Raw genomic sequence first — 72,089 nt, 5'->3', positions numbered from 1 at the left:
CGTTTGTATTTTTAAAAAATAAAACGACGACGTTTGGAGAAGTACAAACTTGATCAACAAAATTATACGAGAAGATTCGTACAATGTCTCACAAGGAACTAATAATTTTCGTAAAGTGGGGAAACGATGAGCTGTGTATGTATGACCATACGTGTCAATTTTATGTGGTGGAATCTTATATAAATTGATAAAGGAGTCCAATTGAGATAACGACAATATTGATTTTGGTACAGAGTTTTTGGAAAGGAAAAAAAACTCCTCTTGCTTCCTTCTTTTAGGATTAATAGTCAATCATTAGTCGCTTTGATCAAGTGGCCATTAGTCTATTCACCATATTTATTTTTAAGTCCTTCTACAAATTATTATATTTTAAAATTGAAAAACAAGAAGCATAGATGATTTAATCATTGTATCATCTCATATTTAAAAGAAAATTTAGGATACTTTTGTTGCATGCCTCTCCAATGATTTTTGCTTCATCCTAAGAACTTGATAAAATTTTATTTTCCTCTCATCTCGTTTGAAAATATATTATTTTAATAATTTTTTAATTTTTTGATTAAAATATGAGATAAAAAAATTAGTATATTTGAAATGACTTTTTGATTTTTTACGAAAAAATATGTAAAAAGTAAAGAAAATAAAATCTTTAACTTTTTGGTATAAATTATAGAAATCTTGATTTTTTTAGTAATTTTTTAACTTTTAGGCGAAAACTGTTGCATACCAAATGAGGCCATTCAAAAGTCTACCTAATTAGACCATGTGCGGCATGAGACATTGGGACTATTTGTTATAGCTTTTGGAGTGATTATACCTTATTTTAATTTGGAAATTTGTGCCAGATTATTTGGTATAACTTTTACTTATAGCTTATTAGGCAGAAATAGTTTAAATAAGCTGAAAAAAAGATGATTATTTATAAATTAAGATAAGAGTGCTTTTAATTTCTATTTTCTGATTATCAACTTTTAATTTTAAAAAAAAAACTCCATCAAACAGGCCATTGGTGCGTCTATTACAATTTATCAATATGCTACACAATCTCAAAGGTTCATTGCAATTAGAACGACTCAATGGGAGTTGGGGTGCCCGTTGTGCACCCATCACAGCAGACACTACTGTGCAGTTTTATGGGCTTATTTTGGGATCCGTTTTAATAATCCGAACCGTTCACATTTTAGAATATATCGAATAGAATATACTTGTAAAAAATTAAGTTAATCGGATATTGTTAACACTTTCATCCACTCACATTTGTATTCGTTTTAATACTTTAAATCACAATGTCATTTATTTTTAAAGATACAAATGTGGGTGGATGAAAGGATTAATGATATCTGATTAACTTAATTTTTTATAGGTATGTTTCACTCGATATATTTTAAAATATGAATAGTTTGAATTATCAAAATGAATCCTGAAATAAGCTTATAAGGCCGCACAGCAGGCACTCCAAATCCAACTCTCAATGGCCTCTCAAAAATCCAAAAGTAATGTTAGATTTTTTTTATATTAATATTATATCTAAATTACTCACAATAACATGGTAAGAGTTGAGTTGTAGTTAATTGATACACAACAAGCCATGTCATTGAAAGTATTTAGAAGTTATCTTTTGAGGTCATAAGTATTTTCCAATAGGCAGTTTGTTGATTCTAGTTATAATGTCTAGAAACATATTTTTTTTATTGTTAATAATAGTTTTTGAAAAAATGATGGATGCGCACAAACTTTTCCAATCAACCATTGGGAGGGATCTGAACACAGGATCCCCTAATTCATTGATCCTAACCATGGTAGCCTTTTTCTTTCTTTTTTTTTTGAAAAAGAGTATACACACAAAATGGTATATATGGAAGTTTTATAGGGTCCGAGCCGACCATACCAATTAAGTTTTGATTCATCTTTTCCCTAGTTTGGCTTGTGCCACCACCATGTGCCTAACACATAGAAACCCCATCAAAAAAAGGCAGGCCACCATGTGGTCACTAATTAATATAAAAGACGGATTTGGAAAGTTGAAGTTTTCGTTAATGTCATAGGCTGTCCAAAATTCCCTTTCAACAAATATAGCAGCTTTATCATCTTTGCAAGGTATATGATTCCCTCATGTATACATTATACATATTAGATTTCTGATATCGGGCACATTTATATGAGTGCTTAAAATTTATGTGGATTGAAATTGATAATTACAAATTAAATTGACAATTATAATTAAAACATCTACTTAAATTGTTAGATACAAAAAAGTGATCTGAAAATAAAAATTTTATGATAAAAAGGTGCCAGCAACTTATTTCTTTACTATATAATAGAATAGAATAGATATAGTTTTCATTGTGTTACAATAATGCATGTTGTACATATTCATATTTATAATTGTTACAAGCTAACTTTTAGGTGGGGGCTAAGAATATTTCGCATTCAACACGCCAACATATATTTTCAGGGCCGGCCCTGACCTAAGGCCAATAAAGTTTGTGCCTTAGGCCCCACAATTTTGGCTCAAAAAAATAGCCCTCAAATTTAATAAATTGTTATAGGTCTAATTTTTTTTTTTTTTTTTTTTTAGGATCAATTTAAAGGGTCCCAAAATGTTTTATTGGTCCCATGTTTGATTTAGTCCATATTTATGTGGTTTTGGCCCACATTTATTAAAATGAAAATATAAAAAAAAAACAAAAAAACAACAACAACAACAAATAAAGTGTTTGGGCCCAACCCAACCCAAACCATACATACAATATATAACATTGTTCACTTAATATATGAAAGGAAATTTTAGTTTATAATTTTAATGATTATATGTGCAAGTATACTTAAATAAAAAATTTGTGAATACTTATCATTTTAATCATAAATTTTTTATTAAAAAAAATATATATTAGAGAGGCCCTATTTTTATAATTTGTCTTAAGTCTCACAAATCTCAAGACCGGCCCTGATATTTTTAACCAACAAAGATTCCATAAAATGGAAGATGATCATTTTTCTATCAGAGCAATGGCTAAACTAACAATTCCGCTACAGACCCCCAGTGGGGGTCGCAACCCCAGTGAGGTGTCGCGCCCCCACTGGCCGAAACCCAAAAAAAAAAAAAAAGAAAGAAAACATTTTTTTTTGGCCCAATCACGGACTGCCACCTCACTGGGGGTCGACCCCAGTGGGGTCCGAAGCATTTTTCCTAAACTAATGTTGTAGCTCACACGCCAGGGTCAATTCCAACATTTTCTTTGGCTTAAATTAGGCTTGGAGTGGACTTTTTAGTACAAAAGCTAAAAGCTGTTTCTTTTTTTTTTTTTGTTACAGAAAATTTTTTCCTATCCTCCTGTAAGTTTAAAGTAGTGCCCCTTGCAGAGATCACTAGAGTATTCTGTTAGCCGTTTCGAGTGAAGAGACTATAATCTGAGAACTTGTCCCGACCCTCCAAGACAAGCTCCGCTTAAGTCAGGACTCGCACAACGGAAGAGCATTGAACTCATACCAAGTACTGATTAGACAACTTGAAATCCAACCTCCTAACTACCAAGTACTGATTAGACAACTTGAAATCCAACCTCCTAACCAACTGTGCTTCGCCCAGGAGATTGGCCCAAAAAAAAAGAAATTAAACTCATAACCTTCAGACTTGAACCCCAAATCTTAATCACAATGCCATCCACCCATGTGTATTGTCATGTCAGTACTATCAATGACAACTAACATATACGTTATATTGTTTAATTACTCACTATGAAATATTAATTAATTCCCTCAGACTTCAAAACAATAAAACTCTCTTAATTATAAAAAAAAAATAAAATATAAAATATATACTCAGGTGAAGAGGTTTAAATTATGACCCTAGTGAAGTGTAAGAATTTTGACCAATTAGACTAATTCCATTGATTTATAATCTATTTGTTAAAAATTCTAGCCAATTAAACTAACCCTGTTAATCTATAATTTATTTGTTGAAGGGTCTAAAACTTGATAAAAGAAAATAATGTAGTGGTAATAATTATATAATTAACCATTATTATACATATATATACATGTGTGGCTACAAATAATATTAAGTAATATGATATTTTAATTACACTCTACAAGCACAAAGGTTTAAATCTTAACAAACTGGGGCCCAGACAATGGACCATCCACCATGGAATGTGATGCCTTCTACATTAAGCTAATATCATAAAAAAATCATGTTACACGCGTCGCTACTTTTGCCTACTAAAATCCCTATTAGTTAAGCAACAACCTTTGATCAAACAATTATGCAGTTTTTCTTAAAATAGAGTGTTAATTACACCAAACCGCCTAATTATTTTTGAATATAAACTTAGCTCCTTATTTATAAATTCATAAATTTTGACCATTTTAATTATGAAATATATCTCTTTCACCCTTTGTAAACCACCTTCAGAAGTGATATACTTGTATGATTTTTATAATTGAAGTCAATTTGAATAAGTTCATTGATGAAAGGAGGTAAAGTGATACTTAACAATAGTTAAATTGATTCTTAGTGTAATTAACCCTAATATATATATGGGTAAATTACAAATATACCTCTTGAGATTTGCTTAAAGTACAGATTACCTCCTGTGATTTAGAAAATTACAAATACTCCCTTGTTAGAATTTTTTATTTAACAGAATTAACTAAAAAAATAAAATTCATAATTATTCCCCTATACAATAAAAAAATTATCTAAAATAATAATTGAAATATATTTATAATATCATTAAAAACTGTTAATTGACTTGATGCTTTATTAATAAAATGGGTGATTTGTTATGAAATTAAAAATCTCAGAGGGTGGAATGCAATTTTCAGAACTACAAGGGACGATTTATATTTTAATTAAACCTCAAGGGGTGTATTTATAGAACTCTAAATTGAAAATTATTAATTTAGATGATATGGTCCATCATTTTTATATTATTATTTTAGATACAAAATTAGAAAGTAATCCACAAATTGAAATTTTATGCTCTCATACAATTTTAATATAATTATGTACGAGCAAGAAATATTCTTTTTCGTATAATCTTGTTGATCAAGTCTGCGCTCCTCCGTACGACGTCGCTTTACTCCTTGAAAACACAAACGTGAACTAGCCGGCGGGTGTGTGCCGGATACCTCTCCGATGCCTAAGTCAGCAAAATAGACAAATAGACAAAAAGCTCTGTGTATTCAGGAATCAAAGTTGTGTTACCTCTCCATAGGTGATGTTATGAGTTTTTATATGTTCCGTGTGTTACCTCTCCTCCATGTAGAGTCCTCTTAGGAATCACATTTCAGAAAGATAATGCTTATCCTTCAACACCCCTCTCACTGCTTAAACCAAGTGAGATGGTTTTACCATGGTTAGACGTCAATACGACCGAGATAACATGGCCACGCTAAAGTCGCAGAGTAGACCGAGCTCCAACTAGCTCGGTTTTTCCTTTCACTGCGCGTGTACCTCGGTTGACATATTCCAACTGGGTTGTTTGAAACCGTGCTATCCAGACCGAGCTATCTAACAGCAAGGTCCTAAGCAGAAGCCAACAATACCTCGGCTCAAGATGGTTTGACCGAGCTAACTGTCACCGTGCCGATCGTGGTGACCGAACTAATTGCAAGGCTCTCTGGGACCGGGCTAACTATCAGGCCCTTTTACTCAGTCCTTCTCACTGTAGCCCATAGAACGGCCCATCACCTGGCTCGGCCCAATTTTCACATAAATTACCCTCTCAATTGCCCCTTAATTCCATCTGCGCAGCATGATGGAGATTACCTGTCACCAGTCGAGCTAAAAGCCTTAGCTTGTCAACCGAGCTAAAAAAACCTTAGCCTTCCAACCGAGCTAGAAACTTCAGCCTTTCAACCGAGCTAAACTCACATCGGGCTACTTTAATATGCCCGGTCAAAAAACGTCTCTTCAATCTTTGTAACTGAACCGCTTTTTATTCCAAGGACACGTAGCACACCCTTATTGGCCCAATGTGGCTGTCACGTCGCCCTCGTACCTCGCGATATTTGAACAGTCCCGCCCAAAACTTGAGCTTTTCACCAAAACCCTACTTTTCGAATCATTCACTCGTACTATGCACCTTCTTCTCTCTCTCTGAGTCTCCATTCCTGCTTGACCCTGTATTTTGCTGAGTTCGTGTTTTCTGCTACCATTACTTTCATCTTTAGTACCCTCGCCTTGCACTGGTATGTTTGCTCAAATTGATTTCCTTTTTGTTGATTTCACACTTGTTTGCAACACATAATATGTGTATTTGTATGTTTTTTGCAAAACACATATTCCATCTTTGCTTCTATTTTTCTGGAAAAAATCCATGTAGTAGAACCTCGAATAATCTGAGAAACACTGATTTTGATCCAAAATTACATTTCAACCGAACTAAAAATTTGTTTGCCTCGGTTGCATGCCTTGCTGCACCTAATAATCGAACTATAACTCCATACTATACTTGTAGTTTCCATAGGTTAGGTACCTTTAACTTCATCTAACCGAGCAATCGAACCGAACTAGGTTTGCGCAATACCGTACTTAGAAAGCCTTTACCTCCGACCGAACTACAACTTGGGGCTAAACCAGCTTCCTTAGTACAAACCGAACTAAGAATGCTGCCCCAAAGGCTCAACCGGTGCTAAAAACTAATAGCATCTTGCGTAGCCGAGCTAAGACTTCATTTATCTTGCCCTTGTTTTTTGTAGCACGGTCCAATGATCAGTGCTTAACACCTTTATTTTTTACTTTGCAAACTTAGGTTGGCCAGGCACTTCTTTGATTGCTCAACCGAGCTACTAGGCGCCTTTTCTTGACCGAGCTAATCCTTCAACTAATTTATTGATAATTTAATAACCAATGGATAAATATAGATTTTTAGTAAACTCACCAGGGGCCATAGCCGAATTCCGTAAGGACTACCAAATTTCGGATGATGTCTACCTTTCACTAGCCGAACTAGACACCGTCCCCTAGGGAAAACAAGGCTTTGTCCCTTTTAATGTTATTTCCATCGTAGAGTGCCGTATGCGATTCCCTGTACAACCCCTTCTTTGTGAATTTCTTAGACAAACCAAGCTCTGCCGTACCTAGCTTTCCACAATTCTTATTGTATAATAAACGGCATTGCCGAGCTAAATCGCCGGGCTGGCCTTAATCTCGGTCTAGCCGAGTTCTTCCATCAATACTCCATAGGATCGGCCGAAAATGGCTGGGTTTACTATTTAAGAATAAGGCACCAGCGTGAAAAAATAATACAGAATACCTCAGATAAAGACGTGAATGATGATGATTTCTTCTGGGTATCTGGGAATTTTGAGGACCAACAAGCCCAGATCCCTGGCCACAGAATAAATTGGAACAAGGGTGTAGCAGGTAGGGTTACCTCGGCTTCATTGCATACTTTTCTTTCATTCGGTTTTCACTTCCTGAACCAAACTAACTGTTGTCATCCTTCATACAGATTTGAACTTTCTCAAGTCCCAATACAGCTACCCCAACTTGAATGTTCTTCGCGCTGCGTTGCGATATCCAAACCGAAGTTGGACCGAGCTACTAAATTTTGAGCCGACCTACCGATATAGCGGTAAACGAAAGACCAAGGTAACTGACTTTTTGTTGGAAGCCTCTCCTGAACCGAACCCAACCTTGCCCCAAATCAATTTGATCCCTCTAATCGCTGAGCAAGAGATGGCCAAGAAACGAGCTGTAAGGGCCCTCCAGACCGAAACAAACCAGCCCGAGGTACCACCAGCTGGTCAGATTCAGGAGACCGTGGTGGCCCTTCTATCCCATCAACCCTCATCATCTCATTCAAACAATCGTGCTTGGACTTCCACAACCGAGCCACGCCTTGTTGATGAAGAAGATACCATCCTTCCGCCAAGCTCTCCACCGAGCCCACAACTGGAGCGCTCTAACCGACCTAGCTCTTCCAAGTGGGCTCCAAAGATCACTTTTCAGAACCATGCTATACGGGATACTAATTCAGTGGTCGCTGAAAAAGACCACCTAATGGCATTCAATCTGGCCAAGAGCGTTTGCCTTCCATCAGACATGGAGCACCACAACCACCTCACCGAGCTGAAGGTCATTCGCTCGGTCACAAAGTCAATGGTGCTGGTATGTAACCTTTTTTGCTTATCTTTCTAATTTGCACAACTTTCTGCTCGGTTTTACTACAAGTCTCTTTCCATTTTTTTGCAAGCCATGCAGAAGAACCACATCGCTCACAAGCGTGTATTGGAACTTCGCAAAACAACAAGGCATGCAATGGTAGAGGTAACCGAAAAAACCGCCGAGCTAGAACAGGCCAGGAAACAGATAGCCGAGCTACAAACCAAGAATGGTCGTCTGACTGGTCTTGTTAGCTCGGGTGAAGCAAACAAGCAAAAGGCTGCGGCCGTGATAAAAGATAAATATCTGTGTGAGCTGGCCAAGCTTAAAGGAAAAAAGAATGCCGAAATAACAAAGCTTGAGAAGAAGTTGGAGGATGCGGAGAACTGCGGTTTCAAAGAAGGCGAAGCCTTGTACATCAAGCAGTGTGAAGCTGCGAAGGACCTGTTCTTTAAATGCGGGTGGAGGGCGGCCGTGGCGCAGCTCGGTCACGGCCCCAAGACCGAGGTCTTCAACCCTCTTTCGTATTTCATACCGAGCTCGATGGCGGAGTATGCTGCTGCCATTCAACAACAATTTCTTGAGGAGGAGAAAGATGAAGATGTTGCTCCAGATAACAACACCCAGCCGGTCGCCAGTCTATCTCCTCAACTCCAGTGGTCTCCATCTCACCTTTGCCTGTTGTGTCTGATGTGGTGCCTCCTACCGAGCTGAATCAAGAGGTGCTTGCAATAACCGAGCTACCCCTGGGTGAAGACCGGGTTGTTTTGGACGCCGACCTAGATGACCTTTTCTCCTGATTTTCCTTTTTTGTCTAGTAAAAGAATTTGTAACCGGGCTAAGGCCTTACCTTTTGTACTTCACATTTGCAAAAGAATTTGTAACCGGGCTAAGGCCTTACCTTTTGTACTTCTTATTTGCGATTATCAATGAAGTCTTCTTTTGTGCCAACTGTTTGTTCGGTATCTTTCCATGCTTGTATTTACCTTTCAAATGTAATCTGAATGTAGTGTAACATTCTCTGGCCGAGATACTTTTATCTCGGTCTTAGCTTTGCAATCTAATTTAGCCATACCTGCCAAACTCTTCAGCCTAGGTTTTGACCTCGATTGAAGATCTCAAAAAGTTGTACTCCGGTCAACCACTCTTCAACCTTGATCCTTATCTCGGGTGAAGAGTACTAAGTGTTGGTTTTTTCCAGCCAACCTCTTCAGCCTAGATCCTTATCTCGGCTTAAGAGAGCTAAAAGTTGGTTTTTCCTGCCAACCCTGGGTGAAGTGTTTGGTTATTCCTGCAAAACGTCCTGCAGCCTGGATCCTTATACTGGGCTTAGGAGGGGTGTTGGTTTTTCCAGCCAACCTCTAAGTTGGTTATTCTTGCCAACCTAGAGTAAAGTGTTTAGTTATTTCGACCAAACGTCCTGCAGCCTGGATCCTTATCCCGAGTTTAGGAGGGGTATTGGTTTTTCCAGCCAACCTCTAAGTTGGTTATTCCTGCCAACCTAGAGCAGAGTGTTTGGTTATTCCGACCAAACGTCCTGCAGCCTGGATCCTTATTTTGGGCTTAGGTGGGGTGTTGGTTATTCCAGCCAACCTCTAAGTTGGTTATTCCTGCCAACCTAGAGTAAAGTGTTTGGTTATTCCGACCAAACGTCCTGTAGCCTGGATCTTTATCTTGGGCTTAGGAGGGGTGTTGGTTTTTCCGGCCAACCTCTAAGTTGGTTATTCCTACCAACCTAGAGTAAAGTGTTTGGTTATTCCTGCCAAACGTCCTGCAGCCTGGATCCTAATCCTGGACTTAGGAAGGGTGTTGGTTTTTCCAACCAACCTTTTGAGTTGGTTATTCCGGCCAACTCTGCTTTTGGTGCCCCTAGCTCACTAAAACAACTTTTACAGAATAAAATAATTATACTGAAAAGAAAAGTACTTGTTTTATTGAGAAAAAGAAAAATTACAAGTACTTTAAAGAAAGGCTAAAAATAAAATAGTTTGAGATTGATAGTGTTCCATGGCCTGGGAATGGCTTTGCTGTCCATGTCTTCCAAGTGGTATGTCCCTTTTCCTGCTAACCCAACCACTTTGTAAGGTCCTTCCCAATTGGGTCCTAACTTGCCGTCTCCGGGTACCAGGGTGTTTCCCATTACTTTGCGCAATACCCAATCCCCAACCTTGAATTACCTTGGATGTACTATCTTGTTGTATTTTCTAGATAACTCCTATTGGTATGAGGCAATGTGAACCGGGGCTCTTTCTCTTCTTTCTTCCGCAAAGTTGAGTTCCAAGGCTATGGCGTCCCCATTTAAGTCTGGATCGAAATTTTCGGTTCTAATTGTGGGGAGGCCAATTTCTAGTGGGATTACTGCCTCCATGCCATAGGCTAAAGAGAATGGCGTTTCTCCAGTTGATTGCTGAGGTGTGGTACGGTAAGCCCATAAAACATGAGGAAGTTCATCGGCCCACTTGCCTTTTGCTTTCTCTAACCTTTTCTTCAATCCATCCAAGACGACTTTGTTTGATGTTTCCGCCTGGCCATTTGCTTGGGGGTATGCCAATGTAGAGTTGTAGAATTCTATCTTGTATTCCTCACAAAAGCCTCTAAAAATTTTGCCGTCGAATTGAGTGCCGTTGTCTGATATTAGCGCCTTGGGTATGCCAAACCGAGTGATGATATTCTACCAGACAAACTTCTTCACATCTTTCTCCTTTATTGATGCTAGTGCTTCTGCTTCCACCCACTTTGTGAAGTAGTCTGTTGCTGCAAGAAAGAACTTCCTGTTGTCGGGTGCCGTTGGAAGTGGTCCTACTATGTCCAAGCCCCACATTGCGAAGGGCCATGGGCTAGTTAACGGTAGAAGCTTTCTGGCTGGTTGGTGTATTTGGTGTGCGAACTTCTGGCATTTCTTGAATTTCTTGACATACTTCTCTGAATTCGCTTGCATGTATGGCCACCAATATCCTTGCGAGATGGCTCTGTAAGCTAACGATCTTCCTCCTTGATGGCTTCCGCATACACCTTTGTATATCTCGAACAAAAATGCTTCAACTTTGCTGGGGTGGACACACTTTAGGTAAGGTCCTGTGAAGGATTTCTTGTACAAGGCCATTGACGGGGAGAGCCAAAATTGTTGTGACTTGGCTCTGATCTTGTTAGCTTCTTTCTTTTCTTCAGGTAAAACGTTGTCTTTTAAGAATAGTATGATTAGATCCATCCATGAAGGACCTAGTTCGGCACAACATACCTCTTCTACTTCGGGTTCTTCAATGCTTGGTCTTGGTAGGTAGTCAATCAGCAATGGATGAGGGATGGATGTATCTGTCATTGAAGCGAAACCGGCTAGTTTGTCCGCTCTGCTGTTTTCTTCCCTGTCGATCTGCTTTATCTGCACTACTTCAAATTTCTTGATCTCTTTTCTAACTAACTCTTGGTACTTAGCCATCCTGTTATCTTTTGCCTCGTAGTCTCCTGAAATTTGGTTTACCACCAGCTGTGAGTCACTGTAAACCATTACCTTGGTTGCCTTCATGTAAAATGCTGATTTCAGTCCTGCTAAAAGTGCTTCATACTCCGCCTCTTTGTTTGATGCTGGGAAGCCAAGGTTGACTGCTTGTTACACTACTAGGCCATCTGGCGAGATGAAGACTATGCCAAGTCCTGCACCGTGCCTGTTGGATGCTCCATCTACAAAGAGTTTCCACATCTCTCCAACGAATAACTTCCAACAGGTAGAGGGATCAGATGATATCTTGGGGTCCTGAGTGTTGCTGGCGTTTTCTTCAAAGTCCATGCTTGCTGTTTGCTTCTCATTATCTGATTGTACCAAGTCTTCATTTGTTGATGAGTCTTTGCTTGGTGTAGCATGGTTTGCTTCTTCCTTCCTTTGCTTACTCTGGTCTGCCTTAGGATCTGATTGGATATCCTGTACCAGGGGTTGCGCTATTCCGGCGACAATTTTCATCCCCTTGGTTGTATCAGTCAAGTCCACTGGGCAGATGTGATGACTTCCTGGAGTGAATTCTGCCACAAAGTCTGCCAAAGCTTGGGCTTTTATCGCAGTTCTGGGTTGAAACTTGATGTCGAACTGTCCCAACTCAACTGCCCACTTCAAGACTCGTCTAGAAAAGTTCGCCCTCTCAAACAAAGCTTTTAATGAAAAAGCTGTGAGGACAATTATTGTGTGGGCGTGGAAGTAATGCGACAATTTCGTTGATGCCATCATCAAGGCTAAGGCCAATTTTTCCAACGGTAAGTACCTGGTTCTCGCGCCCAGCAATGTCTTACTGACATAAAAGATGGCAGATGTTGGATTCCTTCCGCTCAGACCAACACTGCGCTGATTGCGTGCTGTGAAACTGCTAGGTAGAAGAATAGTTCTTCTCCAGGTATTGGGGTCACTAGTAACGGCGGAGAAGACATGTATTCTTTCAAATTTTCTAGGGCGCGGTCGCATTCTTCATCTCACTCAAATTTGGCCTTTAATGTTTGAAAAAATGGCCGACATCTGTCTAACGACCAACTTATGAACCGGTTGAGCACGGCTGCCATACCGGTGAGATGCTGTACCTCTTTTATTGAGTTGGGCCTCTCTAGATCCTGAATTGCTTTGATCTGAGAAGGGTCTACCTCTATATCTCAGTTAGTCACCAGGAAGTCTAGAAATTTGCCAGATCCTACGCCGAACGCTCACTTGGATGCATTAAGGCGTAGCTTGTGCTTCTTCAGGATCTAAAACATCTCGCCTAGGTCCCTGAGATGGTCATTCTTATCCTTGCTCTTGACTACCATGTCGTCGATGTTGGCTTCCATTGTTCTGCCTAACAATGGTTCGAACATCTTGGTGACCATCCGTTGGAGTGTTGCCCCTGCGCTCTTAAGGCCAAAGGGCATGACCTTGTAACAATATAGTCCTCTTGGCGTCGTAAAAGATGTGACCTCCTGGTCTGGCTCATACATAGCGATCTGATGGTAACCTCTGTACGCATCAAGAAAGCTAAGACGGTTGTGTCTTGCCGTCAAATCTACCAGTTGGTCTATCCATGGAAGAGGAAAGCTGTCTTTTGGGCATGTCTTGTTGACCGTTTTATTGTCCACATAGACACGCCATTTTCCATTCTTCTTAGGCACCACTACTGTATTGTAGATCCATCTGGGGTAGTGCACCTTTCTGATAGCTCCTACTTCTAGCAGGTTTTCTACTTCTTCCGCCACTATCTCGACATGGTGGAGTACCGATCTATGAGTGCGTTGTATAAGTGGTCTGGCAGTTGGGTGAACATTCAATTATGACAGATGAAGCTTGGGTCAATGCCAGGCATGTCATACGGCGTCCAGGCAAACACTTCGATGTTAGAGGTCAAGAATTCCATGACCTTTATTCTCTCAGTGCTGGACATAGATGAGCTAAGCAAAAAGAACTTATCCGGGTTCTTTTCATCTATTTTTACCTGTACCAAGTCTTCCACTGCCTTCTGTTCAGCGACTTTGCCAACATCCGCAAACAATTCATTACTCTCGAGCTCTTTCACCATCTGAACAAACCCCTTGGCAGCTCGACTTCCATTTACTGTGACGAAGCATTGCTTGGACATAATTTGGTCTCTATAGACCTCTTCAATTACTCCGACTTCGTTGGGGAACCGCATTACTTGATGGTAGGTTGACGCTACCGCTCTCATGGCATGCAGCCATGTCCTTCCCAAGATTATGTTGTAAGTGGAGGGCACTTTCAATACCCAGAATTTCACTTGTTTAGTCATGCTTCCTGCTCTGACTGGGAGGATTATCTTGCCGACTGGCCACTCTGGCATTGAGGATTATCTTGATGGTAGGTTGACGCTACCGCTCTCATGGCATGCAGCCATGTCCTTCCCAAGATTATGTTGTAAGTGGAGGGCACTTTCAATACCCAGAATTTCACTTGTTTAGTCATGCTTCCTGCTCTGACTGGGAGGATTATCTTGCCGACTGGCCACTCTGGCATTGAGTTGAACTTGATCAGGGGAGATACGACAGGTGCCAAGTCTTTGTCCTTCAGTTTCAGTTGTTTAAAGGTTTCGTAATACATTATCTCGCACGAGCTTCCTTGGTCGATCAAAATCCGTTTGATGTCGTAATCCATGACGTGGAGTGTGACGACCAGTGCATCATTGTGAGGGCAATATATCCTTGCCAAGTCTCTGTCTGAGAAAGATATGACGTTCATGGCTTCTATTTTCCCCTTTTTGATGGTAGGTTGCGCACTCAATACCTCCCTTAAGTGTTCAGCCTTCTTGATCATTCCCCTAAGCTCACATACTCGCTCAGGTTCGAATACCCCATGTATTACATTAATTACGCCTTGAGGTGGGGTGTCGATCGACATTCCGTCTGCGTGATCGTGGTTCTGGGGAGCTGGCTGTGTTCCTCCTTCTATGTATCGGTCCAGATGCCTAGCTGCCACTAACTCCTCCAGATGCTGTCTCAACGGCGTGCAATTTTCAGTGCGGTGCCCCTTTTCCTTATCAAAAGTGCACCAAGATCTTTCGTCGTAGTCTTTTTGCGCTTCTCCCAGCTTAGCTGGCCATCTGACGAAAGGTTCATCATGTATCTCACTGAGAACTCGGTAGATTGGTTTCTTGAATACCGTGGTAATGGCAGTGCGAACTCTCAACCATCTTTTATCTTGGTCCTCTTCGTTGTCTCGCCTGCCTCGTCCATTCTTGCGTAGACGTTCTACTGTGTTCACTTTTGCCATAGTCTTCTTATCTGGCGCTGCTGTTGCACTAGATTTTGCTTTAGCACGGACGCCATCCTCCTCCACCCGAATATGTTGGTGCACTCTCTCTATCAAGGCTTCCATCATGAGGGGTGGCATTATAGTAATTGAATCCCTCAACTTGTTTCCGATTGGAAGTCCTCTTTTGTATTGTGCGATGGAGAGATTGGTGGGGCAGAGCCCTATCTGGTTGAACGTCTCCTAATAGTGACTATTGTAAGATCTCAATGTTTTCTTGTCGCCCATGTCAATGGAGAGTAGCTGATCGATCTCTACTGGGGTCTTGGTGTTCGTTCTGAACCTTGTCACGAGCGCCTCTGCCAATTGTGCTCAGGAGGCTATGCTGGCTTCTGGTAGCCTTTCGAACCAGGTTAAACCTAGGTCGTCGAGGCTTGATAGGAATAGGATACACATCAAAGCCTCGTTTCACCGGTATACTGCCATGACCTGGCGAAAGTGGCTTAAATGCGAGTAGGGGTCTGTCTTCTCCTTATACGTAGTAAATTTGGGTTGAAGGAAGCCGGAAGGTAGGGGCGCGTTCTCAATTGCCGGAACGAATGGCGAGGTCTGCAGTCTTGCTAAGGCTTTGTCTGTTGGTTCGTAAGCAGGGCGCGCTATTGGCATTCCTACCTCGACGCTTCCATGCGTCCGAGGGGCCAAGCTGAAGGGCTGAGACTCTGTGCGGGTCGCGTGCCCTGGTATCCTCTTTCCATCGTGCCTTTTCTTCAAGCACAGTCCGTAGGTCGGACAATCTAGGCAACTCCGTTTGTCTGGATGCAGTCTGGTGGGTGCGTGAGGGCCGATAGGTGTTTCCCTCAGTGTAAGACCTCAATGTTCTCGTTCTCTTAGACCTGGAGTAACGAGTCCTGGAAGACCTTGATTGAGTGTCGCCTGTCCTGAGGCTTTCTCTGCTTGAGACGGTGTAGTATGCCTACCACGATCCTCCGAGTGGCGAGGGGGCGTGTTGCCTTTGCACCCCTCTTCTACCGCCACCCCTTTTCCCTTGATCTGGCGCTTCATGGCCTCCATGTCCGCCGTTATCTTCCTTATTAGTTCATCTTGCTCTTTTACGCGATCCTCCAGAGCTTGAGGGTCGATTCTTCGCCTTTACCTTTAGGACTTTGTGAGCGAGAGCGATGGGGGCTGTTGTTCCGCCTCCCCCTTACATCCCTCCGGGGATTCTGTCGCTAGGGCTCTAAGTCCGCCATAGGAGGGATAGAGGGCAAACCTTCGCGCCTCCCACCCCCCTTTTGGTTTTGTCCGTCGATGGCGGACTGCGGCAAATCTTCATTGTGCGCCATTCAACTAGTGAGGGAAACTTGATCAAGAGATTTTGTTCTTTGTCTGATATTTCCACAGACGGCGCCAATTGTACGAGCAAGAAATATTCTTTCTCGTATAATCCTGTTGATCAAGTCTGCGCTCCTCCGTACGACGTCGCTTTACTCCCTGAAAACACAAACGTGAGCTAGCCGGCGGGTGTGTGCCGGATACCTCTCTGATGCCTAAGTCAGCAAAATAGACAAATAGACAAAAGTTCTGTGTATTCGGGAATCAAAGTTGTGTTACCTCTCCATAGGTGATGTTATGAGCTTTTATAGGTTCCGTGTGGCACAATCCTAGTAGGACTCTTACTCCTCTATGTAGAGTCCTCCTAGGAATCACATTCCTGAAAAATAATGCTTATCTTTCAACACCCCCCTCACTGCTTAAATCAAGTGAGATGGTTTTACCATGGTTGGATGTCAATATACGACCGAGATAACATGGCCGCGCTAAAGTCGCAGAGTAGACCGAGCTCCAACTAGCTCGGTTTTTCCTTTCACTGTGCGTGTACCTCGGTTGACATATTCCAACTGGGTTGTCTGAAACTGTGTTATCCACAATGAGCTTTGACCGAGCTATCTAACAACAAGGTCCTAAGTAGAAACCAACAATACCTCGGCTCAAGATGTTTTGACCGAGCTAACTGCCACCGTGCTGACCATGGTGATCGAGCTAACTGCAAGGCTCTCTGGGACCGGGCTAACTATCAAGCCCTTTTACTCAGTCCTTCTCACTGTAGCCCATAAAACGGCCCATCACCTAGCTCGGCCCAATTTTCACATAAATTACCCTCTCAAATTATATTAAGTTTTCTTAAAATTTTAATTTACATAATACTTATGAAGTGACTTAATTTCGTTTTCATCAATTATTTGTTACTCATATGAATGAATATCTTTTATATTAAAATGTATTTTTCTTTATTTATCTTTATAATTTCATACTATTTGTATTAACTTCAATAATTTTAACCTTATTAAAAGAGAAATCAATATATATATAATTATGTAAAAATTATTGAGCCACTTGTATTTGTTTCATACTTCCAGGGAGGTCAATAATTTGCCCTATGTATTTTATTATATATATATATTGGTTTAATTATATATATATATATATATATATATATATATATATATATTTGCATAACATAAAGTGCAAATGCGAAAAGTAATTATATATAAATAAAAAAATATACATAAATTCTATAGAAACTTATATGTCAAATTGATATTCATTTATTTTAAACTAAAGACATAGGTTAGTCACTTGTTATTTTAAAATTGTCATTCACGTATCATTCTGATAAATTTTTTTGTACAAAAATTTTATTTACAAATCATTTCTAAGATATGAAACATTGTTCCTAAAAATATAAAAATATAAAAAAAACTATAATTTTTAAGATGGACAACGTCTTCATGCACCCAAATAACGTAAGCAAAACGCTCTCAAGGACAAGGACCGCCCTCCTCTCTCTCTCTCTCTCCAAAGTCACCACCACATCAAAACAATATCAGACTCTCTCTCTCTCTCTCTCTTCAGTTCAAAGTCACCACCACATCAAAACAATATCAGACACACCCACATAGCACCCAACAATATCAAAACCTAGCCGATCAAATTTCTTTCCACAAAGCTCAAAATGTCAATAACAACCCACAAATTCAATCCCATGAATCTTCTTATGATGTTTTTCATGATCACAACAATCACAACTCCGATCAACTGTTTGATTACTAGGAAGCTCGATGACACCACGGTCCCCACATCGCCTGATTCAGGCATCAAGTGCGGCTCTTGCCCCGCCTGCAACAACCCATGTAACCAAAGCCCTCCGCCGCCGCCACCGTCACCGCCGCCGCCACCACCGACACCCAAGAAACCGCCCTCAACCAAGAACTGCCCTCCACCGCCACCATCGTCGTTCATTTACATCACCGGTCCACCCGGGAATTTATATCCGATCGACACATATTACGCCGGTGCTGGCCGGAGTTTCGCCGTGGATTTGGCACTGTTGATCGGTTGTGGAATTGCGGGGTTGGTGTCTTTTTGGTGGACTTTATGGTAAGATTCTCAAAGTTTCCAAGGAAAAAAGTATAGCTTTTTTCGGTGAAATTTATGCAATTGTTGAGAAAATTTTAGTTGTGACTATGGAACTATAGCTATAGTGTTATCTGAATTGTCAAGTATTTGACATAGTTTCATGAATAACAAACTTTTTTTTTTTTTTTGTTATATTGATCAAATTTCGATGAATAATAATTCTCTTTATCTTTATATGTTGTTGCTTGTAATTTGGTCTCAAATGTTTAACGATTGTGAAATAATTAAATTATCAAATGTTTTTAAGAGAAGTGTTTGTATAATAGAATATAGTTAAATTATGTACCACTATACTTGCCAAAAATTAAAATAATTAAATAATTATGAAGCACTTTGAATAGCATACTAAATATTCTTAGCTGTCGTTTGGGAAGTTCGTTGATTTTTTGACTTTTTAATTTTTTTTTGACTATTTTAGTATGGGTTAAAAAGTTTGGTTTGGAAAGGATTTTTTGGCTTTTTTTAATTTTTTTTTGTGAGAGAATAGTGTGATGTTTTATTTGTTGCGACTAAAATAACAAAAAAAAAAAAAAGCTTCCGACCCACCTTCCCAAACGGTGCCTTAGGCCTCGTTTGGGAACAGGCTAATTTAGTAACTTTTTGACTATTTGGCTAAAACAATATGTAAAAAAAATTTATATGTTTGGGATGACTTTTTGACTAATTACGAAAAGATGTGCAAAAAGTAGAAAGAAAAGAGAATCTTTGACTTTTTAGTATGAGTTATTGACTTTTTAGCTAAAAGAGTAACTTTTTGACTTTTTAACTAAAAAAATAAGTCTCGAAACGGGCCTTAATTGATGAAAGCTACGTGTTATCCACCAGCTTACATTTCCACTGCCGTCTCAATTTAAAAAGCTAGCCTTTGGGCCCCTCCATTTTGTTGCCTTCTCTTTAGCCTATCTATGTTTTCTTTTTTTAATTAATTTTTATATTTTTAATAAGTTAGAGATAATTTATAAATATCACAAAACCTGTATCAAGTTAGACATTCCAATTATATAAATAAAAAAAATGAATAATATATTATCACAAACTAACAATAAAGTACAAAACTAAAAATCAAAACATCAAACAAATAAGAAAGACCCACATTTGGAATGGAAGAGTCAAGGCCCTTATCTCTTATTGAGGTACTAGCATGTTGATTTTAGGATATGTATGACGCACCTTGTGTATATTGTAGATGGGTGCTCCTTCAAGTTATTCAATTTTAAAGGGTGTTGTTTAATTTATCAAAATAAACAATTCAAATTATTAAAATAAGATTTAAAGTAGTGTAGTTTTATAGGCATGAGCAACATCCTCCAATCTAGATATGAGAGTGTGAATATAAATGAGACTATTTTTCAATTATGTTTTGATCAAATAGGGTCAAATATGATTAATAAAAAGCCTCATCAATTTAAAATAAATAAATAAGGGGTTAGGTTTATTTCAAATTTATATTTCAACGTTGAGATAACATGAGAGGCATGTGGAACTCACCACAGATCTTATTTCGATGATCCACATTATTTAGTTTAAAAAAATTTAGTCTGATCCGATAATTCTAATATTTTCATTTTATTATATTTATTTTTTAAAAAATAAATAATAAATATATTTTAAAAAATATAACATCAATTTTTTTAGAGACAAACATAATAAAATAAAAAATTATAATAATCAAATTGAATTAATCTTTTTTATAAATAATATATATTTGAAATTTTATAAAATAAATAATTTTATATATCGAAACCGAAATCGTGACCATGTTAGAATACATTAATGCTATGTTTGGTTGAGAGCTTTAAAGAGGAATTTGGAAAGGAAAATAGAAAAATTAGGTGAAATGTGAATAAAATATACTTACATTTTACCTAGTTTCACACATCTTTTTCCTTTTTCTTTCTAAATCTTTCTTTAAATTCCCCAACTAAACACAACATAAAAGAGAAAAAGTTGATAATGGTCCATCATTCCCGAGAAAAATCATGGTGGGTAGTTTTTTTTTTTTTTCTTCTTCTTATTTTTTAAGGTTATTTATTTAAGAATGTGTTGGCACAATTTACTATGTAAATCCAATGAATTTCAATAAAAAAAGCACATCATTTATTATTGGTCAATTGTTAGTTTTTTTTTTTAAATTAAATAAAAAAACATTGAGTCTTATTGTTTTAATAAATAAATATTAAATTAAAATACCACATGAATTTGTTTCTAGGCTATCAAATAATTTTTCTTAAATTTATGATGATTGAGGAATTGCATGTATATGATGAGAGAGAAAAGTTAACACAACCAAACGTATTAAAAGGCTCAATACATTCTCAAAGGAAAATGTGTTGATTGATTGTTATGACCAGTAAGTGTTCAACATTGCAAGAAAAGTGAAGATTAATTAATCAGTTTTCAAGTAAATGTCACCATCACCTCTCTACCTTGATCTTGAAAATCATGCAATACTGGTTCAAAGACAAATTTTTTTTTTTTTTTTCCCTTTCTATTTCTTCTCACATAAATTCAATAGCTAAACATAAATACGTATTAATTTGGAAAATGCTGTGATGGTCCGAGATTTTGTACCATGAAATTTGCCTGTAAAATTGGTGTTATGTTTATTTTGCGGATTAAGTCAGATGGAATTGTTAGTGTGAGAGATTGGTTAATGAAGAGATTATTAATGTGTGGATTGTTAGTGATGAGAAGTAAAAGTGTTTGTTTTGTTAATAGTATGAGAGATGATTAGTGATAAGATTGTTAAATTATTTTTATATAAAATAAATAGAAAAATTATTTCTACATTAAAAAAAAACTAAAAAAAATATTAAAATAAATAAATACACTTGATAAAAAAATAATTTTTTTATATAAAATAAATTCAATCCACTTTCTATTTTTTTAATCCTATTTAAAATCCAATCAAGCTAATCCGCTACTAACGAATTAGGGGTGAGCATGGTCCGGATTGGACCGGATTGGGATAAAACAAGGACCAATCCGTTATTTACGGTTCCTAAAAAATTGGAACCAATCCAATCCGTTTAAATCATGGAACCAATCCGAACCAATCCATTTAAATACGGATTGGATCGGTTTAGGACCACGGATTCACATAATTAAATAACAAAAATATATATATAACACTTGAATTTCATAAAAATATAAACATAGCGCTATATTAGTTCCATAATAGCAACATGTTTTTCTATAATAACGACATACTGTTCTAGAATTTAAACAACCATAAGAAAACTGGTTTCACCATAAGTATTTAGACCATTGCAAATTAAAACTTAAAACTAACAAACAAAAGTAATAAAAGAAGATATTATACGATTTTAAGTTTGAGTTTAGATTTTACATAGAATAAGAAAAGATACTATGGGGGAGGATGTATAATAAAAATATAGACTATTTGTATACGGTCCGGATCGGTTCCAATCCGGAACCGTGGGATTCAATCCGGAACCAATCCGTGAACTGCGGATTTTTAATTATTCAATCCGGAACCGAACCACGGATTCAAAAAACCAATCCAAACCTATCGGATTGGACTGGACTGGATCGGATTACGAATTTCACGGATTCCTTGGTCAGCTCTATAACGAATTACTAAGGCCGCTGTTAATCCTCCCCAAATAATCACCAAACAAAATGTGAGTGGACCCACACCCATACCAATTGAATCCGCCGCCCACTGCTAAACAAACCTGACCTAGATGAAGAGTTGTTGCAGCAGCCATCTAAATAATGAATCTCATTTACACAATTTGTAACTCTAGATAAATTTTTCATTTTTTTGTCCTTCTAAATTTGTAGTGTATGGGTGTGTTTGATTGGGTGGATAAAGGGAAGACTATGTACTGTGTGGATTGTAATCTGGAGGAAGCATTCAATCCGTTGTTTGTTTTGTTTTTTAGTCCGCCAGACATGGAGTCTGGCCAGACTCCTTATCTCCCATATGGGGAACTATTGTGTCCTGAGGGGCTGTGGGATAATTTTGGAAGAACAATCCACTGTTGAAATTAAGTGGTAAAATGATCATTTTGACCTTCTACTATTTAACTATGTATTATATTTAGTAAAATTCAATAAAATTTAAATGTCTCAATTTAAAAATAAAATAATTTTATTTAACTTTTTATTGATGTTTTATTTATTTAATTTTTTAAAAATAATTTTTTATAGATATTTTGTTGATGTTTTATTTTAAAATTTTGTTTATATTTTATTTAATTTCATTATTTAAATTTTAATAGATGTTTTATTTAATTTCATTGTTTAATTATTATTATTTTTAAAAAAAAAATTTATTTAAAATTTTAATTAAAAAATAACATATATTTTTATTGATATTTTATTTATTTAATTTTTAAAAATAAATTTATTTAATTGTGTAAAAAATAAAATAAAATAAATATTAAAGATATGTTTAATATTGTTATTATTTAATAAACTATTGAAAAATGGTAAAATAGTCTTTTGGTCATTTATCATATCCAGTCTGTCCAACTAAACGTTAGATTCACTAAAAATAGTCCTTTCCAGGCATCTAATCCCATGAAAAAACAAACACAGGATACATATCCAATCCAACCCAATAATCCGGGGGATTCACAGTCCCAGGACTCAAATCCGATGGATTCTAATCCCCTCTTATCCAGTCCGTCCAATCAAACACACCCCAATTGTATTGATTTTATAGGATCCTCTAGTTAGGCATCCCTAGGAGTGAATATAGTCCGAATTAGTTCAGATTGAGATAAAATAAAGACCAATCTATTATTTACGGTTCTTAAAAAATTAGATTCAATCCAATCCGTTTAAATCATTGAACCAATCCGAACTAATCTATTTAAACATGGATTGGATCGGTTTAGAATCACAGATTCATAAAATTAAATACTAATAAAAAATATGTAAAATATTTTAATTTTATAAAAATATAAACATAACGTCATATTAGTTCTACAATAGAAACATGTTTTTTCACAATAACGACATACTGTTTTAAAATTTAAACAATCATAAGAAACTGATTCTACTATGAGTGTTTAAACTATTATAAATTAAAACTAAAAACCAACAAGCAAGAGCAATAAAAGAAGATACTATGCGATTTTAGGTTTGGATTTAGGTTTTATATGGAATAAAAGAAAATACTATGTGGGAGAGTATATAATATAAATATAGGCTATTTGTATATGGTTTAGATCGGTTCCAATCTAGAACCGTGGAGTTTAATTTGGAACCGATCCATGGACTACAAATTTTTAATTTTCCAATCCGAAATCGAATCACAGATTTAAAAAATCAATCTAAACTTACTGAATTAGATTGAACCGGATCGAATCACAAATTTTACGAATTACTTACTTAGCCCTAGCCATCCCAACTAACTAGAGGGTGATGCTGAGTTTTGTGATCTCCGTTACATCGCATACGTCATCAAGTCAATTTATCTATGTCAAAAAAAAAAAAAAAAAAAGTTAATTAGACAATTGTAATTACATTATCAAATTAGATTTGACTTTTAATAATTGGATAACAAATAGAGAGACTTATGTGTAGGTTCTAATAGTGGACTTATTGTTCAATAAATCTTATGACAATTAATGTCGTTTTTCATCAACTACTATTAAAAAAAAAGTCATTAATTGTTAATTTTCAATGACAATTTGAAATTTTTTTTATAAAAAATGTCATTAATTATAAATTTTAGCAATAGTTGAAAAAATCGTCATAAAAAAAGTTACTAATTTTCAATTGTCAACAACAGTTTAAAAAATTAATCACTGACAAAAGTCACTAATTATAAATTTTAGTGACAATTTATACAAAAAAAGTCACTAATTGTCAATTATTAGTGACATTCAAAAAAGCGTTACAAGAAATTACTTTTAACAACGATTTTACTAGGACTAACTTTCAATAAGACTTGGGAGTTGTTTGGGGTGTCCTAAATAAGTGCATTTTTTGACTTTTTGGACTAAAAAGTTGAGAAAAAAATATGATAGTTTGGGTTAAGTTTTTGACTTTTTATGAAAAAATGTGTATTAAAAAATTATATAAATTAGTGTGTAGGAGAAGATTAGAGTGGGTTGGTTTGGGAAATGGGTTGGCTTTTTGACTTTCTTGGCTATTTTAGCCTAGGCTAAAAAGTCTGGTTTGGGAAGGACTTTTTGACTTTTTGGCTTTTTTAGTTTTTTTTTGTGAGAGAAGAACGTAATAATTATGGGTTGAATGTGATGTTTTATTTTTTGTGACAAAAATAACCTATTTTGTCTTTTGTGGTTAAAATAGCCAAATTAGTCATTCCCAAATGGATCCAGTGTGAGTTTACGGCTGTCATGTTTGCAAAGGTGGAATAGATACTAAGAAGTAATTGTCTACTTTTTGGGCATTGCACTGGACGGTGTTGTTCGGCTCGTGGGGGCCATCACGGGTCATGTTTTGATAATCTAAACCGTTCAATGTGTAGAACTCGTTGAGTACTATATGCTTGTAAAAAATTACGTTGATCAAATATCGATAGCTATCTGATTAGATTTGTTTTCTTCCAATCATTAATTATAACACCTTTATTTTTTTTATACAAACTGATTTGATCATATAGTTATCGATATCCGATCAATATGATTTTTTACGGATATATAGTACTTGACGAATTCTACACATTGAACGGTTCAGATTATCAAAACGGGACCCGTGATGGGCTCTATGGGCCGAACAACAGTGTGTTAAAATTGTACCCCAACTGTGCAATTTTTGTTACACAACGCAGCACATATCTGGGGCTGTCAGATTGATGTGTTGTAATTTTGTGTGTAAAATTAATTTTTTAATATTTTTTTTGGTAAATAGTGATAACTTTTTAACTTTTTGAGTAATTTTTTGACTTTTTGTCTTTTTTGTGACATGCCAAACTTAGCCTTAATGAGAATTAAGTTCAACTATGAGGACCTATTGATAATTTACTCTAACAAATATGATTTTGAGAGTCGAACATTTATTTTGGATAACAAAAGAGAAATGTCTGGGACCCCAAATTTAGGGACCAAAATTTACCCAAAATGGGTATATGTGGTGAAGATTAAATTGATAAAGTGTGGGGCTCACGAGTGAAATAAATTTGAACTATTGATTGTTGTTTTTTTGGATAAATTATGGATAAATAATTATGAGTTTGTAGTATTGCTGTAACAAAAAATGGTCCCTAACCTTTTAATTGGCTCAATATTGACCTTTTATTTTAAATTTTACGTTAATTTAATTCAATTGATAACACTAATAAGATTTTTGATGAAAAATGACCGCTCAACTGATTGAGTTTAACTTAATTAATTATATTTATAATTTTTGTTCTTTAAAATATGACACATATTGCTCATATATACATTTTTCATAATAAAATGTAAACAATTATAATAAATTCGACTAATTTAAAATTAAAATTAAAATCAAATCAATTAACATACACGAGTTAAAATGTGTAGACCAGCGGTATTTGGCCAACTTCTTAAAATTTGAAGAAACTAACAGGCTTTCACTGTGCTAGAGAGAGAGAGAACAGGATTTGAATCAGTGTCCATGTGATACATGTTTTGCAATAAATAGTGAAACAAACAAAGAGGAAGGTTCTAAAAATTCTATGTCAAGGTGTACCCCATGTGATTTCATGTCAGAGAGAGAGAGAGAAAGAACCAGTCAGTTCAGTTCAGTTCAAGTTCCCATCATCGGCCACTCCTTTTTGTCAGTTCGTTAAGTAATAGACTAGGAAATTTTATACTGTGGTCACATGGCACTTTTTTTTTTTAATTTTAATTTATTACTCCCTCCGTCCCAAAATAATGGTCCCTTTTGGGGAATCTAACTTTTTTTGGTAGTACAATTATTGTACTTTTAAAAAGTTGGTTTTCCAAAATTACCCTTTGATAGTACACTTTTTTGAGAATATCAATGTCATAATTGTACTTTTTATATTATTTATGAATTTAAAAGAAGGGCAAAATGGGAAATTTATATTATTTTTGTACTTGATTTTTGAAGAGGGACTAATATTTTGGGACAATGAAAAATGAAATAAGGGACTAATATTATGGGACGGAAGGAGTAGTTAAAATAATAAAAATTATTACTTTTATATTAATATTTTAAGAGTAGTAGGATAAATATTACAAAATAAATGGTGTAGAATAATGTTGTCGAAGTACCAAATAAACTCTCTCCAGTTGAGTGGATAAAAGGTAAAATGAATTGAGTGATGATGAGATTGAGGATCAACTTCGGTTACACCAAATTCTAGGGTCCACACACACTTGACACCCCCATTTTATTATTATTTGTCGACCCATCACCATGTGTTGGGTGGATGGGGTAGGTGGGTGAGTCGTGACTCATTGAGGGATGTTTGGTACCCAAAACCTGTCCAAGTGGGTTCTATGGTTAATTCTTTTGGTTAATGGTTATCTCTACCCTGTATGTTTGTTTGTTGCTTAAGTTTGCGATTATAGAGGTGAAATCATTGACACAATGTCATTTTCTTCAAACTTGACATAAACGTTTTTTTTTTTTTTTTGGGGGGTAAAAATAATAAAATAATAAAAAAAAGATTGAAATTGTGAGATATTTGTCAAAATTACCAAAGAAATTAAAGTTAAAATAATTACAAATAATTACCCACAACACTATGTTTGGCTCCATTTTTTTAAAAACAGTTTTCAGAAAATTCTACTTTTTTATTTTTCGTATTTTTTTGTTTTTACTGAATTTTTTTAATATTTTAAGATTTTTTTTTTTTACTTTTAAGACATGCCTAACATAATTATACCTAAAAAGTAAAAAAATTGTGAAAAAAAACTTTTAAAAATTCACTCAATACTAAAAATACAAAAAAAAAAAAACGAAAATTATGTATATTTTTTGTATTTTTATGTATTTATTAATTTTTTAAAATATTTTTTCACAAATTTTTTACTTTTTAGATACATCGAAGTAAGGTGCATCTAAAAAAGTAAAAAAAAATGTTTAAAATGTTAAAAATATTCACTAAAAATAAAAAAGAATACGAAAACCAAAAAACTTTAATTTTCAAAAAACTTAATCCAAAAAACTCAAACCAAACACACTAAATTTTATAACCTCTTCCACCATTTCCATAATTCCCAACCCTTCCTCCACATGTCCGGCCCTACTTATTCTTTTCCACCATGGCTACCACCATTACTCTCATCATTTCTATTAATACTGTCACTATAATCCTTTTTCTCATTATCCAACAATTTCGTTCATTTAGTCCTTAACCATTGTAACAACGAAAACAATCACAACGACCACAATAACCTCCCTTAGCCCTTCCCACCACGACTTAAAACTAACAACCTTTGTCAAGTTAAAACACTAGTGCAAGTGTTACCACTGCTCAATGCATAAGTGGCACTTGCACCTTACTTTTACAAAAAAATAATTTGGTGTAATTGCCAGTTGTCATATGTGCAATTCTTCCCCCATGCATTTGCAATTATTTTTTAAATCATAACATTTAATCGCAATTTTCCCATTTCTAATCAATTGACACCAAATTAATAGATATTTGGCCAAGAACTTCCATATCTCATTACAAAGGCTAGTGGTTTGATTCTCCCAACTTAAATGTGAGTCTTAATCTCTTGATTTGTTTGGGATCTTTATTGTGACTGTTGGATTAGTTTATTCCATGTTATTGTAAGAGTTTATCATATAGTTGAATATAATGTAAATCTGATTACATTTGTAAATAATTTTTATTAATTGACAAAACACCAAATAATTTAAGTACTATAATAATTTTTATGGCACTAATCAATTAAAGATAACAATTTAAACAAAAATCAAAATCAAGAGTTCAAATTCCACAAAGTTAGGGTGATTAATATTTTTATCTCTAATTGATTAGAATTTTTTTTTAATATATTTATTTAGGAGTTTTATCAGAACCACCTCATTCTAAGTTTATTCAAAAATCTAGGACACGTAAAAATAGTTTCTTACTTTTAATCATCTAATTTTTGGAGCCATTTTCAGATCAAAATATCCATATGATAATGCTTCAATAGATTTATATGTTGTTTTACTTTTAGAATGATTTGAAATTTTTTAAGCTCAACAAACTTTTATCTAGATTATCGGTTTTACAAAATTTAAATTTGTTGACGTCCTCTTGTCAAGATTTATGACCAATTATGAATATGAAATTGTAGAAGAATTGACAAAATTTTACTATATTTGCAATAATCAAAATAGTTTTTTATTTTATTTTTTTATTTTTTTATTCTATTGATGCCTAAAGACTTCAAATTTGAGGGCCCATTGCAAAAATTATGCAACTACTCTTAAATTTTAGATCTAAAAATTTCAAAATTCAGGACAAACTCAATTCAATTATTAAATACCTTAGAACAGAGAAATTTAGCTGTTTTGAACATGCTTTACTAGGAAGGTCAGCCCTAGCGAAAGATAAGTCACATAGTTGCACCTAAGCAAATTTTATACACAATAATATTATAAGCGCATAATACGAACATTGTCTTCTAATAATTTTTTTTTTTAAAAATGTGATAGTTCAACTTTGAAGACTTTTCACATGGACTTGATCTATTATAATCTTATTATGAGATTTATAACTAATTTTCCAATCTTATTTCCACGTACATATACATTTGGGTAAATTGTATGGTTAAAATAACTAAAATTAATGTAAATAATGAGTAGACACTAAAATAATAAAGATAAATATATATTTTATTTTTTTTGAAAATAGATGACAATGTTATGTTTTCGTTCATACGACTAATGAATTACTAATAAAAAATGATATAAGTATTATGTGAATTAAAATTTAAAATGAAGTTAGTGTAATTATATAAAAGATGTAAGACTGATTATATTTTTTATAAACCATGAGTGTAATTTACCTTATAAATTTAGTGTGAGTTTGTTGGCTACATATTTTGTAAAAGCCAGTTACAGTTCGACACGTGGCATAGTAAGGGTAATAAAGGAAGGTTATTCAAGCCTTTAATCCTGATCGTACACGTGACAATAAACATTGGTCCTCACATGATCCGAGTAACACTAGATCAAATAAACGGGATGCAAGATGACGTGTCTTCAAACGGTTACTCATATTCAAATCTAAGTACAAGAGGGAAGCTCAACTGCCAGTAATGGCGTAATGGAGCTACTTGTAAGGAAGCATGACCAGCGATCATGGAGGAGCAGTTCGACAGTTCGAAGTGCAGTTCGAAGGTCATCGCTGACGAGTATAAATAGCAGGGTAGCCCCCAGAAAGAGAGACGGACGGACTCAGACCATACAAACCAGTCATTTACTTCATATATTTTCTTTCCAGTCATTTACATTTCCAGTCCTTAAATACCTGTTCTTTAAATACCTGCACTTTAAATACTCGCACTGCACTTCGATTCATAGGAGTAGCTTCAAGTAGATTCAAGTAGATTGCTGTTGTAAACCTCTCCGAGGCTGAGTTCGGACCGTTGTAAGTGTTCATTTTTATGAAATACTTCAATTGTTCTTCATATTACTGTTATTTCTCTTAATTTCTCCTAAGTCAAGCCACCAGTAAAAGTCCTCTTCATTGAGGCTGAAAAGAACTAAAACACAATCGTCTGATAATTGGTTGGCAATTATAATTTCTGTAAGGACTGATTGATCCTTGCTGGCACGCTCACATTCACAAAAATACCCTTCGAAAAGCCAAAAAGCCAACATATATTTTTGGCACGCCCAGTGGGACTTAATTAAAAATGGCTAGAAGAAGACGACAAGGAGAAAATGAACGCTTCGAAGAAGGCGTGGAAGGAGAGGTAGAAATACCAAATCCAGAGGATAATGTGGTAACACATCCTGTGGAAACTCCTATATTGTCAGAACCCATGGTCGAGCAGACCAGTACTTCTGGACAAGAACCATATGTTCATATTATTGGACAAAACCAAGGAATTGGACCGTCCACTATGCCAACAAATCCATGGGATGGTTTAGTGAATGCCATGGGACAACAACTAATGAACACAATGGAAAGGTGGGCAACATCCTTTTTGGATCGAATGAATAACCACCAACCAACAAACACAAGACAAACGGAGGAAGTTGTAAATGTCCCCCAACAAAGATTGGCTAGAGAAAAACAGCCTATGCAAGTTAATGGTCAAACTAGTACCCAAAACTTTGAAAGACCATCACCTCAGTCTTGGTATGAACCCATTTCAAGGCCTATAGCAGGCCAAAATACCTCAGCACTTAATAATGAAGCCACACAAGTTGGTGGATCTGGCCAAGTACAAGAAATTGGTGTAAGAATGGTTACAAATCCTATGTTCGAAGCCATACCTGGCACAAGAGGGTACACCAATCCCTTATTCGAATTTACACCCGGGGGGTTGGAGGGTTTTCCTACAAATGGTAGAGACACGACACCTGTCCCAGCACCTGTTGCAGGTCCTTTCGCAGGTCATGCTCAAAGAGGTTACCCATACCCTCAACAGCAACCTGCACCGCAAGGACAACCAGCCCCAAATTTACCACCTTATGGACCAAGAGGACCACAAGCACAAGTTTATCCACCAAATCCTGTGTTTGCTCCTCCAGTAGTGGTTCAGCAGGCACAAAATATGGTCCCTAGAGACCAGATTGTTGATATTGTTAGGGAGATATGTGGACCAATGGCTCGGGGGGTCCAGACTCCTATATACAGAAAACCATACCCAGAATGGGTAGATAGGGTACATGAATACCCAAGGGGATTCAGGATACCAGATTTTACCCTTTTTTATGGGACTGGAAATCAATCAACGATAGAACATATTGCTAGATTTGCTGCTCAATGCGGTGAATTCACTAACCATGATTATATGAAACTGAGATTATTTCCAAATTCCCTAACGGGAGGAGCATTTGTATGGTACATCAACCTTACACCTGGCTCCATTCAAAATTGGCAACAAATGGAAGAGGCATTTCATGCCCAATTCTTCCAATCAGAACCAGAAGTATCTATGGCAGATTTGGCTAGGTTGAGTCAAAGGCCTGAAGAAAAGGCTACTCAGTTTATTGCCAGATTTAAAAGGGCTCGAAATAAATGTAGAGTCATCCTGCCAGAGCCAGAATTCGTCAGATTGGCTCAAAATGGTTTAGAATTCAGGCTTCGAAAGAAGTTTGATTCAACTGAATTCAGAGATTTGGTCGAACTGACCTATAAGGTGTCTCGATATGAAACATTATTAGAAGAGGAACAAGATCGAAATAATGCATCATATAAGACATATTATAGAGATCCTAATTATGAAATAGATGCAGCAGAGATTGTAGGCAAAGAACCTGTAATCTGTGAAGCATTAATTCGTAAGGATACAACTATAGACCAGCAGTTTAAAAAGAAAGACTTTCACAGAAAATACTCTTTCGATTTAACAAAAGCAGATGACATCTTTGATCATTTGCTCGCGGCTAATTTCCTTAAGTTGCCTAAAGGAGTAAAACTACCATCTCCGGATGAACTGAAAGGAAAAGTATACTGTAAATGGCATAATTCTTGGTCTCACTCGACTAAAAACTGCATTGTTTTTCGAGACAGGATCCAAGAACAGATTCGGAAAGGAAGTTTGAAGTTCTCAGCTAAAACAGAAAAAGCCATGGGAATTGACAGTGATCCCTTTCCAGAAGTTGGAGAGGCAGCAGCCAATGTCATTACATCAGATTTCCAGAACTTGTCCTTGACAGAATTGGAGGAAGTCAATGTGCAGATGCATGTTGCTAATCAAACCAACGTCAAGAAGAATACTAGAAGACTACCAGTTATTGAACAAGGTTCCTCACACCAAATGGAATGTTCTGATGAAGAGTCACTGGATGATGATTCTTTAGAAGCAGCAGTGATGCAGAGAATGTGCCCCAGGTGCAGACTCAGTTACAAGTGGTTGAAGGGGCTTCCAACTGATGGGAAGCAATACTACAGGGATGTTCAGAGACGTCCTAAATCAATCAATGCTTACAACAAAAGGCCGTATCCGGCTAGTGATAGGCAGAGACCACCAGTGGTTGAGCCTGTAGTAAACAGAATGCATGACAAAGGCAAGGAACTCTTGCATGAATCCAGACCACATAACTATTATAGAATGCAGAGTAGCCATTCTGAAAGAAAGCTGGAGAGGAGTTCAGTCCATGGAATCAAAGCCAGAGATTGGCTCCCTAGATCAGTTTCACGCAGGACAGAAAATGGTCACCCTTATCGAAGGTCTGAACCAGATTCAAAACATGAGGACAAAACTAAGCACTTACCTTCACGGCCAGTTTCGAAGATGGCTTCGAAGGTGGAAAAAGGCAGGTCAGCTTCTGAATCAGTAAGCTCATGGGTACCTGGGGTCCCGGATTGGTTTGTAATGCAAAACAAACCTAGGGAGGTACGTGCTTATGGAGATACTGTAAACCAAGGCAGGATGATCAAGCCTCCTATGGTGGCTCCGAACAACTGGGTACTGCTTAAACACCCAAAGACGAGGGAACCCGACATGATCCCAGTCATCTCAAGATCACAGAGGAGAAAAATTCAGCGCAGGTACACCCAGTACCAAAAGGATCTGAAGGAAGGTGGAGAAAATTCTTCATCAGTCAAAACGGAAGGGAGGAAGAACCTAAAATCAGACCATGCTCCAAAGCCAGTTCCACAGAGCACAGTGGTCTGCAGCCGAGAACAGTTGGCCAAGGTTCATTCTGAACTGAAAACCAGAGAAAAGGCCAGTTTGGTAGGGTTGGAGAAAGCTCTGATGGAAACAGATAGTGAGACTGAAGAAGAGATTAGCGTGAGTCAGAAGAAAGAGGTTGTGGAGGAAGAGATGTTTGAAGCCTTCATGGCTGAGCAAACGTTTCTGACTAAAGAGCCAGTTGAGAAAAATCCTTCGAAGGGATCAGTTAGTGATGAAATACCAGAATGCATCATGCAGGATGTTTCTGAGGGAGTCAACCAAAGTAACCAAGAGGGGAAACAAGTATAGCCAGCCATCCAGTTTGGCTCGTTTCCCCCAGTATCAGTAAACATGGTGCACATATTGCCACAAGAATTTCAAGCTGGAGATGAGAATCAAGAGGGGCAGGAAGCTGACCCAGTTCAGATCTCCAGTGAAGATTCACAAGCAAGTATGGTGCAAGATAACTTCGAAATGGTCATCCCGATGGAAGATGGATATGAGAGTGAAGAGATGGTAAGCATCAATCTATCATATCCATTTGAGTACCCCTCGGATTCGATGACACAGCACGTTAGGCCCTTGTACATCAAAGCTTTCTTTGATGGGGTACAGCTGAACCGAGTCCTAGTAGACAATGGGGCAGCAGTGAACCTACTCCCGAAATCTTCTTTGAAGAAACTAGGGAAAAAGAATCCCAGGTTGATACCAACCAGCACAACCATTGCTGGATTTGCTGGAGATAAACAAATGGCTCAGGGGATTCTACCCATTAATTTAAGTGTGGGAACCAGGGATTGTATGACAGCATTTTTCGTAATCGACAGTAATGCTAAATACAATGCTTTGCTTGGAAGGGACTGGATCCACACTAACAAGTGTGTGCCTTCTTCTTTACATCAGAAAATCATGATGGCCTTGGGCAATGGAGAGACAGAGGAGATCGACGCAGATCCTCAACCCTTCATAGCCTGTGCAGACTTTGCGGAGGCTAAATTGTATATTGAGGGAGTGACACCTCTCAGTATACTGATGAAAGATGACAATTCAGCCGAAGTGACGGCTGATGAAGAGGTGACACACCTGAAGCACTTAGTCCAAAAAAGTGCTGGTGAAGAGGTTGTCCTTAGAGATGACAATGATGCCTGGTTATAGGCAAAGAGAGGAATCACCAGAAGCCAAGTCCTTGGCTTTGATCAAGTTTTCAGCATTGGACATAAAAGCAATAGTCCAGAAAGTTCAGGAGCAAGAGAGAGAGGCCATGATAATTGGCTGCAAACAGCAGCAGCAACAGGCTAGAGTCTTGACTCTTGGTAAGTACTGTGCCTTGGACATTGAAACAAAAGTCCAAGAAATACAGGAAGAGGAAGCCTTGTGGACAGATTTTGTCTATGAGGAGGAGGGCAGAGATATTGAACTGAAGAACTTAGGGGCAGAACCAAGCTCGAAGATCACTTCAAAGGCAGCAGAAACTAGAGGGAGTTCTCATGCACAAGATCCTTTAGAAGAAGTAAATCTAGGGGAAGGTTCTGTACAACAGCCCACTTATGTAAGTGCTTGTTTGAATGCTCTGGACAGAAACCAGCTTTTGGTTGTTCTGAAGAAATACAAAGATTGCTTTGCATGGTCTTATAATGAACTACCAGGATTGGACAGGTCATTAGTGGAACATAGGCTCCCTATGAAGCCTAATTTCAGGCCCTATAAGCAGAAACCAAGAAGGATGAGTCCAGAAGTAATTCAGAAGGTCAAGGAAGAGATCCTTAGACTCCTCAAGGCAGGTTTTATTAGAACAGCCAGGTATGTTGAGTGGCTATCTAATATTGTGCCTGTAGTCAAGAAGAATGGCAAAATGAGGGTATGTATCGATTTCAGAAATTTAAATCTAGCAACTCCCAAAGATGAGTACCCTATGCCTATAGTGGACTTGCTGGTAGATAGTTCAGCAGGTCACCAAGTCTTGTCAATGATGGATGGGCATTCCGGCTACAACCAAATATGCATTGCAGAGGAAGATATCCACAAGACAGCGTTCAGATGTCCTGGGAATATTGGCACCTTTGAGTGGGTTAAAATGCCATTTGGTCTAAAGAATGCTGGAGCTACATACCAAAGAGCCATGAACACTATCTTTCATGATCTTATTGGAGGATATCTGGAATGTTATATTGATGATATTGTAGTTAAATCCCAATCCATGAAAGAGCACCTGTTTCACTTAGAAGCAGCTTTTGAAAGGATGAGGAAGTTCAAGTTAAAGCTCAATCCTCTTAAATGTGCTTTTGGGGTATCATCTGGAAATTTCTTGGGCTATGTTGTTCACAAGAAAGGAATACAGATTGATCAGAATAAAGCCAAAGCAATCATCGAAGCCAAACCCCCATCAAGTAAGAAAGAATTACAAAGGTTCCTTGGGCAGGTTAACTTTCTTCGAAGGTTCATTTCTAACACTGCAGGGAAAACTAAAATATTTTCTTCCTTGTTAAAGCTGAAAGATGAAGAGGAATTTATGTGGACAGCAGAGCATCAGATTGCTTTCGAAGGTATCAAGGCCTACTTGGCTAAACCTCCAGTGCTGATGCCACCAAAGGGGGACAAGCCCTTGAAGTTATACATAGCTGCAGCAGAGGATTCATTGGGAGCTTTCTTAGCCCAAGATAATGAAGAAGGCAAGGAGCAAGCTATTTATTACCTTAGTAGGTTTTTAAGTTCGTGTGAATGTAAATACTCAGCTGTTGAAAAACTGTGTCTTGCTTTGTATTTTGCTGCAATAAAATTAAGATATTATCTTTTGCCTACAACTGTCTTGGTAATTGCAACCACAGATTTGGTTAAATATATGTTATCTAGACCAATGTTGAGGGGAAGAATTGGCAAATGGATACTTGCCTTATCAGAATTTCATCTAGAATATGTCCCTCAAAGGGCAGTAAAAGGGCAGGTTTTAGCCAATTTCTTGGCAGACCATCCATCTCAAACTGAGAACCAGGAGATCATGGAACTTGGTATGACCAGTGTTGAGCCATGGCAAATGTGGTTCGATGGGTCGAAAGCAAATGGGTTAATTGGAATTGGTATTGTAATCAAGTCTCCACAGGGGACAGAAACTACCCATGGTTTTAGAGTGGATGAAGCTACCTGTTCCAATAACCAGGCTGAATATGAAGCCTTAATTGTGGGACTAGAGATTCTTATTGGATTACAAGTACATGCAGTTGACATATTTGGGGATTCTCAATTGGTGATTAACCAAGTGAAAGGAATTTTCAAGTGTCAAAGCATAAGTATCTTGCCATATTATGTTGTTGCATTACATTTGCTTTCTCAGTTTCAAATAGCAAATGTAACCCATGTTCCAAGATTCTTGAACAATAGAGCCAATGATGTGGCTCAAAAGGCTTCGAACTTCAAGAGAAGGGATAATACCCAAAGGGACATAAGCCAAACAACATATCAGAGATTAATTCAACCTTTGAATAAAAGGAATGTGATCTTGGAAGTCAATCATAATGACTTACAAGAACAAGATTGGAGGCATCCAATAATGCAGTACTTGGTTGGTCCATCTTCGAAGGCCAGTAGAAGAGTTAAATTGCAGTCTATGCAATATATGATATATGGTAATGCTCTCTACAAAAGGGGGGGAGATGGCTTATTGTTGGAATGTCTAGGCCCAAAAGAAGCATTAACAGCCATGGCTGAGGTTCATGAAGGCATCTGTGGTGCTCATCAACCTGGTGTAAAAATGAGATGGTTGCTTCGAAGGCATTCCTATTATTGGCCAACCATTCTTAAAGACTGCATAGAATATGCAAAGGGGTGTCAGGCATGTCAAAAGCATGGCACAATAAGGCACGTGCCCATAACTGACCTACATGCAGTAGTAAAGCCTTGGCCATTCAGAGGGTGGGCCATGGATATGATGGGAAAAATACACCCACCTTCTTCGAAACATCATTGTTTCATTCTAGTGGCCACTGACTACTTCACTAAATGGGTCGAAGCTAAGCCATACAAGGCTGTAGACCAAACAGAGGTTATTGGTTTTATTAAAGATTTGATCCATAGATTTGGAATCCCGCAAACCATAACAGTTGATAATGGAACTGTGTTTGATGGGAAGATGGTGAAGGCTTTTGCGGCAGAATTTGGAATTAGCCTTGTTAATTCCACACCCTATTATGCACAAGCTAATGGTCAAGCTGAGTCATCCAATAAGTCCTTGAAAAAAGGAATACAAAAGGTTGTGGATGACAATCCCAGGGATTGGCATAACCTATTGTTGGATGTTCTGTGGGCATATAGAACCTCACCGAGGTCAAGCACAGGGGTCACTCCTTATGCCTTGGTGTATGGACATGACGCAGTCTTACCAGTAGAGATTAATGTCAAATCTTTGAGAGTAAGATGTCAAGATCAATTGAATCCTGAACAATACCATCAAAGTATGTGCTTAGAATTAGAAGGCATAGATGAAGCCAGAATTTTGGCATTAAATAGCATTCTTTTCCAAAAGAAGAAAGCAGCCGAGAATTATAATAAGAAAGTCAAACACATTGGCTTTGATGAAGGTGATTTGGTATGGAAGACAATACTCCCAATTGGGATTAAAAGCCATAAGTTTGGCAAATGGTCACCTAATTGGGAAGGTCCATATCAAATTCATAGGGTTCTGCCTTTCGGAGCATACCATTTAAGAAATTTGAATGGTTATGTACATTCCAAAAAGATTAATGGCAGATATCTAAAACCTTATTTTCCAACCGTTTGGGAGACACAAGGGATAGAGTAAACACCATATGCAAAAACACAAAGCTTGTTCAAATTATATTCAAAATAGTGTGCTTTCATAAAGAATCAAGTACATTATGCCACAAGTTGGCCCAAAAATCATTACAATGCTTTAATTGTTTTTGTACAATAGCTTTCCTATTACTAAGGGAAGGAAATAATTGAATAGCTGCAGCCATGTTTTCTTTTCGATCAGCCAGTCCTTGATTGGTGATGTGCAATTTCTTATCAGTTCGAACCAAGGCTTGGTTTACTGCAGCTAACTCCTCTTCGAGCTGAGCTTTCTTCTCCAGAAGTTGGACTCGAAAGTGGGAGGCAGAAGAGTGTTGTTCTTTCAGAGTTGATACTTCAGTATGCACCTGAGAAACAAAACTCTGGTCCTTAACCAGCTTATCATCCGCAGCTTTAGCAGCATGGCAAATGTTGAGATAGAAATCAATAGTAGCTGCAGCCTGAGATAGATGACTTGAAACACTCACGGCAGACTGCTCAGCAATGTTACAGCATTGAAGGAACCCGTTCCTGATGATAGGCCTTTGTAGAGCCTCGAAGGGGATCCTCGAAAAGGAAGTCAACAGTTGCAAGCATGTGTCCAAATCTACTAAAGGTACAAAAGGCTTGTTGCTGGAGGAAGGAGAACTCTCGAAGATTTCCAAAAGGGAGTTAGCCAAGGCTAATGGCTCAGCTTCAGTAGTAGAAGTAGGAGAGGTAGAAGGAATGTCAAAAAGACTAGCTAGTCTTTCTTCAAAAATGTCTACCTCATCCCTTGACATGAAGGGCATAGAGAGTGTTGTGGTGGAAGACACAAAGGGCTGCATAGGGATGGGAGAAACAGATGGAGCATCTTTGGCAGCCTCTATGGTCTTGGCCACCAGCAAATCAAGTGAGGAAGGGCTGGAAGTAGGCATTGGTGATGAGTCATGAATTGGAAAATTATCGGCATCCCCTGAAGGAGAATCAACTGCCATGCGAGATGAAGTAGCAGTAGGAGGAAGAGTGAGGATCGAAGAAACAAACTGAGGCAGATCAAGAGTCAAGAAAGGGAGGTATGGCTCTAAGCCAAGGAAAAGAGATGCAGGGATACTCGGCCTCGGTAAAGACGTATCGAATATAGGCTTAGGAAGTGGGAGCGTGATTTGAATGGTTTTCACGCGTTGCATCTGATCAACTTCGACTGAAATTGGGGAAGTTTCCGTTGGGAAGATTAATGCAGTGGTCGTTGCTGTAAAAAGAAGAAAATGTGAGGTAATGTCAAGTCTTAGTCTTGAAAAGTCGACAAGAAAAGAATAAAGGCATGCAGAAACTTACTTGTCCCAAGGAATTGTTGCTGCTGCCTCTCCTCAGCTCTTTCAAGAACAACTATGGCTTTGGGATATTCTTGTTCTACAACCTCATGGATGGGATCTTCAAACGAGCTGGTAGCTAGAACAGTGATCTTCCTCCTCTTTTCTATTACTTGAGCAATTGTCTCGGAATCAGAATCTTCGGTAAAATCGGAAGGAGAAACGGTAATTTTTCTTCTCCTTTTCCTTTGAGTTGGAATCATTCGCTCCTCCATTGTCTTCTCGACCTTTTTAGGTTGGGGTCCAGACTCTTCAAAAGTGAGCTTCTCCTCTTCTTCCCTAGCGGCTATCCCCTCTTGAGCCAATTGAGGGTCTCTTTTGTTTCTTTTCAAGGGAGACTCCTGTTCTTGATCATTTTCTTCTTCCTCCATCTCTGGAAGTTCAGTTTTTTCCCTTTCTAGCTCAAAGAGTCTCTTCTTCTTTTGTTGTTGACCACCTTCATAAAAGAAGGATTAGAGATAAGATAGCAAGCATTATATGAAGAGGTTAGAGAAAAGGAGAAAGGGGTACATACTTCGAGTGACTCTGGGAGGAATTGAAGCAGCAGAAGTAAACTGAGTTGTAGCAGTTACTGTAATTGGAATAGTGGAAGAAATGACAGTCTCAGCTTCTTTGGGCTTGGGCACATCCAGCACCTCCAATAGGTTTTGAGAGGAGATGGCCAAATAAACTTCCATGTTGCTCACCCACCAATTTTGATATCTCTTCAATTCAGTACCATGAGGGGAGAAAGGGATGAACTCAAAACTGGCCAAATCATCCATAAACTTGAAGGTTGCCTCTTCTAATCTCGATTTTCGAACCTTCAAATCCCTCTTAGTAAGACTCAGATTGGTGTTGCTGCAAAGAGGTATTGGAACTCCTTGTGTGAGGCCAAATTGTCTAGCAAATTGAGCAGGACAATAAGGCTCAGCTATGCATTTATAGGCTCTGGGGTTGGTGGTCCCAATAAACAGTTCCCTAGGGATCAGTAAGGAAGCCCACATATCTTTATGAATAGGCAAAGCACAGAGCCTATCACTAAGGAAGTGATTTAACCAGGTTGGACCTATGCTAGCTTCGAAGGGACGGAAACGATGATCAGGAAGAGCAGCTGGTAGTTGATGAAAGAAGGAGAAATAAAAGGCAAAAGTAGCTGGATAAAGTGAAGCATTGGCCAGTTTTATGCCATGAGTGAGGGAGTGTAGCCCAGAAAATTTAAGACATTTGGATTGTAGTTCAGAAAAATAGGCAAAGAGCCAAAGCTGAAGAATCCAAAATGGTCCCCCTTGATTGGCATCTAGGGGTTTCTCACAAAAGAGGGAACAAACTCTATATACATGACCCAGAATGTATGGGGCTAAGGCTATTCTTTTCTGCAAAACCAAGGCTTTGGCAAGAGGAGCAAATTCGAGCATGATTCTTTGGGAGGAGGTGCAGAAAAGAAATTTGCAAAGCCAATATAATAAAAAGGAAAAGAATTCCCTATCAGTTACTGGACCCATTCTTTTGTTCTCGACTCTAACAAAATCACTGTAAGATACATTAAGAGAGGGGAGGGAGAAAGGGACTACTAAGTCAGGAAAATCTGGTGTGATGGGGGTACCAATGGGGGATACTCCTAATAGGTGGCAAATATCAAGAACAGTGGGAGCCATCATCCCACACCTAAACTGAAAGAAATTGAAAATATGGTTCCAGAAACATAAAGCAGCGGGGATTAGAAAAGGGTCTTCTGGGATAGTTACCCTAGATAGTCGAAGAGCATCAAGAAGGCAGAGTTCTTGAAGGTCCAATGTCCTAGCAGGGACAACTCGGTCGTACCATTCTTGCCACTCTGGTCTCATCGTGGGCCAGCATCGGTGAGGACGATTGACTTTCCAGCCTTGCCAGTCGAGACCACCTTCATACAGAAGGCATTGATTCTCCAAGCGAGGATATAGGGCGGGAAGCTCGGAAGGGATCTCCTTGAAAATAGGTCCTAGCACGTACTCTCGCTGCACATGGCGACGAGGGATAAAGAAACGCCCATCGATAGCACTTTTCTCATCACCCTTGTATTTCTCACATTCAGTATCAATAAGCCGCTTCAAAGCCACAGATGAGCTTACGCGCTCTATGGTCGGAACTTTTGATGGGGAAGAAGCCATTGATCGTGGGTTTTCGGAAAATATAGAAGGGAGTAGAGAGAAATGGAAATCCAAAGGGGATTTGAATGTGTAAGCAATTCCGGGGCACAGAGTGAAAAGGTTTTAAATAACTTTTGTGTGCGGGGATACATCTCGTAAGTCATTAAGTACTAAAACGTGCGAAAACAAGGAATCTCTTTCAACATCGATAATTTCTGGAGGGAAAAGCACATTGATGCCAGCTTCGAAGCCACATTTTGGCGCTAAAATTTCAAACAAAAACGGCTTCGAAATGCAGGAGCCGACTTCGAAGCATACTGCATGCTTAAAAATGTATGAATATTCAAAGTATTGGTCTACTTCAAAAAATCTAAAGACCTGTTCGAAGTGATAACATTCGAAGCAAGCCCTAGAACTCTTTAAGGAAAAAAGGGCATTGTTCGGAACATCCAAACCAGTTATTGGTTTGAGCAAGAAGGAATTGCCATAGTTTGCCCTTCGAAGCCAAAAGAGATCAGTTTCAAATTGATTGGCTATATCAACTATGACCATATATTGGTTACAGTTAATATAAAGTCATTGAAATCAAAGTACTAAAATGATATCTGCCAGAATTGTCAATTTTACTCCATGAATTGGAAGAAGACATGATTGGTTCTTTTAGTACTTCATTAAACAGTTGATTCGAAGTATGGAATTGTTCAATTCAAAGTTATGAGTTAGCTTTTAGAGATAAAAGGAAACAGAGTCAAACAGTGTTAAGTACAGAAAGACTTTGTTTATTACATTAAGTAACTCTATCTCGGTACAAATTCAAGCTCATAAAAATAAGGAATAGAATAAATAACAAGGTCATGAAATTTTGTCCAGCAATGGTCAATAAATTTCTGTTCTTTCTTTATTATTTCTTCTATTTCTTCTAAAGTCGATTGCATAAGCTGATGAGCCCTCACTTCATAATAGAGTTCTTCAGCCTTTGCTTCGAAGGCCTCTTCCCTCGATTTTTGTTCCAAGTCATCTATAACCAAACCATCCCAGTACGTAGAATCTTTATTCCTGAAGTCATCGAGCTCTTCGATGAGATTCTCTGCTTCATATTGGGCATGAATTCGGAGAGATAAAAGTTCATCCAGATTTTGGATGGTGATCTTAGAATTCTGATGCCAGTAGAGGAGCACTGGGAGTTGGTCCAAAAACAAATGGAGCTCTGCTTGAGCAAGAGGGTTGAGGACATGACCCCTAGTGAGAATATCACAAGCCCATTGGAAATTCTTAAGAGGAATATCATCCTCAAGAACATTGAAGGGCAGGTGGGAGAAAGCCGCAAGCAAAAGTTGAGCTTGCTTTCGCTCGGCTGGAGAAGGGGGTGACGGAGGTTGGTAAGGTGGAAAGACTTTGTCCATTGGAAGGGCAAGTCTTAGTTTTTCTGTCCAGGAAAGGATGGGAGGAGGAGAAGGAGAAGATGATTCTGCTTCAGAAGACGAAGGGGAAGGAGCAGGTGTTTCTATCTCAGAGGATGCAGATGCAGAAGAAGGTGTGGATGCTTCTATTATGGGAGATGGCACGGGAACAGAAGGAGCAAAAGCATTAATATAGTCAAGCCAATCAGAAGAACAAATCTTCGCCTTTTTGGCTAAAAATGAAGGGGTATACCCTTGTGCTTCTTCTGAACGTTGGGCAGGATGCATTATCTTCGTAGGCATGGAAGAAGTATACCAAGACACAAGCAGATTCTCCTCCAAGCTACGTCGAAGGTCAATGGGCGCGTAAGGGTAGACCACTGAGCTTCGAGCGTAGGAGGGAAACTCCAAAGGGTCAGTAAACTCAACAAAATGGTGATTGATTCGCTCCCTTAGATCATAAGTCTCAGGAGTGGACCAGCTTGTCCAACCAGAAGCTCCAGAGGATGAAGAGGTCACAATTTCATCCCATGCAGAGGTCTGTGAAGAAGAGTTTCCTAGATCCATATTTTCAACTTGTCGAAGCAAAGGCTCGAGGGTAGTTCGGTCAGAATACAAAGGGAGCTTAGGGGAAGAATTCTTTGTATCTGTAAGTTTGTAAACCAAGGGATTAAAAGCAATGTGTTCATAGTCCAGAGGTTTATAATCTACAAAAGCCTCCATTACCTGAATATAGAAGGGCGGGTAAAGGTGGCTAATGAATGCGTGGAGGTTCTTTCGAGGGGGAACAACATCACTCAAAGGCTCTTCATATGCTTGATCAATAGAAAGGGAAGTTGATGCAGCCATAACCTGTTCGAATACTAAGGTATTGGGATGTTCGACGAGTTAATGTAGATGATCTCCAAATGGATGACGGTTGTATTTCCAGAATATGGACTTCATACACGTTCTGGAAGCGCGGGAAAATTGCAATCCACTAATATCACCAAGTATTGGGTATATTAGTGCGGGGGGTAATGTTGGCTACATATTTTGTAAAAGCCAGTTACAGTTCGACACGTGGCATAGTAAGGGTAATAAAGGAAGGTTATTCAAGCCTTTAATCCTGATCGTACACGTGACAATAAACATTGGTCCTCACATGATCCGAGTAACACTAGATCAAATAAACGGGATGCAAGATGACGTGTCTTCAAACGGTTACTCATATTCAAATCTAAGTACAAGAGGGAAGCTCAACTGCCAGTAATGGCGTAATGGAGCTACTTGTAAGGAAGCATGACCAGCGATCATGGAGGAGCAGTTCGACAGTTCGAAGTGCAGTTCGAAGGTCATCGCTGACGAGTATAAATAGCAGGGTAGCCCCCAGAAAGAGAGACGGACGGACTCAGACCATACAAACCAGTCATTTACTTCATATATTTTCTTTCCAGTCATTTACATTTCCAGTCCTTAAATACCTGTTCTTTAAATACCTGCACTTTAAATACTCGCACTGCACTTCGATTCATAGGAGTAGCTTCAAGTAGATTCAAGTAGATTGCTGTTGTAAACCTCTCCGAGGCTGAGTTCGGACCGTTGTAAGTGTTCATTTTTATGAAATACTTCAATTGTTCTTCATATTACTGTTATTTCTCTTAATTTCTCCTAAGTCAAGCCACCAGTAAAAGTCCTCTTCATTGAGGCTGAAAAGAACTAAAACACAATCGTCTGATAATTGGTTGGCAATTATAATTTCTGTAAGGACTGATTGATCCTTGCTGGCACGCTCACATTCACAAAAATACCCTTCGAAAAGCCAAAAAGCCAACAGAGTTGCAACAAAAATGCTTCAGTTGTTTGATCTGTTTCTAGTTTATTCGTTTGGCTATTAAAATAAAAAAATAAAATAAATAGTAAGTCGTGTGAGTTGCAATAAAGCGCTGCAGCACCTTCTTAAATGTAGTAACATATCGGTTTGGAAATTTAATTATTTTAGTTAATTTTTAGTTATTTGATTATTTTAGTTTGATTAAAAAAGTTATGTTTAGAATGATAGTTGAAGAGGGAGATTTATGACTTGATAATGGGCTGAGCCAGTTTGGGCCGGAGTTTGGGTCTTTACTCAGTCAAATATTGGGAACATGCTAGACCGGAGTGGTAGCTCGGCTGAGTTATGACAACTTCGGGTTACTAGCCTGGTATAGGGGGTGTGCTCTGCTGAGTTGGACAGAGTTTGTCCTTAGGAGACTAGACCACGCGGGAGCTCGGTCATAACTGTTTAGCTCGGTCAGAACCCTCGTTCAAGTTCGATCGAAGAGACCAGATGGGTTGCGCGGTCCTTAGGTGAGGGCATGGCACCGCACTATACATAGCTCAGTGAGATATGTTGCACGGTGTGGCAGGACTACATGGAGAAGATTCCGCAATCCGTTCGCGGCGATATCGTTTGGCAGTTTTGTCATTTGGTGTTTGGTGGTATTTGCACCTATATGTGGAGAAATGTGAGAAGGGGACATATCCACACATCAGAAGGAGAGCACACAGAGGGGCGTGCATAGAAACTATATAAATAGCGCTGAGCCTCCATGCACAGGTTAGAAAAATCTTGTGATCAGAGCTACCTATCCCTTTGTCCCCTCTCCTTTCCTTCTTTTCCTTTTTCTCTCTCTCTAAGGGTGCTAACTTGACCATTGGAGGGTTTTTCCGACAACCACCCGCCAGGTAGCTCACCGTGTTCGTGTTCTCAGGTTACTCGGAAAGAAGCCAAGCTTGGACACGAGTACGGAGGGTAAATATTCCCTCCCCGTACAATTGGCATCGTCTGTGGGAAAACATTAACAGACAAAACCTTATCCTCCAAGCTTTTTCGATCACTTTTCATGGCTCACAATGACAAAACGCCACTGTCGATCGTCGACGGCATCACCCCAGAGTCAGTCCGAAGAAGAGATGGTCCACCTGCCGTTCAAGCCATGGTGGGCTTGGAGACTTCCTCTAGAAGGCTCTCCAGAGATGCGCGAGATAAGCGCGCAAGGAGCACAAACCACTCACAGAGTCAAGAAGGGCACCGACGGTGAAGAGAGTCACACGCTCAGCGCCTAGAGCATAAGCTGAGAGACCAAGGCGCTATCATTCGGAGGACAGTGGTAGAGATGGAAGCGCTGAAGCAGCAAGTCAAAGAGAAGGATGTCGTTGGAGTGAGTAACCACAGTGAGCACACCCTATCCCGTCACTCAAGCAGCCAAAGCCAACGAAGGACCCCTTTCCTTTCCACCACTAGAAACTATGGGATTGGTGACTCTAACCAACAGGTGGAGAAGTCTTGTGCGCGAGATATCAGTTATCATCCTTCGCGTCCGTCGACGACGTTGAGATAGTCTTACTCCGCCCGTTTGGAGGATTTGAAGGACGTCCTAGAAGAACGAATGAGCGAGTATGAGACACAAAGGGCGCCGGCATTGCAGCGACTGTCCCGCAGAGGTTGTACTAGTGAAGAAGTCATCATGCCACCACCATGCCCAGCTGCACACGTGTCACGCCGTTTCTTGTGGGCTTCTACCAGCCTAAGTTTACACTTTACGATGGAAAAATTGATCCATATCTACACGTAAGCCACTTCCAACAAGTCATGGTTGGCTACAGGCGAAATGACGCCCTCATGTGCCTTATTTTCCCATCAAGTTTGGATGAGTTGGGCCTGAAGTGGTTCGAGAGGCTACCAGAGGAAAATATCGAGAGGTGACAGTAGCTGACGGAAGCATTTGTGACCCGATTTAAAACCAACACCAAAATGCCTAAGGAAGTCGACCACCTTCTCAGCGTTAAGATGGAACTGGGCAACTCACTCAAGGCATACAACGCCAAGTATTGGGAAACCCTAAACAAAATTCTCGATTGCCTGACCAACCTAGCAATCACCCGATCAAACATAGACTACGGGACTCGTTTACTATGAGTCAACCAACTACCATAGAATTGCTAATGCAACGTATCAATGAGCACATTCAAGTTGAGGATGATGCGACCGCAGCTACCGCGAAGGTGAATCCGGTAGCGACGGTCAAGAGGGTGGCTGGAAAGGTTAACGCAGTCGGACAGGTGGCAAACCGTCCAAAAAACAGCGAAAGAGAATTCGATCACAGTGCTAACTGCAACAATCGAGGTAAGAGTCATCGCAACGACCGAGCTGACTACCCCCGCGTTGCCGCGGAAGATACAAAGAGAAATTTGAACGCTCGAACAGGCATCACCATGGTTTTCAAGATCCCAATCTACCGCATCTTTAGCGAGATCCGCGACATGACATACGCCTGGTTTTCGGCTAAGTTTGGCGACACACAAATGGGCTTCAATCTGCGGTATTGCTGTAATTTTCACGTTGAGCGAGGGTACCGTACCGATGACTATTTGCCTCTGAAACAACATCTGGAAGAGTTGGTAGCTACCGATCACTTGGACCGTTATATTGATAGAGGCGTCAAGGCAGTGCCCCAAGCTTTAGCCGAACCTAACGGTTTGGTTGCCTTAGACGCGCCCGTCCAAGGCATAATCAACGTGATCCATGGAATTGTTGAGCCGACGCGGGTATGCGAGCTCTGGGGAATGATAAAGAAGGCAGAGCACATGCGAGAAGTGCTATCTGTCCAGCCCGCGGTCAAGAGGGGCAATACCGAGGTGAAAGATGTACTCAGGTTTTCAAGCCAAGATCTTGACCACATTCAGATGCCGCATAATGATGCACTGGTGGTCACACTTCACGTGAAGGATTTTGACATTAGGCATATTTTGATCGAGCAAGGCAGCTCGATTGAAGTAATGCATTATGACGCCTTTAAATAGCTCAAGTTGAATGACAGACACTTGGCCCCAACGACCTTACCACAAGTCGGCTTCAACTCGCAGCCGGAGTGGCCAGTAGAAAAGATCATCCTACCGGTCAAAGCTAGGTCGGTCTTCAAGCAAGTGGAGTTTTGGGTCCTGAAGGTGCCCTCAACATATAAGTTGGTCTTAGGAAGGGGATGGCTTCATGCCATGCAAGCGGTGGCGTCGACTTACCACCAAGTCATAAGGTTCCCCTCCGCCACCGGGATGATAGAAGAAGTTTGGGGTGATCAAGTCATGGCCAAGCAATGTTTCATGGCCGTGAACGGAAATCGCGCAGCCAAAGATTTCATACAAATGATCGAAAGACCGGAAGATTAAAGTGTCCTGGACGATGTAGGTGCTAGGGCCGAAAAGAAGGCTGTTGAAGATTTGGTGGAGGTAAGGATCAATGAAAGTGATCCTGAGAAGTTCGTTCTGTTGGGGTCCAGCTTAACCGCCTAAGAACGATTAGAGATAATCACTTTCTTTGTGGCAAACATCAAAGTGTTTGCATGGATGCCTTACGACATGCCTGGTGTTGATCCAAGCTTCATTTGTCATCAACTTAATGTTTTTCCCGACGCTCGACCGGTCATTCAAAGAACACGGAGATCAGCGCTTTATCACGTTGAGGTGGTGATGGAAAATATGAAGAACTTGCTTGAAGCAAGGGTTATTTGGGAGGTGCACTACCCTCGATGGGTCTCTAACACGGTGGTTATGCTAAAGAAGAATGGGAAATGGCAAGTTTGGGTAGACTATAAGACGGTCAACCGAGCTTGCCCTAAAAACAGTTTCATTTTGCCTAGAATTGACCAATTAGTGGACCTGACAACCGGGCACAACCGACTCAGTTTCCTAGATGAATACCACGGCTACCATCAGATTGCCATGCATGAGCCCGACCAAGAAATCACTTCTTTCACGACCCCAAGAGGATTGTTCTGTTATAGAGTTATGTCCTTAGGGTTAAAAAATACCAGAGCAACCTTTCAGAGAATGGTCACAGAGATGTTCGTTACTTTGCTCGGCCAAACAATGGAAACTTACATCGACGACATGGTTGTGAAGAGCAAATGTGAGATCGACCATTTAACCGACCTGACAAAGATGTTAACCATTCTCAAGCAACACAAGTTACTTCTGAACGCATCCAAGTGCGCCTTTGGCATGGGGTCAGTGAAGTTCTTAGGCTTTTTAGTCACTAACCAAGGGATTGAGGCGGATCCCTCTCAAATCAAAGCCATACAAGAATTGAAGCAACCCAACTCAGCAAAGGACGTATAACATCTTGTCAAGATGGCAACCATGCTGAACTGATTTATAAGCTGATCATCAGATTGTTGCCGTCTTTTCTTCCGAGCCTTGATGTCAAAGTTTTCATAGGACGAAGAGTGTGATAGAGCGTTGACCGAGCTAAAGACGTATCTATCTTCTGCTCCACTCTTGGTCATGCTGAAGCAAGGCGAAGAACTCTATCTTTATTTGGTCGTTTCTCAACATGCTGTCAACGCAGTGCTTGTTCAGACAGAAGGCATACAACATTTGCCGATCTTCTACGTGAGCAAAACCTTGTTCCCCGCGGAGTCAAAATACTTGCCACTTAAGAAACTGGCCTTGGTGTTGATGATGGCTTCCAGGAAGTTGGCCCATTACTTCCATGCGCATACGATCATAGTGCTAACCGAGTTTCCGTTGAAAGCTTTGTTTGAACGGGTAGACTTCTCTGGTCGAATCTTGAAGTGGGCAGTCGAGTTGAGATAATTCGACATCAAGTTTCAACCCAGAACAACCATCAAGGCCCAGGCATTGGCTGACTTCGTTATAGAATTCTCACCTGGGACTCACTTGGTTTACCCGATGGACCTTATCAACGCAACCGGGTTGAGAGGGGTAGGCATCATGAAATTGCACAGCCAACTCCCACTCCAGTCCATATCAACCCTTCTAATAAACCAAATATGGAAGGCGACGCAGAAATTGCATGCCCAAGCAGAGACCCATCACTTGAAAAACAACCACGTCTTGGCAATGCGCTGATGGATTTGGGAATAACAAGACAACCTATCGGATCCAACATCGCATCGCCAAGGGGGAATGAAGGCATGCAAGCTGCAATCATCATCGATGCGCTTGATGCGAAAATAGTCGAACAACCAAGCAACTCAGAACACTTAAACCTCCAAAAGTCCCAAGACCCCGTAGAATGTGGAAAGCTTTTTATCGGCGAAATGTGAAAACTTTTTTTCGATAGCGCTTTAAGCAAACAAGGAGTTGGGCTAGGCATAGTTTTGATTTCACCAGACAAACTGACCATTGAACATTCCATTACGCTTGTGTTTCCAGCGTCAAACAATGAGGCTGAGTACGAAGCATTGCTAGCCGGACTGAAAAGTGCGCTCCAACTGCAAGCATCTGAGCTAATGGTTTATAACGACTCCCAACTCATTGTAAACCAAGTGTTTGAAGAATATGCAGCCAAAGATGACAGAATGGCCAAATACCAAAATTTGGTAAAAAAGCAGATCAAAAAGTTTTAAGCCATACGAGTTCAACAAATCGGCCGAGAAGACAATAGCCGGGCAGACGAGTTGGCCTGTTTGGCTTCCATGGCTGACAAATCAACCTCCAGCCCTCTCCTGATTGAATTCCTTCCTAGACCCAGTATAGAAGAACCAAAGAAGACTGAACTCCTTTGCATAGAGCTAGGTCCTTCCTAGATAGACCCTATCGTTTTTTTCCTAAAAAAAAGAATCTTGCCAATCAACAAAAAAAAGGCACACAAAGTCCGGGTGAAGTCTAAGTGGTTTTGGCTCTCTTTGTCTAGTGCTTTGTATAAAAGGTCTTTTACATGACCTTACTTGAAATGCGTCCATCCAAACAAAGTTAAAACCTTTCTATTTGAAATCTAGGAAGGAATTTACGGAAGCCATATTGGGGGAAGATCTCTGGCCTACTGCGCTATCTCGTAAAGATACTGGTGGTCGTACATGCAGGCGGATGCACAGAAGTATGTGAGAAACTGTGAGAAGTGTCAAAAGTTCACCCATCAAATTCACTAACCGGCAAGAGAACTTCTTCGTCTCACAAGTGCTTGGTCATTCACAATGTGGGGACTTGACATAGTGGGGCCGTTCCCAACCGCATCGAGCAACCGCAAGTTCTTTATAGCCACGATGGATTACTTTACCAAATAGGTAGAAGCGGAGCCCCTGTCGACCATCAAGGAGAAAGGTGTGAAAAGATTCCTCTAGCAGAGTGTTATAATGTGATTCGGAGTACCTAAAGCCTTAATATCCGACAACGGCACCCAATTCGACGGAAAAATATATAGGGGATTCTGTGAGGAGTTGAAGATAGAGTTTTACAATTCAACACTGACCTATACGCAGTCGAATGGCCAAGTCGAAGCATTAAACAAGACCATTCTAGATGAACTAAAGAAAAGGCTAGAGAAAGTCACGGCAAGTGGACCGAGGAACTCCCAAATGTCCTCTGAGCCTACCGAACAACGCCAAGACGCTCAACTGAGGAAACGGCTTTTGCTTTGACATATGGTATGGAGGCGGTCATCCCATTGGAGATTGGTATGCCCACCATCCGCAGTGAAAATTTTGAGCTAGATCTGAATGCCGAAGCCATCGCCCTTGAATTAGACATTGCTGAAGAATGCAGAGAAAGGGCATTGGTCTATGTCGCGGTGTACCAGCAAGAAGTGTCTAAGAAGTATAACAAGACAGTTCACCCTACACAATTCAAGGTCAAAGATTGGGTTTTACGGAAGATGATGGGCGACACGTTAATACCAGGCGAAGGAAAGCTAGGGGCAAATTGGGAAGGACCATACAAGATAATCGGTTTGGCGAGCAAAAAGGCATACCATTTGGAAGATTTGGACTTCCAAGCCATACCTCGGCCACGGAACACAACCAATTTAAAATTGTACTATTTTTAATTTAAACCTTCAATGTAATTTTTGTAGAGGACATGCATTCCTCTCCATTTACCGATGTTTTGCCCAGCTGAAGGAGTTGATGACTTGTTCAACTCCAAGTTATGGCTGAGGTGTTTTGCCCGGCCTAAGAAGTTGATGATTTTTTCAATTCCAAGTTGTGGCCGAGGTGTTTTGCCCGGCCTAAGAAGTTGATGATTTGTTCAATTCCAAGTTGTGGCCGAGGTGTTTTTCCCGACTGAAGGAGTTGATGACGTGTTCAACTCCAAGTTTTTAGCTGAGGTGTTTTACTTGGCCTAAGAAGTTAATGACTTGTTCAACTCCAAGCTTTTAGCCGAGGTGTTTTGCCTGGACTAAGGAGTTGATGACTTGTTTAACTCAAAGCTTTTAGCTGAGGTATTTTGCCCAGCCTAAGGAGTAGATGATTTGTTCAACTCCAAGTTTTTAGCCGAGTTGTTTTGCCTGGATAAAAGAATTGATGTTTTGTTCAACTTTTGACTAATGGTTGAGATGCTTTGCCCGGTTAAATGAATGGATGTTTTGTTCAAGAATATTGCAAGGTTGTAAAGAAGGAAAACAATGCAATTGCAAGCAACAAAAGTTGTAAAATTTTTCATTCATTGAGCATTCAAGTACAGGGGCTAGTAGCCCCGGTTACAACATGTTCAAAAGAAAAACAAGAGCAAATATAAGACTAAGATAAGGAAAACAATGCAATTGCAAGCAACAAAAGTTGTAAAAAATTTCATTCATTAAGCATCCAAGTACAGAGGCTAGTAGTCCCGGTTACAAAAAGTTCAAAAGAAAAACAAGAGAAAATATAAGACTAAGATAAGGGAGGGAGGGAGAGATCGGCAAAGGCGTCTCCGGCTCCGACGCCGGTTTCCTTCAAATCAACCACGGCGGCCGTATCGTCACGCTCCTTCTGGCCGATCTCACCTCGATCACCTCCTTCCTTGACCACTTCCTCAGTTTTTTCTACGATCTCTTTTTCAACCTCTTCGTGCAATGAATTGAAGACGTCGTTAGCATAGGGCACCATGTAGACCTGCAAGAAGGCGGGGGGGGGGGGGAAGTGAAAAAGACCTCGGAATCATATCCTTGGCCTAATTTTTCACAGTTGCCTTCCAACTGGACTTGAAGAACATGTCCTTGGTGGCTTCGACTTGTTTGGTGTAGCTCTCCTCGATCTCCTTGAAGCCGAGGTTATTGGCCTCGTCTACGTCTTTTTGCCTCGTTTTCTTTAACTCCTTCAACTCGGCACGGAATGCGTCCCTCTCCTGCTCGGCCCTACCAAGCTGGCCAAAAGCCTGGCATTGTCAGCGTTGGCGATTTTGAGCGAGGCCTTAGCTCGGCCAAGCTTGGCTAAGACGTTCTTGCCGGCGTTATTTAACTTGGTCACTTTATGAGACAAGTTAACAATATGGTCCATGACGAGGTGTTGTTTTTTAATAGCCTGCAAGAAATCAAAGTAAAGTAAGCTCAGATAAGAAAGTAACCGAAGAAACACTTAGAAAATTTTCTTAAATTCTTACTCTGGTCATGGATTTGACTTCAGACTTCACAAGTCGGGTGTCAGGTATGTAGTTACTGCCGGTTACGTCGCTTGGTAGCAGCAGTGCTTTTGACAAATCAAATGCCAAAAGGTGCTCCTTATTTACCGAAGTGTTAGCCGGGATCTTTTTGCCCCGATGCTTGAACTCGGGCTTCCACGGAGGAGTCGGCTTAACATCCTGCACCAGCTGCTCGATGCTTAGTTTAGCCACGAGTTCGGCCGACAAATCAGCCGAGCGAGCCTACTTGCTAGCCCAACATTGTTTAGCGTGGGGAGTAGCTGTGGAAACCAAGTCAATCACAGTCCTTGAACTCTGACTGGAAGTAGGTATAGGGGGAGGATTGCTCGGTAGCTCAGTTGAGGTGGCGGTGATAATATTCTTGATTAGGCTCTTTTTTGCCATTTTTTGTTCCTCGGTCAATCTGATTAGGGACACGTTTGAATGTGTCAGATCTGGTGGTAGAGAAGGTACCCGAAGGAAGTCGGTAACCTTGCTTTTGCAGGGAGTTGAGTAACGATAGCTCGGTACGTAACTGAGGAGCTCGTGGCAATCTCGGTGCCGGTATCTTAGCGCGGCCCTAATTGTCTCTTCGTTTGGATAAAGATAATTGGCTTGTAACTCTTCAATAGCTGCAAAAAGAAGGCAATTAGGTTGGTACGATGAATATTGACTAAGTGAATTAACTAGGAAGTTCGGCTTACAAGAAGCACCGAAGTTCTTGCTGATGTACCAATTGGGCACGTCAACCGTTTCATAATTACTGGACACCTAGAAAAAGTCATCATCATGCATGTCCTTGTCCAGTGTGCTGGTTACTAGACGTTCTCTGCCCGGTCATATTTTTAGATAATAGTTGTATCCATCTTTCGTACGACTGAGCATATATTGACGCAGAATTTTGGCCAGACCCAACTGAAACCGTAATCGATTGTTCAGCTCGGAAACTTCGTTTATGATCCTATAAGTGTTGGTTGATACTTGTATAGGAGCTAGCCCCGTGCATCTCAAAAATTCGTAAATCAAGGGTTACATGGGAAAACGCAGCCCCCCCTCAATTACACTTAGTATAGTCAAGGGGCAAGACTCTAATCTGCACCATGGGTCTATGTCTTCCTTACTGAGCTCTAAATGTACATCGGCTGGGACACCGTATTTCTCTCAAAACGCGGCCAAAGTGACCAACGTGTCTACAAGGAAGCGATAGCGCCCCGTAAATGACCGACTTATTTAACTTGGCAGTATTGAGTTGGCTAAGCTATGCACGATGGCTGCTCGGTCGTTGAGAGCCCTAGTGTTGGTGTGCCTGGTCCCTTAGGAGTTTGCAGTTAAAAACCAAGGATAAGTGGCGGCGCGGTCGCGCGTATGAGTCTGATTTTAGCTCGGTCACATTAAGCGCGCTTTGCAACTCAGCCTATTTGGTCCTAGTTCAATCGTGCGAGTAGGCCAGATATTGGCCTAGTCACACGACCGAGATACTAGGTAACCCGATTTCCATCCCCAACTCCATGAACAATGAATTTTCGCAGTTGGCTAGTGTTTTCATGTCATGACCCAAACCCGCCCCTTTAGGTTTAGCGACGTAACCGGCTAGTAACCCTGGGATTACCGAAAGCCTCTTAACAGAATAGCAGAATATAAGGGGTTGTGGAAACAATTATACAAAATACAAGGTCCATAGAGCTGTGAAGACATACATGAGACAAATAAGTTTTAAACTTATATAACGTCAAACTTTCATAAAAATTGTATCACCATACAAATAACGTCATGAGGGACTAGCCCAGCATACAGATAAGCAAAACAAACAACAAAACATCTTCAACAGGTTCACAAAACTTGATTTCTCAAAGAGGAATCTCCCCGGGAGGCACAGTAGTTGGGTGACTTAAAACACTCCAGGCAGTAACTTAGGCCTAGTCATGTGCCTGCTCACCAACAATCATTGAAGAGATTAAAGAGAAATAACATGTAGATGAGTTCTTGAAGAAAATTTCGATGAAATTGGCTCAAATTGAGGCCCGAGTTCGTGATTGAAAATGATGTGTTAAAATTTCATAATATACTTTGTGTACTGGATTGTTCTGATTTAAGGAAACGTGTTATAACTGAGGCTCACAATTCAAAATTTGCTATGCATCCGGGGAATACAAAGATGTACCATGACATAAAACATAATTTCTGGTGGCCTGGAATGAAGAAGAGTATCACTGACTTTGTAGCTAAATATTTGCACTGCCAACAAGTTAAAGTTGAACATCAACGACCTGCTGGATTGTTTCAGCCACTCCCAATACCAGAATGGAATGAGAGCATATCACCATGGACTTTATTATGGATTTGTCTCGCTCTTCTCAAAGTATGGATTCTGTTTAGGTCATTGTCGACCGATTGATTAAGTCTGCTCAATTTTTGCCTGTTAAAACTATTTATAATGCGGACAAGTTGGCTAATATTTATATAAGTGAGACTGTGAGATTGCACGGTGTGTTAGTATCAATTATATCTGACAGAGATTCAAAGTTTACAACAAGCTTTGGGAATTGAACTACGACTGAGTAGTGCCTACCACCCATAGACAGACGACCAACTGAACGAATCAATCAAACTTTAGAGAATATGTTACGGATGTGTGCCCTAGATTTCCAAGGAAATTGGGAGACCTACTTACTGTTGGCTGAGTTTGTGTATAACAACAGCTACCATTTGTGTATCGGTATGACTCCGTATGAAGCTTTGTATGGTAGGAAGTGTTGTTCTCTGATTTGTTGGGCTGAGATAGGTGAAAGACCTTTGTTAGGACCGGAACTTGTGCAACAAACAACTGAAAAAGTGAAATTGATACAACAATGTCTGAAAACTACACAGAGCTGCCAAAAGAGTTATGCCGATATCCGAAGACGTGATAGAAAATATGAAGTCAGAGATCATGTGTTTATCAAAGTGATTCCAATGAAAGGCCAGACACGGTTTGGAGTGAAGGGTAAGTTAGCACTAAGATATGTTGGGCCTTATGAAATCCTTGAGAAAATTAACTATCAGGTAGCCTTGCCTCCAGTCATGGAAAATATGCACAATGTCTTTCATGTTTCAATGCTTCGGGATTATTTAAGCAATCCATTCCATGTTATTGAACCAATACATGTACTTTTGAAGGATGATTATAGGTATGAAGAACGGCCAATTCGCATCATTAACCGAAAAATCAAAAGATTGAGGAATAAGGAAATTTTGTTGGTGAAAGTTGAATTGCAGAATCATGGAGGAACTTATGCTACATGGGAAATGAAAGATAATATGATAAGGAGATATCCAGATTTGTTTCCGTTGAACCCAACGTTCTTCCAAAATGAAGGTAACTCGAGTTTGGAGGACCAAACTCTTTAAGAGGGGAAGACTGTAACAACCCCGACCTCTGATTAACGTTAATTCATGATTAAATAAGCCTAATCTGTAATTAAGGTGAAATTCTGAATTAATTGTATGTGTGTCGCATTATTGTGCTTACATCTATTTATCGTAGAAATATTTGTTTACATTTCTATTTCGTTTTGCGAATTGAAGGCCTTATCGGCATCTGATTATGAAATAGACTTGATTTATGTCCTATTTAGGATTTTCAAAACATTATGGTAGGTTTAATTAGAATTTGATTCAGAATGATTAAATTAGAATAGTTAATGTCAACTAATTAACCAACTCCTAATTAAAACCTATATAAGGCACCTATTGTACCTCCACTCATTCTTTTTCTTCATTTCAACACATCTTTGAGCTTACACACATAAACCAAACATGGGAGAGAGATGGAAGAGGTGTTTGAGCTAAAATTAAGAGGATTACTAGAGAACTTAGAGATTTTAAAGCTTCCAACAATTGATCATCTAGAGCATCATTGACAAGCTTAGGTAAGAATTCAACCTTTAGATTGTACAATTATGATGTGTAGGATATGAACTCTAGAGAATTAAATTGGATAATACAAGAATTGAGTAGTGTAATGCAAGAATTCAACTTAGATGGTTGACTATAGGAGTGTATCATGCATGCATGCATATATCATGGCATTTTGAGTAGGTTTCTAAAGAACTTTCACATGAGAATTCATCACATTTCTTACCATTTGACCTTAATTGATCATGTTTTGGAAGGCCTAAGTTGTTGTATGGAGTGTTTTGAGTCAGCTAACTACTGTGCCTCCCAAAGAGGTTCCTCTTTGAGAAATCAAGTTTTGTGAACCTGTTGAAGATGTTTTGTTGTTTGTTTTGCTTATCTGTATGTTGGGCTAGTCCCTCATGACGTTATTTGTATGGTGATACAAGTTTTATGAAAGTTTGACATTATATAAGTTTGAAACTTATTTGTCTCATGTATGTTTTCACAACTCTATGGACCTTGTATTTTGTATAATGGCCTCCGCAACCCCTTATATTCTGTTATTCTATTAAGAGGCCTTTGGTGATCCCAGGATTACTGGCTGGTTACATCGCTAAACCTAAAGGGGCGGGTTTAGGTCGTGACATTTCATATCAAAAAGGCGTTGCAAGCTTGGCCAAACCCAAATCTACACATGTTCATCACAGGAGATGATGAATAGCGGGAAACTAGGGGCACGAGAGCTTTTGGACATCAAAAGCAGCGCAAAAATCCTAACCCTATTCAATTTTTGGTAGTATTCAGGTGTTATAATCTTCCTCAAATGATGGATATAAGAGTTGAAGTTTGAAAACACGAGAAAAACGTGAAAAACAGATGAAGGACAAGGGAATAAGAGAAAAAACTTACGAGTTGGTGCACGAATCGAGGCTACAATCAGTGAAATGCTTCGCAATGGCGACGACAAGATCAAATCCACTAGTAGAATGCTCCGACTTGGACAAAAAATAAAAGGGATAGAGCTCAGATATGTTGTTGTGCTGGTTTGTTAATGGAAGAGATGATGAATAGTGGAAATGAAGGGTGTATATGGGGGTGAAGTATATGGAATGAGAAAGGACACCAAAAATTTGAATCCAAAAAGACAATGTGGGACATGTGGGTTAGCCGTACTAGGCCAATGGGCAAGCGGCACGTGTCTATGATGAGACCAGTGTCAGTTTTGAAAAGACAGGCTAAGCAGATCATGCGACAACCAAGCAGGTGACAAAATCGAGCATAAGGAATGGTATGGTTAGAGACTGTGCACCGATTAAGGAGCGCGGGTGATGCGGCACTTGACCGAGCATATGACAACCGGGCAAAAGAATGAGTCCGTCTAGAGAATATAATCTCGGTCGCACAGCGCAAAGGGTGCTAGCTTGACCATTGGAGGGTTTTTCCATCAATCACCCGCTGGGCAGCTCATCGTCTTTGTGTTCTCAGGTTACTCGGAAAGAAGCCAAGCTTAGACACGAGGAGTATGGAGGATAATGAATATTCCCTCCCGTTACAATAGTTATTTTTATTTATTTATTTATTTATTTATTTTGTAGTTGATTTGATAATTATGAGAGAAAAATTGAAATGATTATAATTTGGATGTAACATTTTATCTTATTAATTATTTTAATCTATTTTATTTTTGTTGACTAATTTAACTAAAAAAGTCGCAAACCCAAGTTCCCAAACACTTGTATGAACATAGTCAGGAAATGTTTAAGTACTAAAAACTAAGGGAAAGTTACGGATAAATCCTGAATTGTGAAAAGGTGGTCGACATATTCCTGGAAAATATTTATTAGTCTGTTTAGTCCTAGTTCATGTGTGTTTACTAAATTGTCCTCCTTACGCACGTGTGTGAGGGATACGCTGATGGTCGGATGTTTGCTGTGGGATATGTTTGGGTGTCACATTAGCAAAAGGGCTATAGTAGCTTTTGTTGGTTGCCACATGTGTGATGGGTTGCAACGTGGACGGTGTAACCCGAACCGTTGTTTGTATCCATTTGTCTAATATGGAAGCCCCTTTTTTGTCACTCAAATGTTGGAGACGGTGAGTCGGCAAATCCCTAGGATTTTGCATTTGTCGTTTGTAGTGATTTTGTTGTGAAAGGTTGTGTAAATCTTAGGGATTTGGTGTTTCTTGACGTTGTTGACGATTGTTTGTGGAGTGGTGGTGGGTATTTTGGGTTTTGATGGTTGTAAACGGCTGCTAAGGTTTACTGTATGGGTTGGAGGTCGAACAGTATTTAGGATAGAGGGTTGACGTAAAGAATCGACGACATTACAGAAATGACCCACAAGCGTAAGTGATATTCCTTGAATCTTCATATTCGTATGGTAAATCGTTGGGCTTTTAGTGTGTCTGTGTCGCATAAAACAATTTGGGGGCTATTTGTGTGGAGCGGTGTGTGTCAGGCATGTGTGTGTGTGATGTGTGTATGTCATGTTGGATTGTTCGATAGTTTACATGTGTATGTTAATTTAGTTTGGGTTGTGGTATGATGAATGCCAACTGATATGTTGTTGTTATGTTTGCTGGAGGGTTTTGTGGTGGACACAACAGTGGAGGTGCGCATTGAGAAAATGTAATAGCAGGCATGTGTTAGGGCCCCCCCACACCCCACCCACTATGGTAAGATGTAAAGGATGTTTAATATGATGTTAGATTGTTGTGGCATATGGTGTACTACGAACAAATTAGATGTTTTAATGTGGATTTTTTTGTTGTTTGTTCTTTGTTTATGTTGTTTGGGGAATGATGCATGTGTTTTGGTGTTTTTATCTTATACGTCGCGTGTGTAATGTGATGAATAGATATATATGACAATTAGTGTTGGAGGGACGAGTTGAGGTTGTGTACGTCGTGTGGACAAAATGAAGTTGGGAGACACACATATGCTTGGTGTGTGGCGTCGGTTGGGTTATGAAAGGTATGTACTATGTAGGGTTCATTTTGGTAATTATTGGTTGGGTTAATAGGCGATAAATTTAACTGGTAGAATTTTTGTCAGCTTAAAGTGCATGTTGTACTACAATAAACGGTTATGGTACACGCGTTAGAGTAGTTGTTTTTGTGAATTGTGATTTAATGCTTGTTTCATGTTGCCATAAATAAGTGTTTGATATATTGATGTGAATGTTAGTTATGACGCGTGTGTTTGTGCTGTTGATGAGATGTGTTTGCTAATGTTGCGTTTTTATGTGCAGAAGTGACACAGATGAAAAACCCGTGGACTAGGTCTTGTGAATGAAAAAGGTTGGGAGGTAGCGGGTGTCCCGTCATCATCGAAGCTAGGTATGAAAATGCAAGGGCGTGTGTTGTTCAAACAGCCGCAAAATGTTGTCCTGAAATGTTTGTCACCTAAGAAGGCCACTCACTATATAAATTTCCGATCGAACATGGCTGGGGATATTAAGGTGGTGTCTGAATTAAGGTTACATGAGGGCCACTTTCGTCAGTTGAGAAGGACGCCCTTTGGTTTATGTTTGAAGCCATCATTATTAACAAATCGAATTGGAACGAGTTCAGAAAATGTGACGATCTTATGGTTAAGATTGTGAAGTCATACAATCGAAAGGATGATGAGTTCTATATTGGGGGAAGGCCAGTGAAACTTAGGAAGGCGGACATTAGGTTGGTCTTTGGTTTGCAATGTGGTGTCCAACATGTCAACCTAACTCTAGGCACAAGGCCGACTTCAGATTTCATACAACGATGGTGTAATGGTGTAGGTCGGATAACTACAAGCCTAATAAGAAATTTGCTGGATGATGCTCTGAAAAGTAGATCAGTTCGTGACGAATAAGACACTGCCAAACTAATCTATCTGTATTTTTGTATGAAGTTTTTCTCAATGTCTGGTGAGACGATTAGTTGAGTGTTTGTGCGTTACATCGACAATTTGGACACACTACAAACATATGATTGGACTGCTACAATTCTGAGCATGTTAATGGGATCGATGCAGGAATTTTATCGGACACCAGAGAAAGTTACTGGGTGCGTTGTTGCCCTCCTAGTATATAGTGACAGTAACGAATGATTTAGTTTGTGAAATACTATTTTTTGAATGCTTATTTGTAATATCATGATCATTATGTTACTGACAATGGGATGTTGCATTACGTTGGCTGTTGGTTGTTTTTTAAATCGCGTGGTATTGGCTGTGTGAACACATTGACATTGTGACAACCGCAAAACCCATCATGTTTCCTACGTTTTTGAAATGGAACATAAACACATTGCTGGCAAGGACGCGTGGGTTTGATTTGACAGTCGCAACACAATTCCAGGTACGTATATTATTTGTGTTTGGTGTGAAAGGTGGTTATGAACGACGCTATTTTTTTTGGGTTGTCCATGTGTAATTGTGGTTTGTTGTGCTGAATTAGTATTTTTGTCACTTGAGCCTATCGTTGCACCCATAGATGTGATAGAAACTCTTCTCATAGTTTTGGCCTCTCATGTGGAAGAAATTAAAAGGGATTTAACAGTAGAAAATTATAATGATAAAGTAAATCAGTAAATCAGCATAGATGGGATTTTATTTTTGATTTTGATCTTATTGTGTCCACCCATGAGATTTCTTTACACACTATACCTTTCACACACATATTTCTTCACTTTGTGAATCCTCTTCCCACAAGTAATTTACAACCTAGTCCCATATTGTTAGACGGGTTGATTTATTTTCATTACAGGGATCCATATCTCATAAATTGGAAGAAAAGACAAAAATAAGTTTGTGTTGATATTTGGCTAAAGTCAACAAATTTCTTTAAAAAAAAAAAAAACGCACATGTGGCCTGGGTCCTGCACGTGTGGGTTAATTCTTGAAACAAAGTTTGCCAATGCTTTATATGCATTAGCGGGGGCTAGTGCATGCGTGTCACCGCACATGCGGTGCGTTCTCCCGTACGTGCGGCAGGTTGGAAAAAAAATGATTTCTTTATTGCAAATTTTTAATGTTATTATTATTATTATTATTATTATTATTATTATTATTATTATTATTTATTTCTCTTCCAAAAAAAAAATTGTGTATGTGTTGTGTTAGTAATTACCTAGCTAGATGTGCACCTCCAATCTCTGGTAATATTCTCTCTCTTTCCTATTTACTTCGCATTTGCTTTCATTGAGGACAATGTCATATTCAAGTTGAGAGATGAGGGTAGTTCATTTTTTGTACTTCTGCTTGGCTCCTAATTCATAATTCTTATTTATTCCTACTTCACTTGATTGCATTACTTCACTTGATGTTGACTTGTTGCTAGTAAGGTGGTGATATAAGCATATGTTAATTAGGGAACATAGTAGACTTGTATGAAAAAGGTTTATTGGGTAAATACTCGCATGTGATGTTTGCACTAGAAAAGTTACTTGTGGCTATAATATTAGTACACTTATCATGAGTATGCCTTAATTCACACGAACAAACTATCATAGTGGTGACCTCTCTATTATAATCTCTGGTGTACATTATTGATAATTGCTAGTGTTGCAGAAAAGAATAAATGAGGAGCCTTGATTTTTACACGCGCACACACACACACACACACAAAACACTTAACTTGTTTGGGTTCATAGCCTCTTTAACTCGAGTAATTAAGCCCGTAAAGGTGTCTCTACACTTAGTGTGACGTCCCAAATCTACACTAATGGTTGAAGTCAAGGGAAAGTCACTAATGAGTCCTATGGCTAATAACCAAGTAAGATCCCAGATCACCGGAGGAGTCAAATTAGCCTCTCTTCGAAGTCCAACTTTCTTAGGTAGCGCACTACCCTTTTGACAGATCTTAAGAGCCATTGACACAAGATTTCATAAGCGACGTCAGAGGTTATAGTGGTGTTAGAATATAAGTACATAATAATAGAATAATTACGAATATCCTTAATTACAAAAGCTCGTTCCATTAACATTACATTCCAAAAGAAAATTTAAATTTTTATATGAACTTTACAAAACATCATAAAGAAATTTCTAAGTTTTCTAAGTGTGGGAGCCAAATATTAAGGGATGCAAAGAGGCCGAATATACACTTAGATAATCAGGATATATATTATATTCGGCCCCATCTTGTGCGATCCAGAAGCTGAACATCCTAATTGGCTATAGAACCAGTTCAGAGAGGAGTCGAGTGGGAATTGGTTTACGACAGAAGTAGCCAAATGAACAATCACATGGTGGATTAAAAGTGGGCCCGACCCTAAGGCCCAAAAGCGAATATAAATAGAGGAATATCAGCCAAACAAAGGTATGTGAGAAATAACCCCAAGAAACTTGAGACATAAGCAAACGTGAGACATATACTAACTTATCCGTCAGAGTGCTAATTCTGGCATTCCCGACCAGATTGTTAATCTCTTTTCAGGTGACAATCAGAGGAATAAGAACGTCCTTCAGGATCAAAGAGTATTGCCAAACCACTCTTCCATAATTGGCGTCGTTTGTAGGAATACTCAAATACATCTATGGCGAGCGTAACGGAAGATCCTCCGATAGTCGTTGACAAAACTACACCAAGAGACGACCTCACACCAAGAAACATGCTAGGACCAGAGATTATCACCGCGCGACGTGCCTTGAACTTTGACTCAGTAGCTCATACATCACCCTCAACTTCAATGCATGAGACAATGCAGACGATTATGGATCAGGCAAAGCAAAATGAATAGCGGCTGGAGAACGTACTGGCTGAGAATGAGCGCCTATGCCAGGATTTGGCATTGGAGGTGGCGAAGTCCCAACAAGCTGCATGCCAAGACCGGGGTCGACCTTCGGGAAAGAAGGATGGTCGCCGACGTTGACTTCAGAAACGTAATAGTGATAATGATTCAGACTCACCATCCCCGAAGCCCAGAAATAAAGGGCGCGTTGATGTATCTAGCTCATCTGAGGGAAGTCCATATGTACGACATAGACGAAGGAAAAGCGATGATTCGAATGAAGAAGATAAACATGACCCATTCATCCGACGAATTGCTAGGGCTGTGCTACCCAAGAAGTTCAAGGCACCGTCGTTCACCTTCTACGATTGAAAATCAGACCCCACTGATCACATTCGTCATTACAAGCAAGCGATGACGCTCCATGCTGACGACGAAGCCCTCATGTGTCGGATATTTCCAAGCAATCTGGGACCACTGACTGTGATGTGGTACTATAAATTGGAGCCATCCTTAATTAAGAGCTTCCACCAACTCCAAAAGTCATTAAGGGCAAGATTTATCACCAATGAGGTCCAATCGAAGCAAGACGACTCTCTCTGGGCCATGCAAATTAAACCGGAAGAAACTCTTCATGAATACTCGACCCGCTATTGAGAATGCTTTAATCTGGTTGATGATGCTTGCAATGATTCCATGGCTATCACTGCCTTTAAGATGGGATTGTATCCTGATAGCCCCCTCCGCAGTTTATTGACCAGGTGTCCCCTCAAAACCATCTGGGCATTAATGAAGAAGGTGGAAGAATACTGCAAAGTGGAAGATAATGCCCTTCGAGTCAAGGCTGGATGTAAATTCATTGAGACGGCCACATCGGGAGTTGTTCAACCGATTAGCTCTGTGCCTCCAAGATGCCCCGAACGGCGGAATCGACCTAAACAAGACAAAAGGCATGATTCGCGTCGATTAACTGACCAATGTTCACAACGAGCTAGTGAACAATACCAAGTGGATAACAGGTGCACAAGGCGTCCGGGCAAGAAATACACGGAGCTGATAGAGCCGATCAATAAGATTCTGTCGAAAATACAACACCTTCCGTTCTTCAAGTGGCCGTCTAAGATGACGGGACCCCCCGATACGAGAAAACAAGATAAATGATGTGAGTATCATAAAGACCATGGTCACGACACTGATAATTATTTTTCTTTAAGAGATCACCTGGAAGAATTGGTGCAAGACGGTCGTCTTCCGCAATACGTCCGAAAAAATAACTCAACAAATACAGTAGCTCTACGGCCTGGCGTCACCCCCTCTTGGTGTAGTCCATATGATATACAGCTCGCCGGCACCACTTGAGGTGCACATAATCCAGTTGTTGTCTAGCACACATAGCTCAATGATGCCAACGAACGACCACACGACATTGGATGGATTAGTTTCGATGACAGTGATTTAGTTAGAGTGACCCACCCCCACACTAATCCCCTCGTCTTCTTGCTACGTGTGAACATATTCACCATCGAATGTGTCCACATTGACCAGGGCAGCACTTTGGAGATAATGTATTACAAAACTTTTGTCAAACTTGGTTTTACCAATTCAGACCTATCTCCGGTTGATTATCCATTATTCGGCTTCAATTCTAACCCGGAGTACCCTTTGGGCAAGATCACACTGCCTGTACGGGCTGGAACCAGATCAGTAGACGTGGAGTTTTTGGTTGTTAAGCTCTCTTCGCCGTATAATCTGATCATGGGTAGAACTTGGTTACATACGATGCAAGCCGTACCAAGTACCTACCATCAACTACTCTGTTTTCCGACTGAATATGGCATTGAACAAATTCGCGACTCTCAGAAATCGATGCAGGCATGCTATCTTCTAGCTACAAAGAGACCAAGGGAACTGGAAGTGCATTCAATTGAGGTATCAGATAGGGAGAGTCTTGAAGACATTGGGAGGGTCCCAAGTGACAAAGCAACTGAAGCCCTGCATCAAGTCGAAATTGACGAAAATCTTGACAAGTTCTTCATGATCGGCGCTTCCTTGGATAACGTCGAAAAGCAGGAATTGATAGCCTTCTTACTCGGCAATATTGATGTGTTTGCATGGACTCCATACGAAATGCTAGGAGTAGATCCATCAGTGGCCCAACACCGCTTGAATGTTGATCCGAAATGTAAGCCAATTGTTTAAAGAAGCCGGCGGTCAGCCGTGAAGCATACTTCGGCTGTTGTTGAAGAAGTAGATAGGTTACTTAAAGCCGAGGTGGTCCGCGAAGTAACTTATCCTATATGGTTGTCCAATACTGTGGTCGTGAAGAAGAAGAATGGCTCTTGGCACGTCTGTGTGGATTTTACGGACTTAAACAAAGCTTATCCCAAGGACTGTTTTCCCCTGCCCAGAATAGACCAACTTGTAGACGCAACGGCACATCATCAACACATGAGCTTCTCAGATGCCTACAGAGGCTATCATCAAATTGCCATGCATCGGGAGGACCAAGAAAAAACCGCATTCCTCACCCCAAGAGGAACCTATTGCTACAAGGTCATGCCTTTTGGGTTGAAGAATGCGGGGGCAACTTATCAAAGACTAGTGACTTCCATGTTCAAGGAACAGCTCGACCGTACCATAGAAGTATACATTGACGATATAGTGGTCAAATCCAAGGAAAAACACTCCCATCTAGCCGATTTGTCAGAAACATTCAGCATTTTTCGAAAGTACAAGATGAAATTGAATGCTTCTAATTATGCATTAGGCATCGGCTCCGGCAAATTCCTTGGCTACATCGTTAACCACTGAGGAATCGAAGCCAATCCAATACAGATCACGACAATTCTAGAGCTTGGATTCCCTCGGTCAGTCAAAGAGGTTCAGAAGCTAATGGGGATGGCCAGCGTGCTCAACAGATTTATTAGCCGTTCCACAGATCGTTGCCGACAATTCTTCCACATACTTCGGCAAGGTAGATCATTTGATTGGACTCCCGAGTGCCAGACCACTTTGGACAGCTTGAAATCTTTCCTCCGATCATTTCCACTCTTGGCAACACCTGCAGCCAGCGATCCACTCATTTTGTATCTGGTAGTATCCGCCCGGGCGGTCAGCGCCGTATTGTTAAAGAAAGAACTAGGGGAGCAGCGACCAGTTTACTATGTGAACAAAGCTATAGCCGACACCGAGACACGTTACCTTCCACTAGAAAAGCTTATCTTTTCTTTCATCATGGCTGCAAGAAAACTGATGCACTACTTTCAGGGGCATACCATTGGGGTGCCAATGGAATATCCCCTCCGGTCAGCACTCCACAGCGCGGAGGCGTCTAGGCGCGTCTCGAAATGGGCTCTTGAACTCGGCCAATATGATATCCAGTTTCTACCCAGAACTTCCATCAAAAGGCAAGTGCTCGCCGATTTTGTTGCCAAGTTCACAGGATCCCTAGCTGACTTTAAGTTTGATCAAGTGGAAACTAAGCCCAACTGGAGAATGTATGTTGGCGATGTTTGGCAAATGTATTGCGATGGATCATCCAACCAGCATGGCAGTGGGGCTGGCATAGTAATCATGACTCCTGAAGGAGCAATAATCGAACAGGCCGTAAAATTGGGATTCGACGCATCAAACAATGAGGTCGAATATGAAGCACTGTTAACCGGCTTGCGAAATGCACTTCACCTCGGTGCGCGGCGTCTGCTTGTTTTCTGTGACTCAAAACTAGTAATCAACTAGTTGAAAGGGGAATATACAGCTAAAATGACCGCATGGAAGCCTATATGAAAACGACAAATTCTTTGCTCGCGAAATTTGATCACTACGAACTGAATCAAATAACCTGGGATCAGAACATGCATGCAGACACCCTGGCTTGCCTAGCCTCTGCTATCAACTTAGAAATTAAGCGGACAATTGAAGTAGGGTTTGTCCCCGAGCTAAGCATTGCCTCTTCAGAACCAGTTCAGGTTAACGTTATCGAACCCGGCCTGAGTTGGATGGACCCTATCGCCACATTTCTATCTTCAGAACAGCTCCCGATGGATAAGAAAGAAGCACACAAACTCCAAAACAAAGCCTTCCGATACTATTTGGATCCGCAGGGGAAGCTCTACAAAAAGTCTTCCTCTGGGCCGTACTTAGAGTGTGTTCACCCGAATAAAGTCAAGGAACTTTTATCTGAAATACATGAAGGTAGTTGTGGAGCCCATTCAGGCGGATGTTCTTTGGCTCACTGCGCCGTATCGTAGGGGTACTATTGGCCGACCATGCGAACCGACGCTGAGTGTTATGTTAAGAAATGTGGTCAATGCCAGAAGTTTTCCCCTTTAACTCACCTGTCAGCCGAGGAATTAAATTCTATCACTAGCCCTTGGCCGTTTGCTCAATGGGGCCTTGATATCGTTGGACCGTTGCCATGGGCCCCGGGCAACAGGTGATTCCTAATTGTTGTGATGGATTATTTCACAAAATGGGTCGAAGCGGAGGCACTAACACATATTCGAGATTCCGACGTTAAACGTTTTGTATGGAAAAAAATCATAAAAAGATTCAGCATACCACGAGCACTTGTTTCTGACAACGGTACCCAGTTTGATTGTAGCGTGCATCGAGAATTATGCGACACTTATGGTATCTGGCCCTACTTCTCCTCGCCGGCTTGCCCCAGAGTAATGGTCAAACGGAGGCCACCAACAAGGTTATTTTGGACAGCATCAAGAAAAGGCTAGAGAAAGCAAAAAATAGATGGGTCGAATAGTTGCCCAGTGTGTTATGGGCTCATCGCACTACTCCGAGGCGATCCACTGGGGAAACGCTGTTTGCTCTATGCTTCGGAACCCAGGAAATCATCCCCCTGGAGATCAGCCTCCCAACCTTGAAATCTAAAGTTTTGATATGGGCCGAAATGACATGATGTTGGCCTTGGGCTTGACTCTGATTGAAGAACGCCGAGACCGTGCCCTTGCATCCATGGCACGGTACCAGCAACAGCTCGCTAAGTCATATAATCAACGCGTTCATTTACGCCGTTATACTCCAGGAGAATTGGTTCTCAAGAAATTGCTTCCCACTGCTAGGAATTCAGCTGACGGAAAATTGGGTCCTAACTGGGACGACCCCTATCAGATTGATTCAATTGTAGGGACAGGGGAATATCGGCTCAAAGACATGGATGGAAGAAGCCTGCCGCGCTCGTGGAATTCCACACACTTGCACAAATTCTATCATTAACTTGTACGGCACAACAACTTGTTTTGATTTTACGCCGTGTGTATCTTTCTTTTTTTCAATATACTGTCCTCTTGTTCAGTGAGTTCTGGTTGTGTGAATAAGCCTCTAAATTCAAAGCGCCCTTCGTGGAAATCACGATTGGCGAAAAAAAGCCTCCGAACTCTGAGCGCCCAGCATTAATGACGTTTGGGCCAAATAAGTCTCTGAATTCGGAGCGCCCTTCCACGAATGACGTTTAGGCCAACACAAATAAGCCTCCGAATTTGGAGCGCCTAGCGTTAATGATGTTTGGGCCGAATAAGTCTCCGAATTTGGAACGCCCTTTTGCAAATGACATTTAGGCCAACACAAATAAGCCTCTGAATTCGAAGCGCCCAGCGTTAATGACGTTTGGGCCGAATAAGTCTCTGAATTCGGAGCGCCCTTTCGCAAATGATGTTTGGGCCAACACAAATAAGTCTCCAAATTTGAAGTGCCTAGCGTGAATGACGTTTGGGTTGAAAAAGCCTCTGAATTTGGAGCGCCCAGCGTTAACGACGTTTGGGCCGAATAAGCCTTCGAATTCGGAGCACCCAGCTTGAATGACGTTTGGGACGAAAAAGCCTCCGAATTCATAGCGCCCAGCGTTTATGGCGATTGGGCCGAATAAGTCTCCGAATTCAGAGCGCCCTTTCGCGGATAACACCACAAAGAAGGCTTCGAATTCGGAGCGGCCTTCACAATTGACACGTTTGAGCCAAATAAGCCTCCGAATCCGGAGCTTTTTTTGTGGATATTGTAATCAACGTAAAGTAGTAAACAACTTAATCTTCAAGCATAGATCGAAGTGACATATTGACATCCAGAATGATAAGTTTTATTTAATAGATCATAAGTACATGCTTTACAAAAAAAAAAAAAAATAATACGTCAAAATTATTCGGCGCCTCCCTCGTCGTCAGTCTTCTCGGCTTCGTAAGCCTCGAATGGAAAAGTATAGCTCTGATACAAGGGTGATGCTGGATCAATGCCCGCGGCTTGGAGGGCTTTGGTCCATCCATGCTTAAATCCACGATTCTTGCATCGACAGACCTCCTTGGCTAGTTTTTCCTTAGTCTTATCTATTCCGATTTTTCGGTCGTCATGAAATCCTTTTTCATAGGACCTAGCCTTCGTCGATTCAATTGTGAACATGCTGGCCGTTTCTCGGTCGGCGATCGCGTGATCCAAAATTCAGCGATTTACTCGCTCCGCGACAATCAGATTCACTTGACTTGCTGAGTGAGTCTTAGAGGCGCTAGTTCTCTTCAAGTCATTTTTGGCCTTCTCCGCGCGAGCTAGAAAGCTCTGAATGCGAGCATCCTTTTGCTCTATCTCTCTTCGTGTAGCACGCAAACGCATGCCGATTTCGTAGGAGGTGTACAGACCCTTCACCGCTCCATGAACGCCCTCCCGGAAAACTTTGTAATCAGCCCGCCCGACCATGGGTTGCTGAACTTCTAGTGGAAAAATCTGTCGCACGAACTCGACTGCTACATTTGGGTCGCAGATAATGGAATCCACCTCCGTCATCGGTTTGTTCCCAACAAACACCAAAAAGCTCAACAGACGCGATGTCATACTGGGTTCACCTCTTGAACGAGGGGAGTTACCTCGTTGCTGTTTTTCCTTTCAGGGTGACGTGCTTCGGTCACGGGGGGATTGGCGTTTCTCATGCTCCCTCGACGTCCTACACACCGTGCGCGTAGGCTCGCCACCCCGGTTCATCTCTACGTCCAGCTCTGCGAGTGTCCTACTTTCCCCTTTGCTGTTGAAGAATAGTCTTCTTGCCACCCATAGTCGTCCACACTTCTTTTTGAAATAGAATGCAGCAATGGCACCTTTGTGCACGTAGCCCACACCCTATTTATTGATTACGGGACTACGCTCCCAAGGCGATCTCATCAATGCTCGCATTCCATGAGCCGCCGATATTCAGCGTTCCAGTTCATTCCTTAACTGGGGCTGGGGCTGGGGCAGATTCGTTAATCCTAGCGGCTAAAGATTCGCTAACCTAATCGGCCAAATCTCAGGGCCTTGCGCCGATTGGATCATGTGCCCCAACCATTCCATGAGCCACCGATATTCGGCGTTCCAGTTCATTCCTTAACTGGGGCAGGGCAGATTCGTTAATCTTAGCGACTAAGGATTCGCTAACCTAATCGGCCAAATCTCAGGGTCTTGCGCCGATTGGATCATGTGCCCCAGCCATTCCATGAGCCACCAATATTCGACGTTCCAGTTCATTCCTTAACTGGGGCTGGGGCAGATTTGTTAATCCTAGCGGCTAAGGATTTGCCAATCTAATCGGCCACATCTCAGGGCCTTGCGCCGATTGGATCACGTGCCCCAGCAATTCCATGAGCCACCGATATTCGGCATTCCAGTTCATTCCTTAACTGGGTCAGGGGAAAATTCGTTAATCTTAGCGGCTAAGGATTCGCTAACCTAATCGGCCAAATCTCAGGGCCTTGCGGCGATTGGATCAAATGCCCCAGCTATTCCATGAGCCACCGATATTCGACGTTCCAGTTCATTCCTTAACTGGGGCTGGGGCAGATTCGTTAATCTTTGCGGTTAAGGATTCGCCAATCTAATCGGCCAAATCTCAGGGCCTTGATCCGATTGGATCATGTGCCCCAGCCACCATTAATTGGGGCAAGGCCATGTTCATGAATTCAGTCGGCTAAATTAAAAGATGGCTAAATTGCTAAGTTGCCAAGTTACGCAGTTATCTAATCGGCAGCTATTTGGTGAGATGTTTAATTCACTCATCTCATCATCCTACATCCTATTGGATCGATAGCTAGCATGCACAATAGACAATAATCATTTTACCCAAAGTAGTAAAAAGCAAAAATCTTCATTAAATAACAAAGATTAAGTACAGATAACAGTAACAAGTAAAGGAAATTTTCATTAATAAATTGAGTACAGATAGTGATCAATTTATACATGAAAATTACCTTAAACTAACAGAAATATACTAACAAAAATTTACAAGAACCATGCATGGGAGATGCCTAACAAAAAAAAAAGACGTCACCCTAGTCAATCTTCGGGGTCAAACTCCAACTGCTCAACGTCTACGTACTCGTATGGAATCGGCTGGGCCAATGTCACATTAGCGGCAGTGAAGGCTTTGAGCTAGATGTGTTTGAAGCCGCAATTCTCGAATTTGGGGACTTCCTCCACATAGTTCTCTAAGGCGGCGTCCTTCCCAGCTTGG

At 40.0% G+C, this 72,089-nt stretch overlaps 3 protein-coding genes across 3 annotated transcripts; 2 read left to right on the top strand and 1 right to left on the bottom strand.

Annotated features, from left to right (window-relative positions):
* Nucleotides 1-21,886: 21,886 nt before the first annotated feature.
* LOC145791944 (uncharacterized) lies at nucleotides 21,887-41,291 on the bottom strand. Its single transcript, XM_082872396.1, has 5 exons — nucleotides 41,045-41,291; nucleotides 39,677-40,255; nucleotides 39,128-39,598; nucleotides 38,299-39,041; nucleotides 21,887-22,030 (listed from the first exon to the last, which is right to left on the bottom strand). Exons 1-5 carry the CDS (start codon nucleotides 41,289-41,291, stop codon nucleotides 21,887-21,889), a joined length of 2,184 nt encoding a protein of 727 aa, XP_082728522.1.
* Nucleotides 41,292-46,606: 5,315 nt separating this feature from the next.
* LOC114302741 (uncharacterized) lies at nucleotides 46,607-47,494 on the top strand. The gene has a single exon (XM_028247812.2). The coding sequence runs from the start codon at nucleotides 46,607-46,609 to the stop codon at nucleotides 47,492-47,494; it is 888 nt and encodes a 295-aa protein (XP_028103613.2).
* An 8,157-nt stretch (nucleotides 47,495-55,651) lies between these two features.
* Nucleotides 55,652-57,613, top strand: LOC114302740 (uncharacterized). The gene is made up of 2 exons (XM_028247811.2): nucleotides 55,652-56,378; nucleotides 57,492-57,613. The coding sequence occupies exons 1-2, from the start codon at nucleotides 55,652-55,654 to the stop codon at nucleotides 57,611-57,613; spliced, it is 849 nt and encodes a 282-aa protein (XP_028103612.2).
* Nucleotides 57,614-72,089: the final 14,476 nt, after the last annotated feature.

The sequence above is a fragment of the Camellia sinensis genome, chromosome 5, assembly GCF_055761805.1.
Source record: "Camellia sinensis isolate YWXY chromosome 5, ASM5576180v1, whole genome shotgun sequence".
In the NCBI taxonomy this organism is placed as follows: Eukaryota; Viridiplantae; Streptophyta; class Magnoliopsida; order Ericales; family Theaceae; genus Camellia; species Camellia sinensis.
This window is presented reverse-complemented; position numbering and strand designations above follow the sequence as displayed.

What these genes read in the sequence shown, in the direction of transcription:
- LOC114302741 (XM_028247812.2), top strand. Translation starts at nt 46,607, where the DNA reads ATGAGTCAACCAACTACCATAGAATTGCTAATGCAACGTATCAATGAG.
- LOC114302740 (XM_028247811.2), top strand. Translation starts at nt 55,652, where the DNA reads ATGTGTGCCCTAGATTTCCAAGGAAATTGGGAGACCTACTTACTGTTG. An exon ending in AACGTTCTTCCAAAATGAAG is followed by an intron (nt 56,379 to 57,491) that starts GTAACTCGAGTT and finishes TGGTGATCCCAG; the next exon opens with GATTACTGGCTGGTTACATC.
- LOC145791944 (XM_082872396.1), bottom strand. Translation starts at nt 41,291, where the DNA reads ATGGCTTCTTCCCCATCAAAAGTTCCGACCATAGAGCGCGTAAGCTCA. An exon ending in TCCTCCCAGAGTCACTCGAA is followed by an intron (nt 39,599 to 39,676) that starts GTATGTACCCCT and finishes TCTTTTATGAAG; the next exon opens with GTGGTCAACAACAAAAGAAG. An exon ending in GCAACAATTCCTTGGGACAA is followed by an intron (nt 39,042 to 39,127) that starts GTAAGTTTCTGC and finishes TTCTTTTTACAG; the next exon opens with CAACGACCACTGCATTAATC.